Below are 72,089 nucleotides of genomic sequence, written 5' to 3'. Positions count from 1 at the left end.
AACATATAGTTAGCCTCCTGGATATTGGAAGTTGACAAAATTGCCAGGCAGGGATTGGGAGCACGGGGGTGGGGGTGAGGTGGGGATAAGGGGAGATGGAGGGAGAGAAGGGAGAAGAGGAGGATGGGGAGAGCTTGAGGGAATGGGATGGTTGGGATGAAGGAGGGGTGGATGTGGGATCAGGGAAGTATATATCTTAAGGGAGCCATTTTAGGGTTGGCAAGAAACTTGACTCTAGAGGGATTCCCAGGTGTCCAAGAGGATGTCCCCAGCTTGTTCCTTGAGCAGCAGAGGAAAGGGTGCCTGAACTGGCCTTCTCCTAGAGTCACACTGATGAATATTTTGCATATTACCATAGAACCTTCATCTGGCGATGGATGGAGATAGAGATAGAGACCCACATTGGAGTACTGGAGTGAGCTCCCAAGGTCCTAATGAGGAGCAGAATGAGGGAGAAACATGAACAAGGAAGTCAGGACCACGAGGGGTGCGTTCACCCCACTAAGACGGTGGGACAGATCTAATGGGAGATCACCAAGGCCAGTTGGAATGGGACTGAACGAGCATGTGATCAAACTGGACTCTGAATTTGGCTGATGGTGGAGGATGACTGAGAAACCAAGGACAATGGCGCTAGGCTTTGATTCTATTGCATGGATGGGCTTTGTGGGATCCTTGTCTGTTTGGATGCTCACCTTCCTGAACCTGGGGGGAGCGGGGAGGACCTTGGTCTTCCCATAGGGTAGGGAACCCTGACTGCTCTTTGGCCTGGAGAAGGATGGGGAGGGAGAGTGGGTGGAGGGGAGGGGAAGGGAGTTGGGGGAGGGGAGGAGGTGGAAATTCTAATAAAAAGTTAAATTAAAATTAAAAAAAGAAATTTATAACTTTTCATTTTTAAGCATTATATATTTTAAATATATATCACAACTACATTTTTCATAGAACTCAAATAGTAGTGTAAAATTGTATAAATTTCAAGATTTTCCTCCAGCAAGAGGAATTTTAAGTACAAGTAAGAATGATGGGTAGTAATTAATTGTATTCCCTATGGCATCTGAACCCTTTCATTGTCTAATAATTCCTAGGATAATTACAATGCTTTCAGTTAATAGCCTCTGTCAATTTAAGCTCTTGGTGTGTGTGTGTGTGTGTGCTGTCTTTGAAAGGCAGTTTATGAGTCTAAATTAAGAGGTTGGATTTCCAATGATGTGCATGACTGCTACTAAATGCTACTAATCCATTCTCTATATCTTTCATTACTAAACTGAAACTCAGGAAATTTGCTGAGGTTATTGCACTTTTGTACAAACGATGATAGCATAACAATGACTCTATGCATAATTTTCCATGGCCTACAAAATGTTATTCAGTTTCCTCTTTAGATGGTCTATTGTACATGAAATGTGTTATTGTCTTAATGAATCATGTTTTGGAAATGAAAACACACGATATGTATTATATGTTATATGTGTAATATATAAATATATATATATATATAACTCTCTTTATATATATGCAGATTATTCCTATAATTTTTATCCATGAAACCTCTTAGGAAACATCTAGGAGCCTCATATTCCTGCATGATGAAACAATCTGCTATTCAAAGTAGGCTTTTAGACCATACTTGAAATGGCCCAGAATCTATACTCATGATACCAGAGTGATCAGTAGGATGACTAGGAAATGGGCCTTCAAGATACAGTGTTAGACTGACTCTCTTACTACTGGGAAAAGAATGGAGAGGATGAAGCAAGTCGCAAAGTAACTCTGGAAATAAACTGATGTGAGCTTACTGATTACCAAGTACATCAGTGTTACAGGATAAAAACCCATGTAGATTCCATGGGGAGAAAAAAAATAAAAGCTCTCTTCTAAAGACCCCCTGAGACATTGTTCTCTCAGTCTATCTAACTATGCTTGGTTTGTATGATTTTAATACAATGGTAACTGGACTGGAGAGATGGGTTAATGGGTACAAAAATACTTGCCACACCAGTGTTACAGTCTGCTGAGATCCCAAGAGCACAAAATGTGGCAGAGTACAAATGTAATGCTAGCACCCCTCTAGTAAAATTATGGGGAGTAAGGAAAATTACCCAGAAATTCATGGGATCAGCTTGTCACAAATATATGGCCATGCAGTAAAGTGATAGAAACTGCCTTGAGACAAGGTGGATGGTGAGAACTGACTGCTAACTATTGCCTTCTTACCTCTTCATATGCTCTGTGGAATGTACACTCACACACATATGTGCACAAATAACATAAAATGATTAATGTGTGTGCATAGCTGTACTGAGTTCTGTGAATTTCTCCAGTCAATATCCAAGTCTGAGTGTGACTTGGCATTCAATATCGTTTTAACCAGTTGATTACAAATGAAGTAAGACAGACTGAAGGCCATAAATTGTGGCTGGCATCTAAAGTAAGGTCAGTGCTAATTAGTGCTATTCTTTGTAGGCGGAGGGAGACTGCATGGTCATTTTCTGGCTGCTACGACAGGGATAGTGACACAAAAACTATATGAATTTTAACACTGTTTGGACAATTGTTCTTTGTATATTTTAGCTAGTTTTTATATCTTAAATTAACCCATTTATATAATCTGTGTATTACTATGAAACTATGGCCTACCAGTAAGGTTTCAGGTGATGTGTTCTTCTCCTTTGACAGCTACATTGCATCTCTGTGACTCAGCCTACTTTCTCTCTTTATTTCTGTTTAGATTTTTTTTGCCTTGCTTTGCTCTGCTAAGCCACTGGCTGAATCAACTTTTTTTTAATTAATCAATGGTAATAAAACATATTTATAGCATATGCAGGGGAATCTCACATCATCTTCCCTTTTTGTTTAATTGAAAAGGAAGATTTTAACTTTAACATAGGAAAATTACATATAACAAAATAGGTATTAAGCAAGAATTACAGTTACAATATTTAGTCTTATATTCTATCTTTGTGAATCTAAATTTTTATATCTAGTTTATCCTTTATCATAGTTAAGGAAAACTATAACTATCTTTAATGCTTCAAAGATCCCAGAAGACTATAACTAAACAAGAAGAACAGTTAAGCATCTTCCAAAACTCTAGAATTGACAGAGACATCTTGCTGCTTGGCTATTCACCCAAAGGTTCTTTTGTAATGGTGGCATATCTGTCTTCAGCCGATAGTAACATAGTATCTAGCAGCACTTTCCATGAAGCAGGAAATTTGAAGATCTAATCTTCCTTATAATGACAAAGTTTATTAGTTGCTTTGTTTTGTGTCTTGCAGAATATCTGGTAGTTTTTTTCTATGAAGCAGGAACCCTGAAGGATTAATTTACCTTCCTTAAGAAAGTCCAGCAGTCATTTTCCTGTGGGTCCTACATGTCCAGTTTATACAACAAAACTTCAAGCAGTCCAGGCAAGAACAGTTTCTTGCCCAAATGCATATAAACTCTATAAGGAGCCTCTTCAATGCCCAAAATCCTCTTGAAGTAAATTTGTGCTGCCAGAAAATGTGTCTCATTGTCATTAAAAGTCTAAGTTCCTAAAACATTTTAAATTGCATATTCCATAATCTTTGAAGTGTTGAAGATTATCTATCTAACTGAAATATATCTCTATATAACTAGAAAACCCAACTAACAAGACTATTAGTTTGAATATTATAAATGACTACTAATTTTTAATTTTCAATTATATATTACATTTTTATGGGCTATATAAACATAATACCTTAAACAAGAGCAAAAATACATATACACAGTGTAGTACATCCACCTCAAATTTGTATCAATAACCAAGATCAATATCAATACAAACTACTCATGGCAATATTATATCCCCTTTAATTGAAAACAAACATCTTCAAACAATTATTTTAGGAATTTGGGCACTGATTTTTCTAAACTACTTCCTGCTATTTGTTGGGTGATCTAGTTTTACGGTTCATAGAGACATTCTGGGGCATATTTTTCCATAAAACCACAATAGCCAGGAAGGAATCCATAGGCTCCCATCTTTGTGGAAACAGGAACAGAACTTCTTTTTCAAAGCAATATATCCTTAGACCCAAATTTTGGAGTCAAGATACCTTTATGACTGCTTAGCTTAGCAAACCCCAGAATCAAATACCTCTCTGCAGTCAAAAGCTCAAAGAAAACACAATAATAAACATAATCCAGACTCTTTGTGTATATTCCATCTTTGTGAGGCTTATTTTTCTTTATTCTTTTAATTTATGACTGTCTGTAATCTCTCATATTACTTTTACTGTCTCTTCAAAGACTTTTCTTTACTTTCTAAATTTATGGGTTTATTGGCTTTTAACTGCCTATACTATTTTTTATTTCTCTCTCCAAAACCTATATACATTTATCCAACACTGTGACCCAGTTAGAGATCATTTTTTAAACATGAATCTATCTTTATTGTGTATCTGTATATGTTTTATGACCAGGAGCTTTTTTTATGCTAAGTGGGAATGGTTAGGATCAACTTCATTGTGGCCCTGCCTGTTTTTTTCCCCCATACAACATGGTGGAGGCATGTTTACCTCCTCTGACAGCCTTAATCACTGCCCCAGTTCCAGGGACAAAGCCATTTTGTCCTAGACATTTTGTCCATAGACAGGTCTATGTCGCCATTAAGCAATTTGTAACACTTAAATGGTGTAGACACCATTTAAGTACAGGACCTCCTGAAAGAATCAGGGATTTTTCTGCCAGCACATACCAGAAAGGCTAATCTTAAAGTAGTTGTGCAATTTTTTGCTGCTAATCCTGAGTCAGAAAGACTTCTCTTAAAGGAGCCATACCTCTGTTTGCTGCTAGGAAACAGAATTTATCTGAAAAAAAAATTATTGCGGCTATCAAGAAATTGTGTTTAACTCTGTTCTTTTGGGTCTAGAATTCCTTCTCAAGCTCTCAGTTTTTATGTGGATGTAATTGTCCCACATTGGATGCCGCAGTCAGCATTAAAAATGCTCTACAGAACTGCAGCATTTCCACTCATTTCTTTTTTTTAAGTATTTTTATTTATTTATTAAAATTTTCCAACTCTTTCCCGCCTGCCTTTTCCTTCCCCCTCCCCACCTCCACCTCCCTCTCTAGTCTTAAGAGCAGTCAGGGTTCCCTACCCCATGGGAAGTCAAAGGTCCTCCCCCCTACATACAGGTCTATAAAGGTGAGCAACAAACAAACCAGGCTCCCACAAAGTCAGTCCATGCAGTAGAATAAAAAACCAGTGCCATTGTCCTTGGCTTCTCAGTCAGCCTTCATTGCCAGCCACGTTCAGAGTATCCATTTTGATCACATACTCCAACACTCCCAGTCCAGCTGGCCTTGGTGAGCTCCCATTAGATCAGTTCCACCGTCTCAGTGGGTGGACTCACCCCTCGTGATCCTGACTTCCTTGCTCATGTTCTCTCTCCTTCTGCTCCTCATTTGGACCTAGGGGGCTAAGTCCAGTGCTCCAATGTGTGTCTCTGTCTTTATCTCCATCCATCGCCAGATGAAGGTTCTATGGTGATATGCACGATATTCATCAGTAAGGCTATGGGACAAGGACAGTTCAGGCACCCTCTCCTCTGCTGCCCAAGGAACTTGGGGACCTCTCCTTGGACCTGGGAACCCCTCTAGAATCAAGTCTCTTGCAAACCCTAAAATGGCTCCCTTAGTTGAGATATTTACTTCCCTGCTCCCATATCCATCCTTCCTTCATCCCATACTTCCCATTCCCCCAAATTTTCCCAAATCCTCCCCTTCTTCCTTCTCTCTACCCATCTCCCCTTATATCCACCCCCTACCCGTGCACCAAAGTTTGCCTGGCAATCTTCTCTACTTCCAATATCCAAGAGGATAACTATATGATTTTCTTCAAGTTCACCTTCTTATTTAGCTTCTCTAGGATCATGAATTATAGGCTCAAAGACCTTTAATTATGGCTAGAATTTACTTATGAGTGAGTACATACCATATTCCTCTTTTTGGGTCTGGGTTACCTCACTCAGTAAAGCATTTTCTATTTCTGTCCATTTGCATGCAAAATTCAAAATGTCATTATTTTTTAACGCTGAATAAAACTCTAATGTGTATATGTTCCACACCTTCTTTAACTATTCTTCTATTGAGGGGCACCTAGGTTGTTTCCAGGTTCTGGCTATTACAAATAGTGCTGCTATGAACATAGTTGAACAAATGACTTTGTGGTATGATAGGGCATCTCTTGGGTATATTCCCAAGAGTGGAATTGCTGGGTCCTGAGGTGAGTTTACTCTCAATTTCCTGAGAAACGGCTACACTGATTTCCACAGTGGCTGCACAAATTTGCATTCCCACCAACAATGGATGAGTGTTCCCCTTACTCCACATCCTCTCCAGCATAGGTTATCATTGGTGTTTTTGATTTTAGCTAGTCTGTCAGGTGTAAGATGGTATCTCAATGTTGTTTTTATTTGCATTTCCCTTATTGCTAAGGAGGTTGCGCATGACCTTAAGTGTCTTTTGGCCATTCGAAGTTCTTCTGTTGAGAATTGTTTGTTCAGTTCAGTACCCCATTTTTCAATTGGGTTAATTTGAGTTTTATTGTCTAGTTTCTTGAGTTCTTTGTATATTTTGGAGATCAGACCTTTGTCTGATGAGGGGTTGGTGAAGATCTTCTCCCAGTCAGAAGGTAGCCTTTTTGTCTTAGTGACAGTGTCCTTTGCTTTACAGAAGCTTCTCAGTTTCAGGAGGTCCCATTTATTTATTGTTTCTCTTATTGTCTGTCCTATTGGGGTTCTACCTAGAAAGTGGTCTCCTATGCCCATGTCTTATAGACTACTTCCCACTTTCTATTCTATCAGGTTCAATGTGGTCAGATTAATGTTGAGGTCTTTAATCCATTTGGACTTGAGTTTTATGCATGGTGATAGATATGGATCTATTTTCATTCTTCTACAGGTTGACATCCAGTTATGCCAGCACCATTTGTTAAAGATGCTTTCCTTCTTCCATTGTATATGCTTAACTTCCTTGTCGAGAATCAGGCATTCATAGGTTTGTGGGTTTAATGTCCGGGTCTTCTATTCAGTTCCATAGGTCGACTTCTCTTTTCTTATGCCAATACCAAGCTGTTTTCAATAATGTAGCTCTGTAATAGAGTTTGAAGTCAGGGATGGTAATGCCTCCAGAAGTTCCTTTATTGTACAAGATTATGTTGGCTATCCTGGGTTTTTTGTTTTTCCATATAAACTTGATTACTGTTCTCTCAAGGTCTGTGAAGAATTTTGATGGGATTTTGATGGGGATTGCATTGAATCTATAGATTGCTTTTGGTAGAATTGCCATTTTTACTATGTTGATCCTCCCAATCCAAGAACAAGGGAGATCCTTCCATTTTCTGGTATCCTCAATTTCTTTCTTCAAAGACTTAAAGTTCTTGTCAAATAGGTCCTCCACTCATTTCTTTACAAAGTTCTTTACTCTATCCTGATTGAAAGCCTCTAAGAGGACCACATTAAGACAAAACAAAACACAAACACAAAAAGAAAAACCCAAAAGCAAACAACAACAAAGAGTGGCCAAACCGTGATTTAGCTCATTAGTAACATGTTTTTCATGATCTAAACCAAATACAAACAGTATGTTATAGCCATCTGCAAAGTTGTACAGAGGCAATATACCCAATGACCATAGGATGAAAAATAAACTAAGAGAATTGTCTCCTCAAGACCTCCAGCACTGACAAGAACTATGATTTTGAAAAGCATTCGAGATCTGTTTATCCCAAAAGTAAGGCTAAATAATAATAATAAATTAATAAATAAATAATAAGTAAGGACTAAATAATCTTTATCATATCTCAGATCATTTTGGTGGGTAGAATCTCTTAATTTTAGCAGCTTACTTTTCACACATACAAATAACAGTCAATTTTGGTGATCCTTATTCAACTATATTAGCTAATCTATATCCACTAAAATGGATTTCCCAGGTGCTGGGGTTTTGGGTGGTTGTTTGATATCCAGTAAAGAACCTGGAAACAAAGTTTAGATCCTCTGGACAATCAGTGTGTGCTCTGTACTCCTCAACAATTTCTCCAGCCCATATATTTTTACTCTTTATATTTTTATATTCATTGACATTGTTGTCCCATAACCTCATCGATATAATTAATTGGTACTCTATTTTTCAATTAAAGCCCGTGAGTTAAATGTTATTATCTCTGGGGAATAGTGTAGTTACTGGTTTTAGACTATTTTCTGTTTCCTTGTTCTTCACAAGGGTTTAAAGATATTTTAGCTCACCCTCTCCATGTATCATTGAATTACGTGTAGCAAACAAAGCACACATTCAGCGTTTGGTAACATAAAAATCTTGATTTTGAATAAAGTTTATCTTGACTTTATCAGTTTCCCAAAGAGCTGCTCAAGAACCCACATAGAATGGAATTTTCTTGCAAGTACTCATTTGGTTACTATTTACATGTGCATTCTGATTAAAAACATTACTTCCATTAAGATACATATATCTCACTGTGGTTAGAAAAATCTCTGTGTGAAGATTCATTTCATCCTAGAGGGTGAGACAGAACAATGGGTTTCATGAGTTTAAATGGGAACTGAAGTAAGGTAGAATTATATTTTTGTGCTTTTACAATAACAATTTACCTCAATCCTAAATCCTCAGATATTTTAGAGCTATAAGAATCACATAAAAGCCACATCTATTTCATATATAGAATATAGAATCACATAAAATATTATCTATTTCATAATTTTTAAAAATTATTAATTAATTTTACATACAGTTTTCCTTCCCTCCTCCCATCCTATTCCTTGCCCCACTTTCCTTGTACCTATTCCCATCCATTCCTCCCCCATGTCCATTCAAACAGGTAGGCCTCCCATGGGAATCAACAAAACATGGCATATGAAGTTGAAGCAGAGTGAAGCTCCTCCCCCTTGCATCAAGTCTAGGCAAGACATCATACCACAGAGAATAGCTTTCAAAGAGACAGCTCATGTGTCAGAAACAGGTTCTGATACCTTGTCCCACAAAAGACCAAGCTACACAACTCTCACCCAGATGCAGAAGGCCTAGGTTGGTCTTGTGTCGACTTTCAAAGCTGTTTTTCCAGAGTATGTGAGCTACCACAAGCTTAGGGCAGCTGTCTCTGAGCATTTCCCCACTATGATCTTGATCCCACTTGCACATATATTCCCTCCTCTCTCTCTTCAACTAGACTCCAGGAGTTCAGTACTTTGCTTGGCTATGGATCTCTGCATCTGTTTTCATTCATCACTGGATGAAGGCTCTATGATGACAATTATGGTAGTCACTACTCTGATTACAGTAGAAAGCCAGTTCAGGCACCCTCACCACTATTGTTAGGTGTCATAGCAGCGGTCATCCTTGTGTGTTCCACTGGAATTTTCCATGGCATCAGTCTTCTTCCTAACCCCATAATGGCCTCCTATGTCAAGATATCTCTTTCATTATTCTATACCTCTTTCTTGCCCCCAACTCAAACATCCTAATCCCTCATGCTCACTTCTCCCAATCCCCTCCCCTCCCCTCTACTTCCCCACCCCCAGTTTACCCAGGACATCTTATCTATTTCCACTTCCTATGTATCTCCTTAGGGTCCTCCTTGACATCTTTGTTGGAGAGCATATGGAGTAGGGGGAACACTCCTGCATTGCTAGTTAGAGTACAAACTTGTATAGCCACTTTGGAAATCAGTGAAGCAGCTGCTCAGAAAATTAGGAATCAATCAACCTCTAGACCCAATGATAACAGTCTTGGGCATATACACAAAGGATGCTGAATCATGCCACAAGTGCATTTCCTCAACTATGTTCATAACAGCATTATTCATAATAGCTAGAACCTGGAAATAACTGAGATAGCCAACTACCAAAGAACTGATTTTAAAAAAATGTGGTACAATAGAGTACTACTCAGTAGTAAAAAACAACGACATTATGAAATTTGCAGGCAAATGCATGAAACTACAAAAACATCATCCTGAGTCAGGCAGTGGTGGCACATAACTTTAATCCCAGGACTCGGGAGGCAGAGGTATAGGCAGGCAGAACTCTGTGAGTTCAAGGCCAACTTGGTTTACAAGAGATAGTTCCAGAATAGGCTCTAAAGCTACAGAGAAACCTTGCCTCAAAAAACAAACCAAATCAAACCGTACTCTCTGAACATGGCTGACATGGAGGGCTGACTGAGAAGCCAAGGACAATGGCACTGAGTTTTGATTCTACTCCATTACTGGCTTTGTGGGAACCTAGTAGGAAGGTGTGGATCCTCACCTTCCTAGACCTGGATGGAGGGGGCAGGACCTTGGACTTCCCACAGGGCAGGGAACCCTGACTGCTCTTTGAACTGGAGAGGGAGGGGGAGGGGGAGTGGAGGGAGGGGGAGGACAATGGGAGGAGGGAAGGAGGTGAAAATTTGTGATAATAATAATAATAATAATAATAATAATAACAAAAAAGTTCATTAAAAACGAACAAACAAGCAAAAACAAAACCCCCAACAAAACAAACAAACAAAAGAACATCCTTAGTGGGGTAAACCAGACCCAGAAAGACAAACATCTTAGGTTGATATTAGATGCAAAGCAAATGATAACCAGACTACAGTCCTCAGTCCCAGAGAAGCTAGGTAACAAATATTGATTTTAATTCGCTAATCTTTAATGCAGATACAGGCGAAAAAAAATGGAAGTGTGAGAGAAGAGAGTTTTCTGTGTGTCTCTTGGCTAATTGCACATTTGCACTTTGGGCAGAGAGAGTCACTCAGTTTTTTATTTAAGAATTTTTTCTCTTTCTTTTAAAATCTATTTTTATTGTGTGATCATTGTGAAGTAAATATTTAAAAAGTCCTCATTTTAAAAGTTGCTGAGGAGAGAGATAAAGTGAAAGCAAAGTCATTTATTTAAAAGAATAGATTTTGGTCTTGGAAAAAAGAAAACGAGCCAATAGCAGTTACCTTTTTACACCGTCTATGGAAACTATCTACTTGCTAATGAAATTATAAGACAGATTTTTTTTTTATAAAAGTGAGGTCTAACAGTCACATAGGCATTGCAATTCCACACTCTTTGTAACCATTTATAAAACTATCTTCATCCTCTTGCTACAGATTTGATTTTTATTAGTATCATTTTTTTTGCATTGAACTTCTGTTGAATTGTAATCACAACATAAAATTTATTATAGTATAACTCTTTGTTAAGTGGAAGCCTGAGTCTGCAAAATGACTTTTGATAGCACACTTGAAAAATGGCAAAAATTTAGACAGATAAATGTTTTTTGGTATTAGTTGCTAGAAGTCATAACAGGGAACTTTGTTTTATAAATAAAAATTTAATGGCCAATAAAAGATGTGTAGGGGAAGGAAAGGTAATTTCACTGTATGAGAAATTTGAGTCAAATGTTCCTCCAGATTTTGAATTACCACCTAAATGTTATTATTTCAAATGAAATGTGAAAAAATATGTGAGATATTATTTATTTCAAACTGTGCTAAAACCATAGCAATAGATAACATTTGCCTTCATTTATTTGAAAGTTACAGGCTTGTGAATAGGTATAACTAATCCTTATTGACCTCGATATATCTCTCCTTCCAAGATAGATTCTAGAACAACCTGTCAACTGATGTATTATAGAGTTTTGTTTCATCTTCTTATCTATTTGTTTTGTATGCATTATACAAGGCAGCCCTTTAAATTTTACTGCATTTTTTCTAAGTATAGAAATAGGACAAACTATGAAACTTCTCAGGTCTTATTTTTGACCAAGGCCTATTGTATTATCCTTAGTAGATTTCTCAGCCTCTATTTCCTCAGATACAAACAAATTTTACCAAATACCTATAGTTTGGATTTTTTTTCAGCATCTCTGTCACTGAGAATTCTTTTAACAGAAAGACTAAATAAACAACAGGAATGTGTGACCAAGATCAAATTTAAAATTTTCAACATATTCTGTTCAAAGATAAATGAGAGGTTAGTATTGAATTCAAGTGTTATTCCAACAAAATTCATCATTTACCTCCAAGTAGTATCTTTGTAATGCTTTAGTTTACTAGATATCCATTCAGATGTGACTGATCACCAGAGAAGAATGAACCCAGAGTTTTTAAGCCTCCAACTCTAAAGGATGGAAAAGGTAAAATTTTTAAAATGTGTGATCCCATCTACTTAATCTATTTATGCAGAAATAGATGAAAAAATAGTCTAATACCCAGAAGACATACTAAAACTGGGTCAAATAAAATGTAAGTTTGCTGATCTGAATGACATTAAACTGCATAATATACTTTAACATGCTATCCCAAACATGTAGAATGCACATGCTCATTTAAACACCTGTGACATTAACATTCAAAACAATCATGTCTTCATTTTATGTTGCTATATTATATATATATATTATATGGCATATATATAATATCATATATATATTATATATATAGCAATACTATATTGCTATAGTACACTAACATCTAGTTCATAGCATTCATTATTATCTCAAATATGTTTTTTTCTATGTTTTTCTCTATACCTATCCATTTGTTCTTATTTCACAGAAGAAGCTTCATCTTTTTTATTTTTATGTGAGTTGAGTGTTCTGCTGTTAAGCTACAACATACCTTCTCCTATCTTGAGCAAGTTCATTGAGTAAATATCTTGCCTTTTTTTTCTTTTTTTTTTTTTTTTTGTATTCCAGACTACTATGGCAGTGCTTGGCTCTCTTTGAGCTGAATTGATACAGGCCATGAACCTAGGATTAATTCCTCAACTTTCTATATTTCTTAATTTTAGGAGACACCTTGATCTTTATGTTTGTTTGTTTGTTTGTTTGAGATACAGTTTCTCCCTGACTGCCCTGGAACTTGCTTTGTAGACCAGGCTGTCCTTAAATTCTGAGAGATCTGCGTGCTTCTTCCTCAAGTGATGGGATTTAAAGGCGTGAGCCACCTGTACCTAGCTCCAAATGTTATCTTTTATTTAGGTTGTTCTCCGTTAAAAATATTTAATATGATAAATGTTCCAAAAGCATTGAAAGCTTTAAACTATGAATTTGTTTCTTACTTTAACTTTGAAAAGATAGAGATGTTATGTAGTGAAAAGATTTTTATCTGGAACGGAATCTAAGTTCTTGCTAAGCAGTGCTTACCTAATTTTTGGAGGCTTCATCTTAAAAGGTTTTAATTTCTATTTTATTGGTCATTACTAAATGTTGTGCACAGAAATGGTTATTTTATCAGTGAAAACAAAGGGGATTGAAGGCATGATCTACTAGTTAAACCAATGGTTTGATAACTGATGCTGAATTTAACAGTTTCACAAAGCTCATATACTCTCCCAAAAGTTTCTACTGTTTTAACAGTGACTTTAAATTCACACCAACATATATTAAAATAAGAATCACCATTCAATAATATAGAATGTCATGTATGAATGTCATGTATGACTTTTCTAAGCCATTGATTAGATCTCAAATAATTTAATTAGATATCCTAAATATTTGTTGAAAAATTTAGCAACTGTAAGCTATTAACAAAGTAACTATTTATTTTTGAACAATTAGACACTACTTTTAACTATGCTATTTAATAGAAATTTAAAATCAATTATAAGTCTATATTGCAAAATGTATCTTCTACATGTTAATGCATGTGGGCATGTTTTACTTCACAGTGTACTTTGAATGGCAGGTTTTATAAGCACAAAACCAAAGCAATTTCACGATAGATTTTATGTATAATGCAATGATGTGCTTACAAAATCCACAATTAATATCGACTGTTCACTATCGCAATAGGGTAGTTGTTTAAAAATTTTAATTGACTCATTAGGTTTCTCTGAGTTACAATCTTACTCTATCATTTGTAAATATTTAGCGCCTCACTTTAGTGCATTTTCTGGTACATCAAAGAGAAATGGACCTTATTAAAATCACTTATTTCAACGCTATTTCAAAATATTATTCATACCAATGAAAGATCATTTGTGTACAGAAAACCAGTATAAAGCATTTAAAATGCTTTAAAAATTGACCATAGCCACCTTTTTCTTAAATGTCATGAAACAGAAACAGCCTAAGTGTTGGAATGAATAATGAAAATTTGGTACATATATACCATGGAATAATATTCAGCTATAATAAAAAATAAAATTATAAAATTGAAGGCAAATGGATGGACCAAGGAAAGATTATATTTAGTTAGGTAACCTAGACAAGAAATTAAATTCCCTCTGTTCTTATCTGTGCTTCATAGGTTCAGTTCCTCAGATGTGGGTCTACAACTTGGAGTTAGCACAAAATCCAGAAAAGAATAAAGGGACCATAATGCATGCATGTGTGTGTTGTGGGGTGATTTTGGAAGGGAAATAGCAGGATACATGTAACATGAAGTGAGAAGCAGTATAATCTGGAAGTTGCTGAGTATTGTAATAAGCTTTTGTTTAGTTTCAGCAAGGGAAGAGGGAGGGAGGTCCATATAAAAGGAAAGGGAACTAGTGACAAATTGCACTAACGTTGTTTGATAAAGCCTCAAGAAATTATGTTATTTTATACTTACAGAAAATTATGTCTCTCTCTCTCTCTCTCTCTCTCTCTCTCTCTCTCTCTCTCTCTCTCACACACACACACACACACACACACACATACATACACACACACACACATACATACATGTACACCTCTTAAAGGAAGATAAACCACTTGGTCAAAAAAGGATCCTCATGAAAACTATAGACTAATCAAATCTCCATTACCAAGCATGAGAAACTTTTTGAAATGGTGGGCTCATAATAGTACAAGCGCTTCCATAAACAAAATAATCTTAGATCACTAATCAACTAATTTTAATTAATTTATTAATTGATAATAAATTATTAATAGATTATCAATGTAGTCCTTGGTTGCCTTTCTGGGGTTGAAGGTGAGTTACCATTGCTAAAGACATGTTCTTTATCCATTTATCAGTTCATAAATACCTAGATTTTTACAATTATAAATAGTGCAGCAATGAACCCAGGGTCAGAGAATTATAAAATACTATATTTATTTATTTTCTTCTAATTCACCAAGGATACTTTGAGATTATCAATATATTAATAAAAGTCATGGATACAAAATAAAATAAGAAATGTTTCATTTAAGAAATGAACCATATCTCTGGAATTTAGGCCTGGGTTTTAATTTTTAAAAAGGAAACAAAACAGGAAAATGGAAATGCCAAAAATGAGGTGGAAGAAAGAGAGAAAATGTAAATTTATTAAAGAATTTGCTAAAGGCTAGTCCTCGAAAATTTCATTTTTCAGTACATGTTTGAATTTAAAATGAACTAAGCAGGATATATATGTTTATTTGTATATTTATGCACACACAGATAATAAATATATGAAGCAATTTAAGATTGAGAGAGGGGAGGAGAATATGGGAGACGTTGAAGAGAAGAATGAGAAGTGTGAAAGGGATATAATTTTATTTTACTTAAAAGTATACTTTTAAAAGTTGAAATTATACTTTTAGCAGGAGTAGCAAAATTTGGAGAAGAACGCTAAGGAAAATTTCCCCAAGTTCCCTAATAAACAATAGTCAAATAGATTGTTTAAATTTTTTTCAACATGAGCTCTCTGACTTTTTTTAGCAATGGTAATAACATGTACAGAGTGAGGAAACTAAAAATATTCAGTGTAACCTCTCCTGACTCATAAAATGTTTCAGTCCTTTAAATAGTCATTAGTGATGTTTCTAGAGAAAAAGGATCTCTAGTTGCCGTTGGCTTTAATTAGTATAAAATACTATCCACATAATATTCTCCAGCTGTAGGTCAGAAAATAATTTGTTTCCCTGAATTGATAAAATAGATGCCTATTAATATTTTTAGACCAATTATTTTCATTTTATTGTACTTGTGAAAGTGAATTTCAGCAGTTTTCAAGGAAGTGGTAAAAAATTGCCATCCATTTTCATGTCACTGCTATGTTCAGAGGCTCTGTCTCTAAGTAGCTTTTAGTTATTCTTTTTTTTTAATAGTCACATATCCAAAATCTCACAAGAAGTCTTAATATAGTTGCTATAATAAAGAAGAAGTGAATGGCTCTGGCTGATGTTTGTGCAATGTCCTTGATCTGAAAGACTTGTGTATGGGCTCTAAGACATGGTTCATGGCTCAAAGCGCAGTGTGAACTGCATCAGTGGTATCAGTTCTGTGCCTGTTACAGAAGAGGTAATTCAACAATGTTCGCTTCCCTATCACTACTGGAGTCTCTTACTGCTTCAAGGGGGAAACTCTAATATTCAAATGATATGTATTCAATGATTGGGTAGTATAGCTGTGCATTTTGTAAATTGTAAGTGGGTTCAAGCTGAGGTAGAAGTGCAACTTGGTGTTGCACTTACTTCCACTGCCCACATAATAGACTGTGCCGTGACAGCCTTTTTTCACTACAAAGAGCCCTTGATTAAGGCATAAACAGAAAATACTAAGAAAGAAACAGAAAATACATGTCCAAATTTCCAATTGTTTATGAGCACTATACTACTCAAAAGCACTACTCTATATCAAATATCTGCAGTAGAAAAAGTGATTTATTTCAGACTTTTTCAGTTGAAATGGCTGCATATCCACAGACATATTTGCCAGAGCACTACTTTCTATCTAAGTCCCTTTACATTCAAATTACTGTTTATAATACCTAATTAAAAACCACTTTACATTTGTATTTTAAGAAATTACCTTAATGTAAGCTGCATGCCAGTCCAATTCAATCATTCTAAGGGTCATCCACTGGGGCTTGTAAGATGCTTATGCATTTATTAATCACTTAAGTTGCACATTTCCATACCCATTAATTTGACCAGCCGTGTAGTTGTATATCCTCCCATACTGAATTCCTGAGAGAAAAAGAGTATTCCTGTTGACGTTCCTTAAACTGCTGCTGCCCCATAGGGATTCAAAGCAATGAAGCGAGAAATTGAGTTGAGGTACGACAAGGACTCTTGACAACATCAGCAGTAAACTGTTTGGTGCTAATCATAAGCCATAGCCTTGGAGAATTCCAGGTCCTAACTGCTTCTATTGATGGCTCTGTTAACCTAAAAGTTTGATCAATCAGGTTGTGTCCATAAATTTGTGAAAGAACAAGTGTAAATAAAAAAGAATACCCAGTTCTTAATTCTACATTGTATATATTGTCTAGAATGCTTGCAAGGTTTTGGCTTCTGTTTCAGGAGACTAGACAGAAATCAAGGCACACGAACATGCAAAAGTTAAGTGTTTACATTGAAAACATTCTAGGATGGATGTTTCTAGGATCAAACATGAACTGTAGAAATACTTGTGGATTCTTATATAAGAAAGAACTCTTATTTGACTTTATGTAATTAGTCATTTGTTTTAATTGGAAATAAATATGAGATAATTTCTCTGGTTCAGTTTTTGATATGTAATGAAAGATAAAAAACATTTCTGACTATGTAGAACTTGCAGCCCAATCAGGTAATTTGACATGGCTGCATTCATAAAAACAAAATATCAAAAACCAAAGTTAATGTGGAATTATGAAAGATAACTAAGATATCTTATGGCTCTAAATCAACATGCTCTACCCATTTATATATCTGTTTCTGTGTGAGAGAGGGGAAAGACACATATGTATCCATTCCCAAAAATACTGGAATTGTTATAAAATTCAGAAGTTAAAACTGTTCTTTACAAAAATTTTTAAAAAGAAAATGATATCAAAGACAAAATCTGAGTTTATTGTTGTTTAAGAACAAATTGTCCATTATTACAAGAAGGAATATCACTAAAAACCATAAGGTAAATCAAATATGGTGACACAAGTCTATTTTGCCAGCATTTTTGAGGGTCAACTAGGAGCTTCATGATTTCAAAGCCAGCCTGGCTACACAGTGTAACCCCATCCCCCTCTCCACATGCAAATAAAATAAAGGCAAATGAAAAACTTTGTTTCCCTGTTCAAATCTCATCTTAGAATATTTTCAGAGTAAATTAAAATTCATTTATAAGGAATAATTTATATTTTAATTTTAGACAGATGTTTGGTCAGCGGTTCTGCTTCTGGAGGCATCTTCTCATTGCGTTTTTCACACTTGAAGAGAGAAAAAAAACAAAGAAAAAAACGTGACTTTGGGGCTGTATATCTGTCATCTAATCCCATGAATACCTGCCAGTTCTTATCAGCATCTTGATATCTTATTGCTATAAAGTTATCTTAAAGTTTAATATAAGATAGATGTACATTCTGTAAGCTGAGCCTTTTTGTTGTGAGAATCCTTTAAATGCCCGGTTTTTGCTACTTTTATCAACAAAACCTTCATTTAAGTAAGTCAGTTGTTGGCCAGAATACGAATTATAGATTAGGCCCTGAAAGGTTAACAGTTTCCTATTTGTGATACAATTGAAAAGGCAGAGAAAACAAAGAGGATAAATGTGTGTAAAACTCTCTCATATTAACTTCTATACCAAGTATCGCTGACATGTCAAGCTCTTTCTATTTAGACATTACTCAATGGAAGTGCAATAGATTCTTATTACCACAATGTAGTTCTTCTGTTGTTCAACAGAACCTGTTAACCTTTCAATCGCTACAAAATTAAATGTTTAGCACGGAAACCTATAACCAGAAAAAAAGAAAAACTGTTATTTGCTGGAGTAAGGATCATCTAAAGGCCCAGTCATTACTCTCAGGCATATGAAGGTATAAATTATAGAAAATACCACCATGATATTTTTCCTATGTTTCAGATGGTTGGATAATCATGAACTTAGTCCTAATCCAATATATATTAGATAATTTGAACACACAACAATGGATTTATAGCAAGATACTCCCATCTAAAAAGCTATCATTTATATCATCTGTAAGAAAGAAAATTTTCTCAATCATTTTGTGTTAATGTTAAGCTTGAATACTGCAAACCAATTCAGTGAAATACGAGGCAGCACCGTTAGGTACTTTCTTATAAGTTCAATTTTCCTGAAGCTGTGACCCTTTAATAGAGTTCTTTGTGTAGCGGTGATCCCCAATCATAAAAATATTTGCATTACTAATTTATAAATGTTATTCTGCTAATGTTATGAATCACAATACAAATATTTTTGAAGATACAAATTGGTCAAAGGGGTTGCGCCCTTCAGGTTGAGAACCACTGTGTTAGCAAAAAAGAAAAGTAAAAACAAGTTCCAGACAATGATAACAGGTGTACTTATTTAAAAAATAGGAGAATATAACTGCATGTCAGTGATTAAAAAAATAGAAAATTACATTTTTCATAGAGTAAAAAGAGGAAACAGCAGTACAACCTAGTTAAATGGATCTGGACAAGTGGGATTGCTGAGTGGAGGGATTTTAAACTGAAGAGATTTGGGAACAACAAGACTAAAGTTTCTGTTTTAGATTTGGTGATTTGGATGAGTATTCATTACTGGAGTAAAACCATTATGATGAGGTGGCAGATGGAGGTCACTCTCAGTGATTTCCTTAGGTATTAAAGATTTGATGATTATGCCAGGGGATTTTAGTTACTAAAGTGCATTTACATTCCATTATGATGACACTCTGATCAATTTGAATCCGGAAAAACAATGGCCACATTTTCCCATCTTTCTTAACAGCAGGGAAAAGTTTTATGGAATTGAGCTATATATAAATACTATTTCCAGAGAACATAATAAATATTGTGATTATTAGAAGACAGGAACAACTTAAAACACCCAACTTCATAATTACTTTATTGCTACAAGCAAAGATAGAAAATATATTCTATTTGTATATAAAATGAGCCTTATTTATCTTCATTCATTTTTTAAAAAATACCCATATTAGAATCATCACAGACTAGAGCAGATACAAATACTTAATTTTTAAGTTAAAAAAATTCATTTACAAAGTTGAGAATTTTTTTTCATTTTTGACAATAATTAACTTTGTCACCGAGGTTCAGGAATTATCACTAAAGACAGGTCAGAAAGATCAGAAGAGCCAGAGGTGTTGGATAACTGCAAGAAAACTGTGTTCTGGTCAGACAGGGCAGTTGCATATATTAACTCATAGAAAGTGTAATAGCTTTAAATTGTGTGGGCAAGTTCAGATCAAGAAATACCCAAGCACGGAGGAGTTGAAGAGATAGGCACAAAGAACCACCCACTACTGACAACTGACAGCTGTTGGAAGAGGGACAGTCGGTTTCCTTAAAGTGGTAGATTGGCCATCTCCACAGCAGCAGGCTAATACTCAATTCATTTGGGCAAAATATTTCAGACTTGGTGAATTTAAAAGAAAGGAGAGAGAGAGTCTTACTGTTAAGTCATTATAGTGTTGAAGATAGCAGACTGATATTTGATTTGGACGATGAAGAATTCAGTACTTTCTGTAAGGAATGTTCTCAATAAAATACCATTCAGCAGATGGATGTCTAAATTAAACTGGTAATAATTAAGTGAATTGATTCTTGGAAAAACAATGGAATTCCAATGCAACAGAAGAATGGTGAGGCAAGTATTATGAATACAAGAGATTCCCTCAGGAAATCAGAAAAATCTAAGTTTTCTTGCATCTTTGTGCAACCAATTTACATTTTTAAAATTTTTATTTAATTTTTTCTTATTATGTACTATTATGTTATATTCTAGGACCCAACTACTCCCATATCCACATAGGCAGAGTTTGTTTCTGTACCACTGTCTCCAAAATAAATGTATAGAGACTTCATATTAATTATGAATCTTCAGTCAATAGCTCAGACTTCTTACTAGCTAACTCTAACAACTTAGATTAACCCATTGATATTAATCTACTTTCTGCCATGTGACCTTACCTCTCTTTCACCTTATACCTCCTGTTTCCCCTTTGTGTCTGGCTGGCTACTCATTTGATTTCCCCTTCTTCTTCTTAGTGTCCTTAGTCTGGTTCTCCCACCTAATGTTCTCCTGTTCAGCTACTGGCCAGTAAGCTTTTCTTTTCTTTTTTTTTAAAGTTTATTAAATTATGAAAGTTTCCATTTCCGCCCCTCCTCCCAACACCCTCCCACTCTCCCCCTCCCCCCGCTCCTCCCTCTCCATCCCTAAGAGCAGTCAGGGCTTCCAGCCCTGTGGAAAGTTCAAGTTCCTCCCCCTTCCCTACAGGTCCAGGAAGGTGAGTATCCAAACACCTTTAGTAATGTGGCAGGATACAAGATCAACTCCAAAAAATCAGTTGCCCTCCTATACACAAAGGATAAAGAAGCAGGGAGGGAAATCAGAGAAACTTCACCTGTCATGAAAGCCACAAATAGCATAAAATATCTTGGGATAACTCTGACCAAGGAAGTGAAAGACCTATTTGACAAGAACTTTAAGTCTTTGAAGAAAGAAATTGAGGAGGATACCAGAAAATGGAAAGATCTCCCTTGCTCTTGGATTGGGAGGATCAACATAGTAAAAATGGCAATTCTACCAAGAACAATCTATAGATTCAAAGCAATCCCCATCAAAATCCCATCAAACTTCTTCACAGACCTTGAGAGAATAATAATTAATTTTATATGGAAAAACAAAAAACCCAGAATAGCCAAAACAATCTTATATAATAACGGAACGTCTGGAGGTATAACCATCCCTGACTTCAAACTCTATTACACAGCCAGTAAGCTTTTCTAAACCAATCTCTATCTCACACAGCATAAAGGAATATTCAGCACATCCATACTACCTTCCTACTTCCTCAACTTCATGTGCTCTCTCTCTCAAAAATATTAAGAAAAGCAACAATAATAAAATCCCCAAAACCAAAATGTTAAAGATCCAAATGGACAAACTTAAAAATAAAGAAAATCAATTAGAAAAAAAAATTACTAAAAGGAAAGAAGAGACCAAGTGTTTGGGTACACATACATACACTATATAAAAAGAAAGAAACCCACGGAGTCTGTTTTAAGTTGGATAACTACTTCTGTTCTGGGGTATGGTTGCTATGCCTAAAGTTGCTGCATTAAAAAAAAATTGGGTTTCCTCTTTTCAGCAGGTATCAATTGTAATCAGTTTCCTGGGTAAAATGACACTTTGTGTCCTCTTGCCCTTCTCAGTGTTGGGATTTTGCCTGACTTGAACTTCTCCAGGTCTTGTGTGTGCTATTTCACCTATCTGCAATGGTCCTGTTATGTCTGGAAGATGCTGTTTTCTTGGAGTTATCCACCTCCTTCTGCTCTTATAATCTTTTTATATCTATAAAGATCCCTGCTCCATGAATGAAGAAGCTTGATAATGATATCTCATTTACTGTTGAGAATTTTAAAGTCCCTTGCTATATGCACAATGTCTAGTTGTATATCTTTGTGTTAACTATCACAAAGAGAAGAATCCTTTTTGAAGGGGATTGAGTAATGATTTGCTCTATGGGTATAAAATGTGTCATTAGGAATCATTTTATTGTTATATTACTTTAGAAGAATAATGGTATTAAGGTTTTCCTTATACTCATGACCTATCTAGTCTCAGGTTTTGGCTACTTGAATATGCCTTAAATTCAGTTTTATAAGGGTAATTTGTTACTACGATAACGTGTGCCACTTGGCAGGCAAGTTTCTGCTGTAAGTTGCATGTTTGTAACTAAGTGATACTGATAATTAGCTTTCTCATCTGGTAATGTGCAGAGTACAGTCCAGTACCACAAATGCTAGTTAGTATGGGTGTAGCTTCTATTTCATCACCAACTCAATTTCTTCATGTCCCATTACATAAGTAAATTTTTTCCTTATTATGTGAAAAGAATCCTCCCTTGCCTGGTGTAGGAAGTCCTTCTGTATATGTGCTTCTTTTATTGGTTAATGAATAAAGAAACTCCTTGGCCTGTGACAGGATAGAGTAGAGCTAGGTGGGGAAAACTAAACTAAATGTTGGGAGAAAGAAGGCCCCGTCAAGAAGATGCCATGTAGCCGCCAGAGGGGAAAGATGTGAGTTGCTAGTTAGAACCTTGCCAGTAGGCCACGAACCTCACGGTAAAATATAAAATAATAGAAAATGGGTTAATTTAAGAGATAAGAGTGACCTAAAAATATGCACAAACTAATAGTCCAAGCAGTGATTTAATTAAGATAGTTACTGTATGGTTATTTCTAGTCTGGGCTTCCAAGAATGAATAAGCGGGCTCCTACAATACTGGCCCTTAAAACCTCCAGCTTGCAAGGGAGTTGTCCATCTCCTTTACCAGTTGCAACACTCAGGAAAGTGGATCTATATCTCCTCTGGACAGTACAACGGTGCTGACCCTATTTTTTTGGGGTATGAGTGAGCTGTGCCCTAGAATGTGAACCTGAGTGATCTGCCCCTACCCCTCATCTGCCACATGGTGGCATGGGCAGGGAAGAGATGTCTTCCCCCACTCCTCTATTCCTGAGGTGGGTGGGAGAGTTGACCCTGAGGTCACAAGGGCTAACAAGCTGCCTCTTCCCCTCACTAGCTGCCGCACTCAGGAGAGCAGGCGCTGCACCTCACTTGGGTAGTACAGTAGAACTGGTGTGGGAGTTCCAAACCTGAGGGCAGCACAGGAGAACTGACCTAGGGTGTGGTTACTTGTTTGGGACATTAAGATGGCCCATAGAGGTAGATTCACTCCATCCTGGTTAAAGGTCAGAGAATTCAAACCTACTTGTGCTCCTTCTTTTGAAATAGGAGGTTTGACTTAGAGAGTGGCTGCCTACAGGATGCTTGATCTAGGGTATGTTCACTGCCCAAATGTCAAACACTTTTCTCAGGAATTAATAGTTTGAAGTCCTAAGTATTGAAGTAAGTAACTATTCTGGTTGTTCTTTGTATCAGGTTAAAGCAGTTTTTTTTTTTTGCCTTCTTCCCCCATTTTATATTGAGACATAAAAGTGCATGAAAAGTAAACACAACAAAATTCAGCATCCACTAAACTGCCCTCCTGGTACTATCCTATGATTCTGCATTTCTTTCTTATCTCTATTCCTCCTACCCAAAATTTCAAATCCTCACATCCCTAACCAGGAATGTGTGAACCCACTGCAGCTAGAGTCATGGAAGAAGTCATCATCCCTGTAGAAGGCCGCAACCACACTCTCCACCATAGATGGTGCTGCACTGCCAGGTGAGCTAGAAAGCTCACACGTGTTGGTATTTTTCCACTACTCCCAAGGTATCACCTGGGACTGGGAGCAGTTGACCAATCCAAGAATGACACGTCCGAAGCAGGGTCTGTTTCCTATATAAGGGATGGGTTCCATCTTATCTGGGTCTCTGCCATGTGGCTTATGCTCTAGTTCCCAGGAGACATAAAGCTTTTCTGCAGAAGGATCCTATGTGTACCGCGTGGTTCTTGCTGGCGAGACGGTAGCGCGGGACATCTGGTGCCATACCCGGGAAGAAGAAGAAGAAGAACTTTGCACCGCCGGAGACCCCTTGGACACAAGGAGGATTCAGAACTGCAGGCATGCGTGCTTAGAGAGGTACGCTCTAAAGTCCAGAGAGCATATCAGAAACTGAGCAGCAGTGGGAGGTTGTGCGCGCACCCAGATAAGTTAAAAAATGACCCTCCGGTAAAGAATGGGGGAGACAGAAAAGAAAATAAGTTAAAAAGGACCCCCCAATGATTCTAAAAAAGTAAAAATGGGGGAGAAGGCTGATTTACAAGGTCAAAAGCTTTATGTTATGTTGTTCATGTTGTTTTTTATGTACTGGATAGGAGAAAGATATTTAAATTTAGAAACTGCTAAGGATATGATGTTTTGGAAAAGAGGTTCTGTTTTTGCCTCCACGGAGGATGGGAGCCTAAGTATGTGCTTGAGATCCACGTGGTTTGAATCACCGAGACCTCCTGAAATGTTGTAGTGTATACCCCTAAGAATGCAACGGCCCAATTTCAGCAGGAAGCAGCCAAAGAGACTAAACGACGCCCAAATTCCCTAAAAGATTAAATGAGGTCCTTTCAAGCCTGCTTCTCTGAGTTCAGCTTTGCTCCATGCACCGGTTTGGGCGCGGAATGGGTGCAGCTGGGGCTGGAGGGCGGCTGGAACGGAGCTTTGCTCTGTGGCTATGGTGGGGAGCACGTTGCGCCGGCTCAATTGGTGTGGCTCGGTTGGTGCCTGGCCTGGAGGATGTCACAGTGGTGCCACAGGCAGCCGGGTCAAAAGGCTTGCAATGTACCTAAAACTGTGAGGGTCTCTGAGGCTAAAATGGCTTTGGTTCTATTTGGCTATGCTAAACGATGCTGACTTCAGGCAGGGCTGGTCGTAATTATCATAATAAAAGCGCAATTAAGGTTTAGACGCAGTAAACAGGCAGTACCGTACTACATCTACATAGTGCGACTTAAGTTTTTAAGAACTGCTTAGCATTTTAAGAACTCAAGTCCTCCTAAAAGATTGCTGTGTGTACGCTTGGCTTGTCTGGTGTTTCAGGATCCGCAGGGAGGTGGATGCGAAGGGCCCTTGGATTTTGGGGTGATTGGGTCGTTGGCTGGATCTGTGAGAGTTTACAGCCGCTTTTGCTGTGGCACAGGTGTTGAGAGTTTGCTAGTAGGGAAGCGGCCCTGTTCGCCGCCTCTCCCATAGGCCCCTTGAGCCGCAGCGGCTCTGGCGCGGACCTTGAGATATTGCCAGCCTGTGCCGCCACGGTCCGGGTGTCGGCTCCCGCCACACTCCGCCACCAACACAGCCTCAGAGAACTAGGCTAGCCCCGCGGGAAAGGCAGGGGCGCCTGGGGGTGGAGCCGCTACTCCCTGGCCTGGGACACGGGGATCCGCACAGCGAGCAGGCCCAGGGCCGCGCACAGCCCTTGGATGGCGGGCGGGCTCTGGAACCTAAGGCCACCATACTGGCAAGGAATACAGGAGCCAATAAATCTTAAACCTTATATCAACAAACAGGGCCTGGGTTTTTCCTAGGCGCCACTGGGACAGCACGGCCTATATCATAAAAAACAGAGACCCTCAATCAGTTATCTACCACAGTGGCTACAGCCCTGGATCAGCAGGCTACCATAGATACATCTATTAGAGGTAAAATAATGGTTCTTAATCAAATAATTGACCTAGTACAAGAACAGGTGGATATCTTATGACAGCTTGCCCAATTGGGCTATGAATAAAAAACTCCAGCCTTATGTGTGACCAGTGTACCATATGAAAACTTTATAAAAGTGGCTAACTTGTCCCGAGAATTGTCTTTGTATCTTGCAGGAGAATTTTGATGATTTGCTGTCCTCCTTGAGATGGTCCATCATGACAATCAACTCCACGCGAGTGGACATAAGCCTGGCCAAAGGATTCCAGTCCTGGATTGTGTCCTTCATCTCCTACTTCAAAGAATGGGTGGGGGTTGGAATGTTTGGAACAGTCCTATGCTATGGAATAGTGTTTCTCCTCTGGATGGTCTGCTGACTCAAATCCCAAAGCCATAGGGATAAAGTGGTTTTTGCTCAGCGCTGGCTGCCCTAGAACAGGGAGCCTCTTCTGATATATGGTTATCTATGTTAAAGCAGTAAGGTTTAAGCCAACCAGCTCCTGCACCCCTAGGACAATGGTCCATTGCACAGGGTGGAGTGCTTGGCTTAGCTAGCCCTGAAGGTTGTGGAGCTGAAAAGCATCGCACAGAGAATGGCCCTCTCTGAGAGATAAGTCACTCTGCATAAGGGTTTCCTGCCGTATATTTCCCTTTCCCAGAAAATTGGCAGAGGGCAGGCCGGATAGGTTCCAGGTGTCATGAACCTAGGGACAGATTCCGTGTAAGCCCATTTTAATGTTTTCATTTTGGGAAGTGCGACCTCTATCTTTACCTTCCGAGGGAGTTGCCTTTCTGCAAAGAAGTAAAATTAGGGGGAGATGTAGAAGGCCGCAACCACACTCTCCACCATAGATGGCGCTGCACTGCCAGGTGAGCTAGAAAGCTCACACGTGTTGGTATTTTTCCACTACTCCCAAGGTATCACCTGGGACTGGGAGCAGTTGACCAATCCAAGAATGACACGTCCGAAGCAGGGTCTGTTTCCTATATAAGGGATGGGTTCCATCTTATCTGGGTCTCTGCCATGTGGCTTATGCTCTAGTTCCCAAGAGACATAAAGCTTTTCTGCAGAAGGATCCTATGTGTACCGCGTGGTTCTTGCTGGCGAGACAGTAGCGCGGGACACATCCCAAAAAGGTTTCTTGTGACAGTGTGGATGATAGATTTTAAGCTTTAAAATGCGTGCATTTCAGTTTGAATAATCGCAAAAGTTAGGAAGCTATTAAGAGACAAGGAAGAAAAGATCTTCCAAAAAAAGGGGTCCTAGTATAATATAGTATGGAATGGTGTGTATATAGTGTTATAAAGACATCAGGGGAAATTAAGATAGTAGGATTAAATGTGTAAGGAGATGGGACTACAAGATAAGAGAGGAAATACGGGGAGGAAAACGAGCAGTAATAACATTTGAAAAGCCTTGTGGAAACCATAGAAACTTCTATTTAGAAACGTCCTAAAATGTATACATATTTAGAAGTAATTTAAATAGTGTCGTGTAACAAGAGAGGCAGTGCTACAACACAACTTATGCCATCTTAGGTCACCAAACAAAACCTCCTGTGCCTGGAATGGGATATACCTTGTTGGCTGGTTGGCCAAAGGGGTCTCATAGACACTCCAAACCACACAGGTTATTGCCAGGACAGTTAGTGTAATTTGCATTTTTAACAAATCCTCAGATGTATTACAAGGATACTTTAAGAAAATTTTAAAGACTAGGTATCTTTAAATTACAGAAATGCATTCTTCCCACAATTCTTCAGGCTGAGAATGTAAATTGGAGGTTTTCAGATGGTGGCCTCCTTGCTGTGAACCCACATGTTATTTTCTTTCTCTTCCTCACACACTCTTTCTTTCTCTCTCTAAATACATATATACATATATATGATATTTTTCATAGATTCTTTTATATAAGGATCTAATACTTGACATATATTTGGTTAGAAATGACACTAACAACCTCACTCTAATTCAGTCATCTCCTTAAAGGTGGACTCAAACAGAGTAACATTACAAAGTACCAAGAGTTAAGTCTTCAATATATGAATTTGACAGAACAGATTTCAACAGATAGTATCAAGTTATGTGGATGCTTCCTGTCTTGCACCACACTGAGAACCTTCAATGCATATTTCATAAATAAAGCTAAAATTTTGCTATGTACTGTTGATAGTGATAAGGATAATTAATGGACCACTACCAGTAAAGAAAACTCAAGGTGAGTTTCAGTTAAAAATGTGCCAAAGATTGACAGTTATATGGCAGCAAATATGGAGGGGTGAGTTGGTAAGGTAATATGCAATTTCTCTCACTTAATTAATAGCATGAATATTTTCCTATAACACTGTTTACCGAAAACTAGGCATTTTCAAGTAATATCATTTTTTCGTTGGATAGACAATTTGCTCATTGTATTAGTTAGGGTTTCCATTGCTGTGAAGAGATACTATGACCATGGCAATTCTAATGAAGGATAGCCTTTACTTGAGGTGTGTAACAGTTTCAAAGATTTAGTTCATATCATCATGGTGGAACATTACAGTATGAAAGCAGACATGGTGGTGGAGAAAGAGCTGAGCTCTACACCCTGATAGGCAGGCAGTCGGAAGGGAACCGAGACACTGGGCATGACTTGAGCATATAAGACCTCAAAGCCAGCCTCTACAGTAACACACTTCCTCCAACAAGGACTTACCAACTCCAACAAAGCCACACATCTTAATAGTGTCATTCCCTATGAGCTTATGGGGCAAATATATTCAACCTACCACACTCATAGGAAATAGTAGACTTTCTAGACTTATGTAGGTGTTTGATTTGGTAGGATTATAGTAATTACAGTTATTTATTCCATGGAGTATTTCAAGATAATTGGGACAGGAGCTTCAAGTACTTTTGCTAATTACTAACATGATTTGCTTTCATGTTATTTATTTACTGTTCATAATTGAAATTGTGAGTCATAAAGCATTCCCAACAAGTGTAGGAGTTTTCACTTTAACATTTGGCCATATTGTGCTTTGCTTAACTTTTATAAACATCCCATAAAATCCGAACAAACAAAGCCATTAAAGGTTAGGTTACTCATTGCTTAATCTCACTACTGCATATTCCCTTCATTGTCACTTTCTGACCACTAAAGAGTTGTTACAATTTCTTAATTGCTTTTCTGTTTTACTATATGGCTACAGAAAATAGGGGAGGTTTATGGGTCTGTTTTTGTATTATAAATCTGCTTTTATTTTTAAATCCAACAAGCATGTATCCCTAGTAGAGAATTCTATGGATACCTACCTCATCATGACCCTAACGATTATAATACTTATTATTATACCTAAATAAGTCAGAGCTTGGAACACAATTCAAAATCACTGAGGTCAGAGAAGGGACAAGCATTTCAGAATACAAATTTGTAGAGGAGTTTTGAGAAATTATTGAAAATTAATTTACTTTATGAAGTGTTCTGAGTTGAATGAATGCTTCTGTGTGTGTACATAACACTGAAAGGAAGGAAATTAAATACCACCAAAATCAAAATTTTGAGACACACTACAAACTCTTTTTTAAGCCTATGTCCAAAGAATCATAAAAAGCTAAAATTCAAACTTCTCATAGATTTTGAACCATCTTATTTGCTCTGTCAACAAATAATGTTAATTTAAGGCATGTATCTTTGTTTTTTTAATTATTGGCCCACCTAAGATCTCTAAATTCACCAACCAGTCCACACCTATAAAACACCTACTATGTCATATGTGAAGAAAAGTTTGCATATTCCTATCCTAGGTATTTACAGTTATTGTTATATTACCATTTTTTATTTTTTTCTTTTCCAAAATGTTGACTTTGCATTCTACTACCTAAACACTGAAATTTCAACTAATTATGACTTTGGGTCTATTATTTTAGTTGCCTCTATTGTTAGGTATAAAATATTTTTTCTCCTCTGTTTATCATACATTTCAGAAACTGTAAATAATTTTAATATCTGAGTACTCACTAGTCTTCCCCATAGGTACTGAATTGACAGATTTTTTAAAGGTCCTTTGTTATTTACTAGAGTGAGAAATTACTACTTGAATTTAAATAATTAAATAATAACCATTCAAAAATTTTTCTGTTTTCCAGTTGTATCACTTACTTTCTCCATGAAAACAACAACTTAAGGGATAGAGGGTTTGCTGTGTTTCAGAGTTTTCCTTTCACTGTGACATGTGAGTCACTGCTGTGGGAGCTGAACAGGTTCATCACATTTCCTTTGCAACAAGAAGCAAGAGAATGATTATGTTCGTGCCCAGAGCACTCTCTCATTTATGTTCAGTCCAGTCCTCTAGCTGTTGAAATGGTTCTGTGTACAGTTAAGGGATAGTTTCCCTCCTCAATAGCCTAATGTAGAAAATCTCTCATATTTGCCAGAGGCGTGTCCTGTCTTGGGTCCTGTACTGTGAACCTGACACATGCTCGTCAATATTAGTCATAACACCTTTAAAAATCATCAAAAAGTTGGACTCAGCATCCGTAATTCCTACAGTAGATGTATGAGTTCTATTTGCAGGTTCTTCACCTTGTGAGGGTCACTTAAATCTTTAGTCTTCAAGTCTCTTTTTCAGAAAAGGCATCAAGGACCTGGCAGGCTCCTCAGAAGGCATTTGTTATTTATTTGTCTACTTGTGCTACTTTCAAATGAATTTGATACAGAAAACAGCATCAGTGCAATTTGAAAGCTAGCTGTAATTTAGGATGCATGTACTGTTGTGAAATTATAATACCGATAAAAATTATGGGAAAAAAGGAACATGAAATAAGTTCATTCTCCATGTCATTTCCAAGTAGATTCATATAACACAGAAGATTTTTAACAGCATGGTAAAGTATACTACTTCCCTTCACAAATACATTCTTACTTTTCCATTTGAGTGGCTGAATTACAATAATGATAAATAAAACCTTTATGTTATGCTGATATTATCATCTTATTGCATGATTGATGGATCCTTTTTGTTTTAGATATTCTTTTTTTATTTTTTTTCTTCTTCCCTCCTTGCCTCGCCCCTCCCATTTAACACATCCCCATGGTCCCCATGCTTCAAATTTACTTAGGAGAACTTGTCTTTTTCTACTTTCCATGTAGATTAGATCTATATATGTCTCTCTTAGGGTCCTCATTGTTGTCTTGGTTCTCTGGGATTATGATTGTGGGTTGGTTTTCTTTGCTTTATTTTTAAAAACCACTTATGAGTGAGTACATGTGATAATTGTCTTTCTGGGTCTGGGTTACCTCACTCAAAATAATGTTTTCTAGCTCCATCCATTTGCCTGCAAAATTCAAGAGGTCATTATATTTTTCTGATGTGTAGTATTCCATTGTGTAAATGTACCACATTTTTCTTATCCATTCTTCGGTCAAGGGACATTTAGGTTGTTTCCAGGTTCTGGCTATGACAAACAGTGCTGCTATAAACATAATTGTGCAGATAATCCCAGTTGGGTTTAATAAACACTTGAATTAATTCAATGCCATTATTCTAAACAACCGGTCAGTTCCCTGTGTCTCTCTTTATGTTTCTTTCTTTGCCTTTGTGTTTTCCCCCACCCCTTCTCTCTGTCTTACAAACATGCAAACACACTCACATACACATTTGCCTGTTTTGTGACCTGGCACTTTTGGGCTCAAATGATCTTTCTGCCTTTCAAATGACTGAAACTTTTAAGTGTACATAACTGTTCCCTTCTTTTATTAAGCACATACTTCAGTAGAAAGAAAATTAAGAATGTTATTAAGTTTAATGGAGGTTTACAATGGGCTCATCTATGTAACAATTCATGTGTGTGTGTTTTGATGAGTCGGAATTCTTATTGCGTTAATATTTTTAGGAGAATTAAGCCTAGATTATCCTGAATGCCCTTCTATCTTTCATTTGGCTTAACTTATTTTCTTCTATGACAAATATATTGCACATTGAATGGATAAAAAATCAGTTATATATACTTACCTTTTATATGCAAATTTACTCATTTTTCTGTTTATTTAAGACAGGGTCTCACTATGTAGCTTTGACTGGCCTGGAACTCACTATGTGGACAAGACTGTTCTTAAACTCTTTGAGATCTATCTGTCTCTGACTCCCAAGTGCTGGGATTAAAGATGTGTACCATGATGTCTAGTCCTTTAATTTCATTTAGTCTTTAATGCCAGTGAAAGAACAGACTTGCTAGCAAGGCAAGCACAAACCAGCAAAAGCAGTCTTACTTCTATATTCTTATACATGCCCATAGTGGAAGGTGCAGCTTATAATAAAGGTGTGTCTTCTGCCCCAAGATACTGATCGAAGGTGTGTGTTTTCCCATCCCAAGAGTTCAGGTTGGTAGTGAACCCACAAACTTCATCCTAAACAAAGCATCTGTCTCAGCTGTACCTTCATTTCTGGATTGTAGTTTGTTTCTGATGTAGTCACAACCAAGAATAAATATCACAATGACCCCAAACCAGATTCTACTAATATTTTAAATTTTACTTTCTTATTATAATTCATGTATGTGTGTGTGTATTTGTCTGTCTGTCTGTAGTCACACATATATCACAACATGTGTGTGGTAAGAGGAGAGCTTGTATGAGTCAGTTCTCTCCCACCATGTGAGGGACTGCATTCAGGTTCTGAGTATTTACAGCAGGTACCTGTGTCTGTTTAGCTGTTACTATACCCCATTACAATTGCTATTAAAAATTTATGGTGCTATTTCCACCATCCTTTGCTGATTGATCAGCATCATACAAAGGCTGTTGCATGTGAAGAAAAATCGTCACATTTTTCCTCCTTCCTGATGCACCAGTGGCTTTTAAAAGTGTTGTGTAACACTGTGATTCTCCAGGTAAACCAGGAGAAAATGGAGTAGAAAATGGTGCAACACTTGTAACCACTGGTTCTTAACCCCTCTTTTTCCAGGGCATCACATATACATGTGTGTACATGTGTGGAGGTCAGAGGGCATTAGACAGCATATGTGAGTAACCTGACCACATCCTCACTGTCACTGGACATACGCTTTATACTTTTGGTTCATCTGATGTGTGAAGAATGCTGCTTTCTGAAAACAAGTGATGTGGAGTAGTTTAAGAGACTATTTTTGTGCTTCCTCTTCTGTGGAATGGATAGTTACATATTACCAACTATTTCTTGTCTTCCTTGTCCTGAGCATAGGAGTCATGCACATATTATCAACTCTCTGCTTTGTTTATAAAGATTTTTTTCCTATTTTTCTTTTGCCAGGTGTTGGTGGCACATGTCCTTAATCCCAGAAATCGTGGGGCATAGACAGATGGATTTCTGAGAGTTTGAGGTCAGCATTGTCTACAGAGTGAGTTTCAGGATAGTTTCCAATGCTACAGAGAAACCCTGTCTTGAAAACCACCCAAACAAACAAACAAAAAACAAAAACAAAACAAAACAAAAATGAAAGTGGTGAATGGTAAGAAAAATGCTGATTCCAAAGAGTTCCTAATTTTAAGTTAGGTAATATAAAGCATACCAACATTTCCTTAAGTGTCTTTCAGCCATTTTGGATTCCACTGTTGAAAGTTCTCTGTTTAGGTCTGTACTCAATTTTTTTTATTGAATTATTTGTTCTTTTGATGACTAATTTCTTGAGTTCTTTGTATATTTTGGAGGTCAGACCTCTGTCTGATGTGGAGTTAGCGAAGATCTTTTCCCATTTTGTAGGCTGTAGTTTTGTCTTGTTGACTGTGTCCCTTACTTTACAGAAGCTTTTCAGTTTTGGGAGGTCCCATTTATTAATTGTTTTTCTCAGTGTCTGTGCTACTGGGGTTATATTTAGGAAGTGGTCTCTTCTGCCAATACATTCAAAATCTTTAGTCATCAGAGAAATGCAAATCAAAATAACTCTGAAATTCCATTTTAGACCTGTTAAGAATGGCCAAGATAAAAAACATTGATGACAACTTATGCTGGAGAGGTTGTAGGGTAGAGGGAACACTTCTGCATTGCCGGTGGGAATGCAAGCTGGTACAGTCCCTTTGGATGTCAGTGTGGCAATTCCTCAGAAAATTAGGAAACAGCTGTCCTCAAGACCCAGTAAAATACACTTTTGATTGTATATCCAAAGGATGTTCAATCATGCCACAAGGACATATGCTCAGTTATGTTCATAGCAGCATTTTTTGACATAGAAGAACCTGGAAACAACCTAAATGTCCTTCGACTGAAGAATGGATAAGGAAAATGTAATACATTTACACAATGGAGTACTACACAACAGAAAAACATAATGACCTCTTGAATTTTGCCGGCAAATGGATGGAGCTAGAAAACATTATTTTGAGTGAGGTAACCTAGACCTAGAAAGACAATTATCACATGTACTCACTCATAATTGATTTTTAAACATAAAGCAAAGAAAACCAGTCCACAAATCGCAATCCCAGAGAACCTAGACAACAATGAGGACCCTAAGAGAGGCATACTTAGATCTAATCTACATGGGTAATAGAAAAAGACAAGATCTCCTGAGTAAATTGGGAGCATGGGGACCTTGGGAGTGGGTTGAAGGGGAGGGGAGAGGCAAGGAAAGAGCAGAGTAAAATGTAGAGCTTAATAAAAATCACTAAAAAAGAAACAAAAAGCATACCAACAAAGATCACCTGGGCAAAGGTCGTCAAGGTCAGCAGGGTCAGAGATTACTCTGCTTTTGTTTTCTAGCAAAATATCTAAGACTACATGATTTATTTCTCCTACTTCTGCAGATTAAAAGTCCAAGACCCAAGCACCATGAGAATTTATTTCTTCAGAGGACTCTCTTCCTGGCGTATAGATATCACTTTCTTACTATATACTCTCAGTAGCTTACTGTAGCTTCTTTATGTGTGTAGTCTCAATCTTCCCCCATCCATGTGTAGAGGTTGCTGATGTGCCTTTACCTTTGAATTAGGGTCCCACCTTATAACTCCAATAATTAATTCATTTTTTTCAATGCTCTATATTTATTTTAATTTTTGAAAATTATTTCTCTAACTTTTGAGAGTAGAATGTGCATCATTTTCCTTTTCCTTTCTACTTCCCAGCTGTCCTTACTCTCTTTCAAATTCATGACCACTTTTTTCATTAGCCCTTATTACATGCATGCATGTGTACAATCTGCTCACTCTGTATAAATTTACTTGTATATATGCTTTCAGGTTCACCTTTTGGTATTAGATCACCAACTGATGAGTTCTTTTCTGTAGAAGGCTTTTTCTCCTGCTCTCACTCTTCCTTCATTGGCTATACATGTTTGTTTAGAGAGGATGCTTTGTAGTATTTCCCTCATCCACTTGGTGTGTCTATTGTAGCTGTCTGTTGTATTTTGTGTAAGAATGATTTCCGTAGCTCATATATTTGAATGCTTGCTCATCAGGGAGTGACACATGAGTGGGATTAGGAAAGGTGACTTTGTTGGAGGAAGTTTGTCACTGGTGGTGGTTTTGAGTTTTCAAAAGCCCAATCCAGGCCCAATATCTCTCTCTTCCTGTTGCCTGTAGATCTGCATGTCGAGCTCTCAGCTGCTTCTCCTGGGCGATATCTGCCTGAGTGCCACCATTCTCTCCACCGAGACGACAAGGGATTAAACAATCCCTGGTTAAAAGCTTTCCTTTATAATGGTTACCACAGTCATGTTGTCTCTTCATAGAAACACAGCACTAATTAAAATCTTGTCATTGTTTAGCCATGTTACGGAAGTGATGTTGATACTTTGTGGGTATAGCTTATGATATTTCTAGTAGACACAACCTCAGAAAAAGCCAAGTCCCTGATCATCTGACTCTTCCAATCTTCCTGCCTCCTCGTTGGCAATGTTTACCAAGCCTTAGGTGCAGGAGTTGTTCTGTAGGTGCATTCTTTAGGACTGGGCATTACATTCTGCATTTCGATTGGTTGTAGTTTTCTGTAACAGTCTATATCAGTTGCAAAGAGAGGTTTCCTTGATGAAGTGACAACTAAACTTACTAAAGTATAAGAACAAATATCTAGAATATACTTAGGGGCTATGCTGGTTTAGTTAAGTGGTACTTGTAGATTCTTCTCTAAGGTATATGACATCACTTGCCCTAGGCAAATGACTAGGTTACTTGTACCAGGCATGTTTTTTCTCTTGTTAACAGGTCTTAATTCCAATTAGAGATCTGTTGGTTACCACCAAGGTATGCATGGGGTTACTGTTTTATGTTTTTATTGTTATGTCTCATAGGTAACATAGCTGGGTAGGACTGTTGGCTGCTTCCCTCCTTTGGAAACTTACATGACACATTCTGGTACTATGAAAGATAGTTCCCAGAAAGGAGACTTTCAGGTCAGTTTTATCTCAGGGATCTCTAAAGTACATGGTATCACAATTGGATACATGCATGTAATATGTTTTATCAGAACCACTAAAAATTTCCTCCCTTCCAATCCCCCCATAGCTTTCCCATCACTTTCCTTCACAACCTAATTACATTCTTGTAGTCTTTATATTTACTTAGAGGCCAGGGTTAGAAATTGTCAACTTTCATTCATTACTTTAGATAGCCATATTTCCAAAGGATGCCAACAATATGAACTACAATGAGGGATGAAGTAAAAGTGCTAGGTTAATACAGATTGATTTCTATCTTGCACATTGAGTAATGAAGAGAAAATCCATTTTTAAAACTTTCCTCAAATTAAGAAAATGAAGAATTCTAACCTAGATAAATACAAGGCATGGGTTTGGAAAAGAATCACATATTTTCCTCAAATCTGAGCCAGCTCTGAGTCTGGATTGTGGCTCACAGTGTCTGTGTTTCTTCTTTGTTTATTCTGATTCTGTCTGCATCCTTTGAAAGGAAAGAAAAAAGAATAACAAAATATGCTCAACTTAATAAGTTATTATCTCCATCAGCATGTTAAGCTATTTTGTTTATATGTAAGGTAGTTCAAAAGACTCCTCACTTGGGATAAGATTTGGATGATGGACACATATTTTGAATTGAAGTTAGTTTACCATATATTAAATTATTACAAAAAAAGACAAATCATGACAAAGAAAAGAAATATTAATCATGATTGATACAGGATAGATTTCTTTATTCTACAAACCAATGATAGACGGCACATAGATGTAAGTCTACAGGTTTAGTTGTTCAAACGGAAAAATACAAAAGAATAAAAATAAGCAATGTAACACATTCAAGTTTGTAAAATGATCATTTTCTTATGACAGTATTTAGCCTAATTCCTTTTGGAAGAACATAAGAAACAACTGCACACTGCATTCCCATATTTAAAGAAAGAGATTAAGGAGATGACTTGTTGTGCCCGTGGCATGGCGCCCCCAACAAGACCACCACAGAGCTGGTATCTGATGAAAACACACTGGGGTTTATAGTTACGTAACGGGGACTACAATTCATCACACTGCAGCAGCAGTGGGGGAAAATGGCCCCGAACCTTCAGGATAAGGGATTTTTTTTTAAAGGGAAAAACCACAAAGCAGGGTGGCACAAGCCTTGGCATTTCAGGATTGGGTAAAAGTATACAACTTTGAATTTGCTGGTTGGGGTATAGGGGGGTTTCAAAACAGCGGGTAATCAGATACCTACAAGGACGTTTGAAACAAGCAGATGTAAACAGATGTTGCTTGCACACCCTGGTGGGGTCACTTTAACCAGGAAATATTTATGACGTGCCGAGCTCCATATACCCTACTTAGTTAGGTCTTGTCGAAAATAAAGTTCTTTCTCAAAATGGAGTTTGTTCTGCTCCTTCAGGCTCAGTGACTAAAATGCTTACTGCAGGAACATGTCTAAGTTCAGACACCCAGCATCCTTGTAAAATCCAACCAGTGTGGCTCCTAACAATAAACAACCCATCAGTGACAAGGTACAGAGCCAAAAAGATCCAAGAGGCTTGCAGGCTAGGCACGTTAGCCACAAGGCAAGTTAGAAGTTCAGTGGGAGAGCCTGAGGTGCACAGATCTAGGAGGGGATGAGGGAGGGAAAACCATGATCGAAATATATTTCATGAAATAAAATAACTATTTTCAATTAAAACATATGGAGAAGGATAATAGACACCTGTTATTGATTTATGCTTTCCACATGCATGGAAACAGAGGTGGGCACACATGTGTACACACATGTGCATGCATACACACACATGCACACACTCAACTACCCCCACATACCCTTAATAAATGGAAATGCGCAGTCTAGATTAGCTAATTATTAAGTGGATCAAGAATTACTGTCCATTAACAAACACTGTAAATGTTATTCCAAAATTGAGATCTAAAATTTTCTGATTAGGTTTCTCATACTTGTCATTTTATATCTTTCCAACATACATTGATTAACTTTTGAAGTGAAGTAGGTGATATTATGAAAAAAGTCTCTAAACGGGCCAGAAACCCAAGGCAAAGAGCTGTATCAGAAAAGTGAACGAGCACCGAGGGTCCGTGCACAGTTAAGTGTCCTAAACCGTGCGTGTCCTCTGAAAGTCTAAGTCTCTCTGAAGCCCAATTGTGTTTATGGGCTGAGGTTTTCTATATTTATACTTTTAAATAGCAACCAACTAACTTAATTAAAAATAAGTACAGGACAAGCAAAAAGTATTCCCAGAACTGATGTGGCCTGCAAAACGAAAGCTCCTCCAGTTTTGGAAGATTAAATATGAGTAGCACAAATACTAAAAACTTATCTTGACTTTTTGTTCAGGTATTTTGTAGTCTTTGAAAGTCTTGCTAGTTTGTTTTAAAGACAGGTACTGAAAGACCCCCGAGGGATGTCTTCCTTACGAGAGAGACCCCAACCCACGAATCAGATGAAACCACACTTTCGGATGCAAACAGCAAGAGGTTTATTCGAATACACAGGTACCTGGGGCGACAAGGTCTCTCGGAAGACTTGTGCGCCCCCAGGTTGGAGTGAGGGGTTCTTATAGGAGAGCAAAAGCGCGGGTACAGAAGCGAAAAGCGTGGTTACGAGGATTCATTCCATTGGTGAATTCAAATAAGGCTAAGAATGCGCGCTGAGTGGCAAATTCTTGACCTTTCACCTAAATACCAAGGAGGGGGTTGTCCAGGGGCTTCCTGTTTTTCCTGCTTTCCTAGCTGGAGACCCGCCCTTGGCCGGCTGTAATTACCCTGACTCACATCCTGTCACAGGACAAAAGGTCTCCCCCCTTGACTCTAATGCCTTCCATTCCAACATCCAGGGTGGTATTCTTTTCTTTTTTCCTTTTCATTACACAATTTTCTATTATCTGTTCTCATTTATTGACACTCAGCCTTTCTGTAAGTGCAGTAGAATGTCTCCTTCTGTGTAGTTTCCACTGGCAACACATACCAAATTTATTTGTCTAGAACTACAGACTAGCCTATAGGCTCTCAAGTCTTTAGTAACTTGTCACTTCTGTAATTAATTAAAATCTCCTTAGGAGATCTTGGGTCTTAAGTGAGTGGTTTTCGGTTAATCTTTTACAGCCTTGTCTTGACCCTTACACACACACTTGTCAATGAGATGTTTTTGGTTTTGTTTGCATTTTCTGAATCAGAATAACAGTCTGTCTTAATCACAGAGTTCTCTTCTCATAGGATGCTTTCACAAGTTGCAACTGCCTAGCTCATTCTGAGTCTTTTTTTTTTTTACGTAGAAATTTGAAGGTGTTTAAGGTGTTTCTAGAAATATTGCCTTTGAAATCCTCAGCAGGTCTGATTTTCTTTCCTTTTACGATCATCTATCATCTGTACATTTTCTCATAGCCGCTCATCCATTTGTTTCAAATGTTTCATTTTAGTACCCGTTTGAAATATCAACACCTGAAAGCAAGATCCTAGCTTTATTCATTCCTGTGAAGTATCTAGTTCTTGATGAGTCTATCATTAAATAGTTAACAGTGTTTTTAACCTTCTCTAGTGGTAAATTTCTGTCTATCACGAATGTGTCCTACAATTAAAATATGAACTTTTAAATTAACTACACATTTCTAAAGGTGGTAATTATAGTTCATTTTCATATTTTCATTAACATGCCAAGTATTTTCCTAATGAATAATCACAAAAGTTTTTTTTTATAATTCTCCTTATCAAGGGCAAAAAGATTATCTACAATTAACTAAAATATGGCTTTCACCGATATTTAAAATTAATGACAGGTATGTTGACATAATAAATATGCAGGTATTTTAAATACCTGAACTAGATATTTTTTTCTATACCAAGAAACTGAGTTCTTCAAGAATGTAAAACTAACTTAAAATACATTTTTAAATATACATTTAAAGAAGTCAAAGTTGATTGTTCCAAGAATTAATAGAAATAAATTTTCTTGAAGAACCACGGTATAGTTAGGACAATATTGTGACAATATTCTCATGAAATTTATATTTCTATTTTAAAATCTAGAAGCAATATTAAAATTTTTCTAGCCTTGAGCGATAGCTCAGTTGGAAAAGGCTAAGCCCGTAAATGTGATGGGTTAAGTTAGTATCCCCAGACAGAATGGAAAACTGCCTCACTAGCACCCGTCTGACATTTAGTACTTAACCACGGCAAGATAGAAAACAGAAGCCATTCTAGTATATAAGGAACAACACCCGAAGTTGGCTTCTGACCTCCACACCTGCACAATAGCAATCTCAGAAGTGCCTACACAATCTGGAACACATACATATCATGTGTGTACATACATACATACACATGTACACACCGAGAAATATAAAAACATGTTTTTAATGATCTATTTTATAGTAAAGACAACTTATTTCTCGGCAATTAGAGATGCTGTTTTTTGTTCCTAGTTTATGTGTGTTTTGGTTATTTATATAAAACTTAATAAGTATCCTATAAAGTATTACATCAATAATAAAACTAGGTAGAGTGACTTACTTAAGTAATGCATTATTTCTAGTCATCTAGTACTATTATCAAGACAAAATTTCGAGTGATGTTGCTGGAATTGCCTCTACCAAGGTCATTTCCTGCTACATCTTAGATCTTTGAAGATCCTAATATGTAAAGATGAGAGGTCAGGTTTGTCTGACCTTGAAAGTTGTAAGGCAAACATTTGAGTTATTAACTTCAGCAATGTATCATTTTGTAAAATCAGAGAAAACAACGCTTTCTGGAGGCGTTGCTTTCCAGGTCTCAAGTTAATTCACATATTTTAGTTTTAACCCCCAAAGATTGTATTACTATTTATTAAACCACAGGAAAACCTTGAAATGCTGATTTAATTCCAAAGTAGCAAAAGTAAATCTTTAGCTTAAAATAAAGTAAGGAAACTCATATATTCTATTTCACTTAAAATATAATCAAATGCTTCTTTATCAAGACTTTTAGCACTTAAATCAATTAAAAAATTAATATGCTTCCTTTTTAAATTTTGCTTTTTTCTCATTGCCAAAACAACAACAACAACAACAAAAACAAACAACATAAGGATGAAGGGAGAAAGATTGGAGATCAGAGGTAAAATGAAAGTAGGGAGGTAGAATACTGGATGTAGAAAGGCTTAAGCAAAGAAGGGCATAAGAATATGTTTGAAATCAGGGGTAGATGGAAGAGGGAAGGTTAAGCTAATTGAAGGGTGTATAAAAATGAAATATGAAAATCTGCTACCTCACAACCAAATTATAAATGTAACTAGAGGGACACGACCACATTATATATAGAAAGAAGTGTTTACCAAAATAAAAGTTTAAGAAGGACTGAAACAAGACAGAAAGGGAGAGAGAAAAGAGTATGGGCCAGAGTAACTAAAATCAAAGATATTTGACAGAACCTTATGGAAATCTACTACTTAATAAGCCAATTTCAAAATATAATTGAGAGGAAAAAGGGGCATGATGACATGCATCTTTTATTCTAGAAACCCAGCACACTAGGTATTACTTTCTTTGATTTTGAGGCCAGCCTGGTCTACATTGTATATCCCAGAATAACTAGATCTGTACAATAAGATCTAAAAAAAATTAATGGTTTGGTGGAGGTATCTTGCATAGGTAGAAAATGGTATTCCAAGAAGACATGGGTTATTAAACATGTAATACTTATCTAGTAGTTACTTACTAATGTCTAGAGACACACAAACTAACCCGGGTTATTGCTACTTTTCTTGGCTGTTCACCTTAACTAGGTGATAAGTCCAGATTGCTAAAGACACCACACACATTGACTACAAGAAATAGCAAAACAATCTCAAGCTGATTGAAAAACTTCTACCTGTTTGATACTTTTCATAGTCCTAGAAGACGCTATGCAGAGTACAGCACTAAACTCTATATCCTACAATACAGAAAGGCCAGACAAGATGGAACCACAGCTGTAGTAAACATGAGTGTCAAGGAGAAATCAACTGATTCAAAATTGAATTTAAGGCTTACTCCATAGTAGGGATTTAACATTTAGAATTGTAAACTTGGTCAAGCGCTCAGGACTCTGGAAACCATAGTTCTTTAGGAGAATCTCCTACTAATTTTCTAAATGATCAGGTTGTCAAACTTCCATACAAACATTTATCTTTATAGCCACAGATCTGGGCTGCTCTCAACCTTGATCAGAAAATCTTTATTTTGCAGTGGAATTTTTTCTTATTAAAAAAAATGAAGAATAGACAGTCCCCCCCCCCAGTTTATGCTGCAGGGTCTTCTGTGTTCCACTCGACCATACCCTGCCCCCATGGTCGCCCTTTTGTCTCCTGTGTCCTTGGAATATCAACTGTCCCTATTTCAGTGCTGAGGAGTTCCATCTAGAGAGGTGAGTGTGTGCTATCTGGGGTGAACTGTCCTGGAAGAGAGCACAGTTGCCCCCTCAGCTTCTGCAGCAGGGTCTTCGATGTTCCACTGGACTCTACCCTGCCCCCATGGTCACCCTTTTGTCTCCTATGTTCTTTGAATACCAGCTATCCCTACTTCAGTGCTGAGGAGTTCCATCCAGAGAGGTGAGTGTGTGCTATCTGGGGCGGACTGTCCTGAAGAGAGCACAGCCACCACCCCCTCAGCCTATGCTGCAGGGTCTTCTGTGTTCCACTTGACCCTACCCTACCACCATGGTTGCCCTTTTGTCTCCTGTGTCTTTGGAATACCAACTATCCCTATTTCAGTGCTGAGGAGTTCCAATCAGAGGGGTGAGTCTGGGCTATCTGGGGCAGACTGTCCAGAAGAGAGCACAGCCCCTCCCAGCTTCTGCAGCAGGGTCTTTGGTGTTCCACTGGAATCTTCCCTGCCCCCATGGTTGCCCTTTTGTCTCCTGTGTCCTTGGAATACCAGCTACCCCTATTTCAGTGCTGAGGAGCTCCATCCAGAGGGCTGACTTTATTTCAGTGCTGAGGATTTCCACCCAAGGGTGCTGAGGAGTTCCGTCCAGAGGGCTGTCCCTATCTCAGTGCTGAGGAGTACCATCTAGAGGGACAGGAACAGTTCCTGCTCCTGCACTGAAGAGATCCACCTAGAGAGTCAATAACAGAAAATACTGAATCAAGACACCAAGACTCTCCTGGCTCCATTTGAAGGAAGAGATGGGCAGATGCCAGTGCAAGAATTCCTCCAACAACCTGAAAGGCAACATGACATCACCAGAATCCAGGGATCACGAAACTAGAAGAATTGAACACCCTACTCCAGAAGAAATAGAAGAAATCGACTCTAAGTGGAACTATATGAAAATAATAGAGGAACTTAAACAGGAGGTGAAAATCTGCTGTAAAGAAATGGAAGAAAAGTATAACAAAAAGTTTGAAGAAATGAGTAAATCCGTAAATTACACCCTGGGAAACCAAGAAAAAAACAATCAGGTAATGGAAACAGTTCAAGAATTGAAAACTGAAATGGAGACAATGAAGAAAACACAAACTGAGGACCAGCTGGCTATGGAAAATCTAGGTAAATGAACAGAGACCAGAAACAAGCATAACCAACAGAATACAAGAGATAGAAGAACGAATCTCAGATTCTGAAGACACCATAGAGAAAATAAACGCTCTGACCAAAGAAAACAGCAAATCCAACAAATTCTCTTCTCAAAACATTCAGGAAATCTGGGACACAATAAAAAACACCAAATCTAAGAATAATAGGGGTAGAAGAAGGAGAATAATTGCAGATCAAAGGTCCAGAAAATATATTCTACAGAATTACAGAAGAAAACTTTCCCAACCTAAAGAACAATAATGCTATGAAGGTTCAAGAAGCATACAGAACACCAATAGACTGGCTCAAAAAAAATCCCCTCACCATATAATAATCAAAACACAAAACATTCAGATTAAAGAAAGAATATTAAGAGCTGCAAAGAAAGAAGGTCAAGTAACTCATAAAGGTAAACCAATCAGACTTACACCGGAGTTCTCTATGGAAACCATGAAAGACAGAAGTACTGGAGAGAGATACTGCAGAAACTAAAGGACCATGGATGCAAGCCCAGACTACTGTACCCAGCCAAGCTATCATTCACTATCAATGGAGAAAACAAAATATTCCAGGATAAAAACAAATTTAAACAATACTTAACCACAAATCCAGCCTTACAGAAAGTATTAGAAGGAAAATCACAACCCAAGGAATCCAGCATTGCCAACACTGCCTTCAATACCTCAGACATCTAGCAACCCTTCACAAGCATAATTCAAAGAAGGGAAACACACACACTCTGCCACCCCTCCCCCCAAAAATGTAAAATAACTGGAGTCAACAACCACTGGTCATTAATATCACTTAGTATCAATGGACTCAATTCACCTATAAAAAGGCACAGGCTTAGAGATTGGATACGAAAACAGGATCCAACATTCTGCTGTTTACAAGAAACACACCTCAACCACAAAGACACCTACTCAGAGTAAAGGGTTGGGAAAAGGTTTTCCAAGCAAATGGACCTAAGAAACAAGCGGGTGTGACCATTCTAATACCTAACAAAATTGACTTCAAACTAAAATCAATCAGATGAGATGGAGATGGACACTTTATACTCATAACAGGAACAATTCATCAGGAGGAAGTCTCAATCCTGAATATCTATGCCCCTAATATAAAGGCAACCACTTATCTAAAAGAAACACTTCTAGAACTCAAGACAGTCATCAAACCACACACACTAATAGTAGGAAACTTCAACACACCTCTCTCACCAAAGGACAGGTCAATCAGACAGAACAGAGAAATAAGAGAATTATTGGAGGTATTGAATCAAATGGACTTAACAGACATCTATAGAATACTCCACCCAAATAGGAAAGAATATACCTTCTTCTCTGCAGCTCATGGAACATTCTCGAAAATTGACCACATACTCGGTAACAAAGCAAACTTCCACAGATACAAAAAATATTAGTAACCACCTGTGTCTTGTCAGAACACCATGGATTAAAATTAGAATTCAACAACAATGCTACCTCCAGGAAGCCAACAAACTCATGGAAGCTGAACAGTCAACTACTGAATCACCCCTGGGTCAAGGAAGAAATAAAGAAAGAAATTAAAGTATTCCATGAATTGAAAGAAAATAATGACACAACATACTCAAACCTATGGGACACTATGAAAGCAGTGCTAAGATGAAAGTTCATAGCACTAAGTGCCCAATTAAAAAAAACGGAGAAAGCACACATTGCAGACTTAACAACATACCTGAAAGCTCTAGAAAAAAAGAAGCTGACTCACCCAGGAGGAGTAGAAGACTGGAAATAATCAGACTGAGGGCTGAAATCAACAAAATAGAAACACAGAAAACAATCCAAAGAATCAATGAAACAAAAAGCTGGTTCTTGGATAAAATCAACAAGATCGACAAACCCCTAGCCAAACTAATCAAACGGCAGAGAGAGAACATGCAAATTAATAAGATCAGAAATGGAAAGGGGGACATAACTACAGACACAGAGGAAATTAAGAGAATCATTAGATCTTACTACAAACGCATGTATGCCACAAAATTGGAAAATGTAAAAGAAATGGACATTTTTTTAGAAAAGTACCATATACCAAAGTTGAACCAAGACCAGGTGAATATTCTAAATAGACCTGTTAGTCGCGAAGAATTAGAAGCTTTTATCAAAAATCTTCCTACCAAAAAAAGCCAAGGACCAGATGGTTTCAATGCAGAATTCTACCAGAACTTCCAGGAAGAACTAATACCTATACTCCTTAATGTATTTCACAATATAGAAAGAGAAGAGTTGTTGCCAAACTCTTTTTATGAAGCTACAGTTACCCTGATACCAAAACCACACAAAGACACAACCAAGAAAGAGAATTAAAGGCCAATTTCACTCATGAACATCAATGCAAAAATTGCAATAAAATCCTGGCAAAGCGAATCCAAGAACCCATTAGAAAAATTATCCATTATGATCAAGTAGGCTTCATCCCAGAGATGCAGGGCTGGTTCAACATACGCAAATCTATCAATGTAATCCATCATATAAAAAAACTGAAAGAAAGAAAACCATATGATTATTTCATTGGATGCTGAAAAAGCATTTGACAAAATTCAACACCCCTTTATGATAAAGGTGTTGGAGCAATTGGGGAAACAAGGATCATACCTAAATATAATAAAAGCGATTTACAGCAAACCAACAGCTAACATCAAATTGAATAGAGAGAAACTCAAAGCCATTCCACTAAAATCAGGAACACGACAAGGCTGTCCACTCTCTCTATACCTCTTCAATATAGTGCTTGAAGTTTTAGCAATAGCAATAAGACAACATAAATGGATCAAGTGGATTCGAATTAAAAAGGAAGAAGCTAAACTTTTGTTATTTGCAGATGATGTGATAGTGTACATAAACGACCCCAAAAATTCTACCAAAGAACTCCTACAGCTGATAAACACCTTTAGTAATGAGGCAGGATACAAGATCAACTCCAAAAAATCAGTTGCCCTCCTATACACAAAGCATAAAGGAGCAGAGAGGGAAATCAGAGAAACATTACCTTTCACGATAGCCACAAATAGCATAAAATATCTTGGGGTAACTCTAACCAAAGAAGTGAAAGACCTATTTGACAAGAACTTTAAGTCTTTGAAGAAAGAAATTGAGGAGGATACAGGAAAATGGAAAGATCTCCCTTGCTCTTGGATTGGGAGGATCAACATAGTAAGAATGGCAATTCTACCAAAAGCAATCTATAGATTAAATGCAATCCCCATCAAAATCCCATCAAAATTCTTCACAGACCTTGAGAGAACAGTAATCAAGCTTATATGGAAAAACAAAAAACCCAGGATAGCCAAAGCAATCTTATACAATAAAGGAACTTCTGGAGGCATTGCCATCCCTGACTTCAAGCTCTATTACAGAGCTACAGTATTGAAGGCTGTTTGGTATTGGTATAAGAACAGAGAAGTTGACCAATGGAATCGAATAGAAGACCCAGATATTAACCCACAAACCTATGAACACCTGATTTTTGACAAGGGAGCTAAGCATATACAATGGAAGAAGGAAAGCATCTTTAACAAATGGTGCTGGCATAACTGGATGTCAACCTATTGTAGAGTGAAAGTAGATCTATATCTTATCACCATGCACAAAACCAAGTCCAAATGGATTAAAGACCTCAATATTAATCTGACCCCATTGAACCTGATAGAAGAGAAAGTGGGAAGTACTCTACAAGACATAGGCACAGGAGACGACTTCCTAGGTAGAACCCCAGTAGCACAGACAATAAGAGAAACAATGAATAAATGGCATCTCCTGGAACTGAGACGCTTCTGTAAAGCAAAGGACACTGTCACTTAGACAAAAAGGCTACCTTCTGACTGGGAGAAGATCTTCACCAACCCCTCATCAGACAAAGGTCTGATCTCCAAAATATACAAAGAACTCAAGAAACTAGACACTGAAACTCAAATTAGCCCAATTAAAAAATGGTGTACTGAACTGAACAGAGAATTCTCAACAGAACTTCGAATGGCCAAAAGACACATAAAGTCATGCTCAACATCCTTAGAGATCAGGGAAATGCAAATCAAAACAACACTGAGATACCATCTTACACCTGACAGAATAGCTAAACTCAAAAACACCAATGATAGCCTATGCTGGAGAGGATGTGGGGTGAGGGGAACACTCATCCATTGTTGGTGGGAATGCAAACTTGTGTAGCCACTGTGGAAATCAGTGTGGCGGTTTCTCAGGAAACTGGGAGTCAACCTACTTCAGGACCCAGCAATTCCACTCTTGGGAATATTCCCAAGAGATGCCCTATCATACCACAAAAGCATTTGATCAACTATGTTCATAGCTGCACTATTTGTAATAGCCAGATCCTGCAAACAACCTAGGTGCCCCTCAATAGAAGAATGGTTAAAGAAGTTGTGGAACATGTACACATTAGAGTTTTACTCAGCAGTAAAAAACAATGACATCTTGAATTTTGCATGCAAATGGATGGAAATAGAAAACGCTTTACTGAGTGAGGTAACCCAGTCCCCAAAAGAGGAATATGGTATGTACTCACTCATAAATGGATTGTATCCATAGTTAAAGGTCTTTGAGCTTATAATTCGTGATCCTAGAGAAACTAAATAAGAAAGTGAACCTGAAGAAAATCATATAGTTATCCTCATGGGTATTGGAAGTAGACAAGATTGCCAGGAAAACTTGGGGGCACGGAGGGTGCAGGGTGAGGATTGGGGGTAGATGTAAGGGGAGTTGGGTAGAGAGAAGGTGAGAAGGGGAGGATTCGGGATAGTTTGGGGGAATGAGATCGGTAGGATGGAGGAAGGATGGATATGGGAGCAGGGAAGTAAATATCTCAACTAATGGAGCCACTTTAGGGTTTCCAAGAGACTTGATTCTAGAGGGGGTTCCAGGTCCAAGGAGAGATCCCCAGATTGTTCTCTGGGCAGCAGAGGAGAGGGTGCATGAACTGGCGTCGTCCCATAACCATATTGATGAATATTTTGCATATCACCGTAGAACCTTCACCTGGCGATGGATGGAGATAGAGACAGAGACCCACATTGGAGCATTGGACTTAGCTCCCTAGGCCCAAATGAGAAGCAGATGGAGGGAGAACTTGAGCATGGAAGTCAGGATCACAAGGGGTGTGTCCACCCACTGAGACAGTGGGACTGATCTAATGGGAGCTCACCAAGGCCAGCTGGACTGGGAGCGATGGAGCATGTGATCAAAATGGACACTCTGAACGTGGTGGCCAATGAAGGCTGACTGAGAAGCCAAGGACAATGACGTTGGGATTTAATTCTGCTGCATGGTCTAACTTTTTGGGAGCCTGGTTTGTTTGGCTGTTCACGTTTAAAGACCTGTATGGATGGGGGAGGACCTGGAGTCCCCACGGGGCAGGGAATCCTGACTGCTTTTAAGACTAGAGAGGGAAGGGGAGGTAGGAAGGGGAAGGTTGGGAGGGGGAAGTGGGGAGGGGAGGGAAAAGGGAGGCGGGGAAGTGGTGGAAATTTTTAATAAATAAATAAAAAATGAGGAATAAATTGATATAAAATGTTTTGAATCACATCGACCCTGGGCAGGGAAAAGGTGATACAAATGACAATTTAAAAGTATATATTTTATTAATTTCATTACATTATGCAGGAAAGAAAAGTTGCTCAATTTCTTTCTTTCTTTTCCTTTTTCTCCCCAAGAGGAGGAAGAGTCTGAAGAGTAGGCAACAGAGTCAGAGATGCACCTGCTTCCTCTGTTAGGTTAGCTAACAACCCTAATATATATGGAGAGGACCTGATGTGAACCCAAGTATGCCTGGTGCTTTCTGTTTCAGTGAGCCCATGTGAGCTCTGTCTAGTTGCTTCAGTGAGCCATGCTTTCCTGGTGTCCTTTATCCTCTCTGACTCCTACAATCTTCCCTGATTCCCTCTTTTCTGAGAAATTCAAGGATCTCCAAGGAAAGGATCCACTGGAGACTTCCGATGTAAACTCCTTCTCTCTGTATATCTGGCTGTGGGTCTCTGCACCTGCTCTTTTCTGCTGCCAGAAGAAGTCATTCTGATGACGATTGGCTAAAATACTGATCTATGAGTACAACACAATGTTATCAGGAATAATTTCACTTTTTATTTTTTCGTGCCTGTTGTGTTTGATTTTACCCTGGGTTTCTGGACTATCCACTTTCTGCTTTCTGGACATCCCCGCAGAGTCAGGCATACTCTCTCTTCTGGTGTGGTCCTCATGTTAAACCAGATAACAATTGACCCACAAGTTCTGGGTCACCATTGCTCCAACACATCTTGCAGGCAGAGAAGATTGTAAGTCAAGGGCTTTGTATTGCTTGGTGTTCAGGTTACTCTTTTCATAACCTACTGTAGGATACCTTCTGCCAAAGTGTCTAGAACATAGAGGTGAAGGCTCCTAGCCTGTACCAGCTTGACCTCTCTAGTTCAATGAGCTGTGTAGATTTTGTTCTGGGTAGTGGGGTCCCTGCTGCCAGTTTTCAGTGGATGACCTTATGTCCTATCATCATCCTGGGTTGTTTAAGGATCTCCACAGGATGTCTTTGGCAAACAACTCACCTGATTGCAACTCATTTCCACCACTGGAAGCCTTGCCTGGTTACAATATAGGGTCAGTCCAGACTCCGTCTCCTCCTTTACTAGGAGTCCTCACTAAGTTCAACCTCACAAATTGCAGGAGTTTCTAATGCACTAAGTCTCTGTATTTTCTATTTTGTTTTATATGTTTTCTATGTAATCAAATTATTGCTAATTACAGAAGTTTAAATGATTTACTAAATGCACAGATAAAATGTATCTGAAGCTTTACAGTAGAAAATAATAAAATTCAAATGAGTACAGATCCATAGATTCTTGTTATAAATATAATGAGTCCTGAGTTAAATTCAAATCATTTATTTAAATAAGGGTTGTCAGTGCTCGGCAAAGGGGAAAATTTATCTTGAGTGACATCTAGTGGAAAAATCTAGAATGTTTTGTATGTTATATTTCTACTATAAAAAAGCTTCCACTTAAAATATCTCCAGACAAGCAGAAAATTTATGTTTTTTAATATCCAAATAAAAAGTAAATTTGTCTTAGAATGCCTTGAAATGGAAAGGTAGAATATAAATGTTTAAAAATATGCTGTGTTGTAATATTATTGCTGGAAAGAGTGTCTATTCTTTTGGTAGCATTAGTTCTTACTGTTTAAAAAATAAAAACTATTCTATACTGCTTTATTTGAACAGCAACATCAATTTCTCCAAACTTTTGCTTCTTTGCTAAGTTATGAAGTGAAATCATTTGGTCAGGAACATTTATTCTAAACATATATTTTCCTGTGGTTCTTTTTGATTGATGTACAAAATCTAATCTTTTGTTCCTATTATTTAGGAGGATATAGTAACATTTCCCATTGCTCTTTGACTGTTAATTTTAATAATATGCAAATTATACCTAACATTTATGACTTGTTATCCCTTTGTATCTAGCTAGCTATTTGCTCTTGAGGCCCCGCTGATCATGTATTGTTCATAATGCTTTTCTGTCTCTTTGTAAGTCGCAATGTCTGTCTTAGCAGTGCATTATGTGGTGTTTGACCTTCACTTTGCTAATACGTGTCTGTATATGGCTTAAGTCTTTTATGAACCCCATTCATCTCATCCCTTTCCTTTTTCATGTCATTCAGTTCATGTTCCCATTTTGTAGAGTAAATTGACTTTTATTGTTCTCCTCACCTTGGTGCTTTCTCTTTTTAGTGTATGCCACTAAAGTCAGGCATTCTTTCCAAAGCACAACTTTCTGGTCTGTATTTACATCACTACTGAGTCCTTTGTTTCTGTCCACACACTATTTACTCATTTGCCCCATCTATTTTCAAACTGGTCCTTAGGTTATAAGTGACTGATGCAAAATGACAAAGTCGATACTCACTCAAAGGAGTGTCCTTTACTGGCTTTCTCAGCCACCATCCTTTCCCAGCTTCCTCAGGGTCCTTTGACTTCATAGGCATGTACTTTGTTGCCACCACAGGTTTTCTTTATCAAAAAATATATTTCATACAATCTAATCTGATCACAATTTCCCCTCCTAAAACTCTTCCCAAAATCCTACTGATCTCTCTCCACAAACAACTCCATATTGTTGTTTTCCTTCTTTTTAGAAAACAAGCTGGCAAACAAGATTTTTTTGATTGGATTTAAGTCCCAGTTCATGAGATTGCACCCACACCGTACACTGCTGAAGTACCCAAAAGCCTGAGACTACATTTTCCAGGGAACCAAGGAAATATCAAATAGTACTGTCTGGCTATAGTAACATACCAATAAAATGACTTCTGACAGCAATCTGTTATATTCATAGATTCATGCGTTGCTCAACCTTCATCAGAGAGGCTTCTTTCTGCAGCAGAGGGGAACAAATACAGAGACCCACAGCCAAGTAGGATGCAGAGAGTGAGAGAGTTTGGAACATTGGGATGTCTCTACCAAATCCCTCCACTCAGGGAACTCTGTAGAAGAGGAGACATAAAGAGCATTGGAGTCAGAGGGATGGAGGACTCCGATGAAATAAGTTCTTCTAAAAACAGCAGAACCAATCCACATCTAAATTTACAAAAACTGAGGCAGTATGCACAGGAAATGCATGCTTTTGCACCAGATGGGGTGCAAAGTTTGAAATAAGAAGTGGACACATACTCCCTTCCTAATCCAGAAGCTACATCCAATTGATAACAATTGAAAATGAAAATGTAGATTTCTCTGAGGGAATGTCACTAGGGAAACAAACTACTCTTAAGGTTAGGCTATATGCCCAGCGGTGGATGGTGAACAGAAAACAAATAGCATCTCAGGAGTTTTCTTAACTCATGTCATATCAGGGACGATGTGGGAAGTCCTTCTGTATATGTGTTGCTTCTATTCATTGATGAATAAAGAAGCTCCTTTGACCTGTAATAGGGCAGATAAGAGCTAGACAGGAAGGCAGGAAAACTAAACTGAATCTCAGGAGAAAGTAGGTAGAGTCAGTGTGGCCATGTAGCTACCAGAGAAGACTGATACCAGAACTTTGCCCAGTAAGCCACGACCTCATGGTGATGCACAGATTAATAGAAATGGGTTTGTTCATGATATAAAAGCTACCTAGCAATATGCTTAAGTGATTGCCCTAGCAGTGATTTAATTGATATAGTTCCTGTATAATTACTGCAGGTCTGGATAGCCAGACACGACGAACGAGCAGTCTCCCCAACACAGGTTTTTTTTTTTAAATTTCTTTTTAAATTTTATCTTTTTATTTTTACTAATCAATCAATCAGTCAGTTATTATTCTCTTTATTAAACCATATTATCTACAGATACTTAGGGAATGTATTATGGCTTCTAGTTTAGTATTTTTATGGGATTCCTGAGTGGATCTTTGCATCTATGTCTAGTTCTTGTGCCTTTTCTTGGGCTCTTTTTATTCTGCCTTTTTGTCCCATTCTGATGTGCTTCTGTTCTATTATCATCCATTATTTTACTGTTTGTTTTTTAATGAAAAACAGAAAGGTGTTGGATCTGAATAAAAGGGAGGGAAGAATTGGACAGAGTAGAGATAGGGAACTCTAATGAGGCTATATTGTATGAAAAGTTTTTCAATTAAAGAAAAAAAGTAGATATATTTTAATTTGTTGAGAAACTTCTAAACAGATTTCCTCATTTTTGTGATGATTTATGTCCCAAGAAACAGTAGGCAAGGTTGCCCTATTCCCATATCCTTTTCAGCACTTGTATCATTAAATATATTTTGATACTAGTTATTCTCACTGAGAAGATGTGATTTTGATTTGTTGTTCCTTTGTTGTATGATTTTGAGCATTTTTAAAAGATCTATCATCCATGTTCATGTCTTCTTTTGAAAAATATATATTTTCCAATTTAATTCATTATTTATGTAACATTTTAAGCTGATAAATCTGTACAGCTTTAGAGCATATTTGTAGATGCCAAAACATGAAATCAAGGGGCAAAGAGAAGTATTGCTGTGGCCAACTGGAAATATCTGAAAAGTGTGGGGGGCCATCCTGTCCCGCAGGAATGAACGCCACCAAAAACGAGAATTCCTTCTCTGGTCACATCTTTATTTGGAGCATTCCCTTGAGGAAAATTGAGGGAAGGGAAGATAGAGCAGGGACGAGAGAAAGCTTAGAGAGAGAGCGTTGGGCCCCGAGGCAGCTGCTTTTAAACGGTGGAGCAGCTTGAACGCTGTCCTGATTGGTTAATGCCATTCTGCTGGTCTGAGCATGTGCAGGCAAGGGTGCAGGCAGGGTTGCTCAGCCCCACGTGGCTACCTCCAAACTGCAGGACCACCTGTGCCTCCAGGTGGCTCCCAACAGAAAAGCAATAGAACAATTCATTATCTTAACTGTCATATTGGATAAGAGATATATGCATATGACAAAGATGATTAGAGTTACACTGCCAGTGTGTGTACATACAAACAAAGCCCTTGGTTTTGATAACATATATATATATATATATATATATATATATATATATATAGATTATATATAGATAGATAATATATATAGATAGAAAATACATATAAAGTATCAGTTCTGACATTGTCAACTCTCAAGTTTCAATACTATAAAAACAACTAGATGTGGAATTTCCCTCTGTATGCTATGAATATGTTTTATCACCACTGGTTTATTAAGGAACCTGTTTTGGCCATTGGCTTAGTAGAGCAAAGCCAGGCAAGAAATCCAAACAGAGATATAGAGAGAAAGTAGGTGGAGTTAGAGAAATATCATGGAGCTGCCAAAGGAGAAAGTTGCCAGGTGGCAATCAGAACTGTTCCAGTAAGCCACAGCTTCATTCCGATACATAGGTTAATAGAAATGAGTTAATTAAAGATGTAAGAGTTAGTTAAAAATATGCCTAAGCTATTGGCCAAACGAAGTTGTAATTGATATAGTTTCTGTGTTATTATTCAGGTCTGGGCAACCGGTAAAGGAACGAGCAGTCTATCTCTATCTACAACTGTTCAAGATGGCACCACTTCAATGAAACTTAGAGGATTCTGTCTATATTATTTAATTTTTACTTTAATTTTTTTTCATAGTTTTGATCATGTTATTTTTCTTCCCACAAAACTATTCAGAGACACCACCTAACTTCATATTCTGTCTCGAAGAAGAAGATGATGAAGAAGAGGAAGAGGAAGAGGAAGAGGGAGAGGGAGAGGGAGAGGGAGAGGGAGAGGGGAGAGGGAGAGGGAGAGGGAGAGGGAGAGGGAGAGGGAGAGGGAGAGGGAGAGGGAGAGGGAGAAGGAGAAGGAGAAGGAGAAGAAGAAGAAGAAGAAGAAGAAGAAGAAGAAGAAGAAGAAGAAGAAGAAGAAGAAGAAGAAGAAGAAGAAGAAGAAGAAAAAGAGACAAAAATAATAATAGTAGCAGCATGGAGTCCCTTTTGTGCTGGTCTACTACTCCAGGCAATGAGTCCTGCCCTTGCATGAGGTTGATCTATTCAATGTAAAACCATTGAAGAAAAACAATTCTCCCTTTCCCAGTGGCTGTTAATTACAAATAGCTTTTCCTTTAGAGGTGGACCTTGTGCCCTCTTTTTTTTCCACACTGGAATCCTGTCTCTTTTGGCCTGTGAAGGTCTTGTATGTACTGTTGAAAGTCTCTCTGAGTTCATTTGTGCACCTATCCTGCTGTGTTAAGAAAACACTGATTCAACCTCAGACTCTTACAGTATTTGTGCCTCTTCTGCCTCCTAGATCTTTTAGCCTTGAGGGGAGGGGTGGGATTAAAGCATCCAGTTTAAGGCTGAATATTCAAAATCTGTCAATCTCTGCACATTAGACAGCCATGGAACTATGATCATCTAACAGTCTAATCTCAGGGTCTTGGACATTTTAGTACAGTCAGATATGAATTCCATCTCACGAAGCAGGCCTTATGTCAATAAGAAATTAGTTGGTTTCTTCCATAATATTTGTGCCACTGTTGTACCAGTAGATTACCTTGTAGACAGCTCACTACTGAAACTTTCATGGTTCATAGATGAATGAGATTGATGAGTGTCTTTCTTCTCTGGTAGTATAAAAATTAACTTCTAGTTAGTATGTGAATTCTTACAATTGCATATATAACATTATTTTTCTTTTATTTTTGAGATTAAAATATAATTATAATACTTTCACCTTTCTTTTCATTCCCAAACCATACTATATGCTCCCATTCTATATTTCAAATTCATTACTTCTTTTAAGACAAAATGTTATTGCATGATACACATACACATTTTCTAAATGCAAACAGTTCAGTTTGTATCATGTTATTCTTATATATTTTCTCAGAACTGACAATTTGGTATTAAATTAAAAACCAATTAGTCTGTTCTTCTCTGGAGAAGACTATTTTCTCACTCAGCCTTACTTAGTTTCCTATAGTTCTTTATAAAGAGTTAAGGCCTCATGCGTTTACCATTGTCTACTTTGGAAATGTCTACGGCTGTTGGCCTTACAGTTCACATCTGAGAAGTCAGGTTGGTGAGACTTCATAGGTGCAGCTTCTGACATTAGCAATAAGTACAATTTCACAGCAAATCTGGGATCCTCTGGTTTTTGTAGAATTTCTGCCTTTTTTTCTGCAATGTTACTGAAACTTTGTTTGCAGGTCTGTTTTGTAGATGTGTTCACTGGGACTGAGCTTCACAACTCTGCAATTGATCAGTTGTGGTTTTCTAGAATGATCACCATGTTTTGCAAAGAGAAGTTTCTTTGTGCACACACAGACACACACATACAGAGACACACGCACACAGGTATCTACACACGCACACAGGCACTCACATGTATACAAACACACACGGAGGCACGTGCAGCTGTACATACACACACATTCACACACAAAATACCAATGAAACAAACTGTGGGGTTAAAAAAATAAACAGAAAGATATAAAAGAGACCAAGAAAAAGGAGGAAAAGACAAATGATACAATTAAATTTATTATATTACTGATAAAATATTTTAAATGTATACTAGGACATGTCAACAAATTAGAATATTATTCTTTGAAAAACTAACAAGTAATTGAAGACATAAAGTGCTCCCAAATCAAAATACAAATAAAATTGTTATTATTAATGAAAAATGAATTAACACATACCACTTATGTATCAAAAGCATAAAACATAATTAACAATTATATTTTGCAAAAATAAGTAAGAATTTCTAAAAAATTCAGTTTATCAAAAATGGAACAATAATGAATTTTCTAAAAACTTACTTTCATACTCCTTTAACTGAAAGTATTTCCACATGTAAAACTTACTGACTTAACATTTGATCAAGATTAGCATAAAATCCTTATACATACTGCAACAATATAAAATGTCAGTTTCTTATCTAATTTACATGCCCAGCATGAAAAAACAAACACCTGACAAAGACATTAGAAGAGAGATTATTGACAAAATTTATCATGAGATGAATTTCAATATTATCATCATATAGAGTCACAAATATAGAATTATTAAACAAACACTAGAAATAAAATTTGAGTGTTTATTGTCAATTATGGTACAAGTCAGTTTTATACATACAACACTGAGAGATTATGCAAGAACATTAAATTGTCACATGCATGATTCAAATTATGTAACATTTCAAACAGGAAGAACATATTCTGTATTTTTGTTTTGAATTACTCAGAGTTTTCTTAATTTATTAGTTTTTCAAAGAGTGACATTTAACCTTGCATGAAAGTGAAGGGTAAATGTTAGTATTAACCTTAGGAAGCTGCTAGTGATGTGAAAACCTCAATGATGGCCCTGGATCCTGGCTACACGAATGTCAATTATGGCATTCTACATGCACTGTTTTCTTTTAAAAATAAAACACAGAAATAAAAAAATGAGAATCCTGGAAATACAATCAATGTTCATTTTCCAAGGTGAAAAACAAAAAGTCGGAGGCTATGTGGGATTACACTAGAGGTAGTGGTAGTGACAGAGATGGATTTGGAGGAGAAATTTAGTTTGGCAATAGGATGGAGAGCTAGATTTACACAAATTGAATTTCATATATTTTCTAATATTCCCAAATAAATGTTCAAGCTGCAGTAAAACTGAAAGATGTTTTTACATTAGATAATATAAGTAAATAAACAAAAATTTAATAAAAATCTACTAGAATTCATAATTTGGATAGGAAGAGAAATTTCCTGAAATTTCTTGAAATTGATTTGAAAATAAGATATCTTATAATATCTTATAAAATAAATAGGATATCTCCTATAATTAAGTACTCTTCCCTAACCATGTAGGAGGAGCTAAAGGTATCTCAAAGTAAGGGGGTTATGTACAGTGAAGATAATCTAATTTGACAGTTACATGGCAACTGATTCCTTTATTGAGTACTATGCTATTATATAATGAACATGTTAAGTCTCTATGTGCCCACCAGGCTTTGGTAGGACTGACGAATAATTCAAAAGGAGGACTATAAAAGTAATAAAAAAGTAGACGTGTGTACATAGTAATGCCATTCAAGTACAGGGTGGTAACTACTGATCATATTGAGAGCAATGTTCAATTAGTTTTCAACATAGTGCTGAAAATAGATGCAAGCCAGATGAGAAAAGTTCATTAAATCTATATATGAATATACAGGAAAATATATACTTATATATACAATAACAATTTTTGAAAATAGAGGAAATGTGTAGGAGAAGGGAGCTGCTTGCAGCCCCAAAATAGTCACACAGAAACTGTATTAATTAAAACACTGCTTGACCCATTAGCTTCTGCTTTTTATTGCCTGACTTACATTAATTTAACCCATTTTTATTACTCTACATATCACCACACAGCAGTGGTTTACTGGCCAAGATTTGGCATGTCTGACTCTGGCAGCTCCATGGCATCTCTCTCTGACTCTGCCTCCTTTCTCCCAGCATTCTGTTTAGTTTCCCCCACCTAGCTCTGCTTCCCTACAGCTCTGCTATAGGCCCAAAGCAGTTCCTTTATTAACCAATGAAAGCAACACACAGACAGAAGGACCTCCCACACCAGAAATGAATTTGAAAGAGAACAGGGAGAGTATGATGGAAGAAAAGGAAGGGAGAAATGCTATAATGAAGTTATAATCAAAAAAAGAAAGAAAATAGAAGGATGACTGTATTCTTTTAGTGAACCTTAGTCACCCTTTCTTCTTTACTCTCAGGTACTTATTAAGTAGAGTGTATGCTGGAACATGCAAATTGAAAAAGAAAGGATTTATTTTCTTAAATATCTTTTATCTCTTTCTCCATGAGAGACTTGATATTATCCATTTTCTCACTAGACTCTCAGAGATAATATCTGTCTTTAGAGTATAGTGGGAAAGACTTGATATGGGAAAAGAAAAAGAAAATAGCAATCTGTCTCTATAAGTTTCTTGCTCCTAGAACTAAAATCTCCTCTCTGAAGATGTCAGCCTCCATCAAGGGAGATCAGAGTAAATATTTTATTTCTCAGTGCCCCCCCAGATCCATCTTCTTCATCATTTTTAATGTTATTGCTATTTGTTGTGTTCTATTCAATGATTAAATTTGTACATAAGTTTTACAGGTGATTTTTAAACTTATTATGAACCCTCCTCATCTATTAATATTTTTAAAAAATCACTTATCAAGATCATTTTCTAAAATTCAGCCTCATTTTTCTGTTGTCTTCAGACATTGAGCTGAAAGATCATGTCTAAACTGCCTTCATGGTTGTCTTCACATTTCCCCCTGACTTCTCCTGAACACACTCCCTTGTGTGAAGAAGATTGACATTTGTCTAGAATTAGAACAATAGATGGATTTTTGCAGCGTTTTCTAAGTTTAGAGTTTTTGTTCTCATTTCATTTGCCCTTTACTGGAAAGAAATGGAGGAATTTTACTTTTTTTCCAGGGACAATAGTCATATTTCTATAAGGGAGAGACCCATTTAATAAAACCTACTATCTGAAGTGACTCTAACATTTAGCCTACATTGAAAGTACATACTATAGCCAACTCAAAATCTGAGGTACAATCATATTCTCTAGTCCTTTTAAGAAGCATGTGAGACAAAGAACTCCATGATTTTCCTGCTCCTCCAACAAGAAAAACCATGAATGGAAACTTCAAATACGAGTCATTTATACAGATTTCCTTTTCAACGAATGTTGTTATTTTTAACTATGTGTATGTAGGGTGGGATATGTATATGTGAGCCCAGAACTAACAGATCCCTATGGAGCTGTGTTAAAACAATGTCCATGGATGGATGTGGTACTAGGAATTGAACTCAAATGCTCTGCAAGACCAGAGTATGCTCCAAAATGGTGAGCTATTTTTCCAGCCCCAAATCTGTCATATTTTATGTTGGAGCTTATTGTCACTTTTTAGTGCAACAATAGCCATTGAAAAAAAGAAAAGAATACTTTTAAATTATAGCTATTGTGCAGTAGATGAGTGGAGTACTGAAAATATTTCCATAACAAAGCCAAAAATGTCACAATTAAATTAATTTCAATAAATAAAAATATGCTTATATATGTAAATAGAATTTGATATATGCGTATAAGATCACTTAAAAAGAAGAAAAAATTATGAGAGGAACTATCAGAGATCTTAAAGCACATTGCATAATACATTTTGTATGAGTATGCATTGTTTCTGTTTATTTATCTATTTATTTTTTATTTATTAATTCATCTATTTGATGTATATAGTAACATGAAGACAATGTAGTAGGCTGACATTTCCTCCTTACATACACATATCCTGTAGGGGGAGTCTGCTCACTAGTTGCTGGCCACCCAGATCATGAAATAATCACTCAAAAACTATATTATTTAAATCACTGCTTAGCCAATTACTTAATCGTATTGCTAGCTAGCACTTATATCTTTGGTTTACCCATTTCTATTAATCAGCATATGACCATGTGTCTGTGGCTTACCGCCAAGGTTTTAGCACATCTGTCAGTGGTGGCAGCTACATGGCTTCTCTGACTCCACCTACTCTCTCTCTCTCTCTCTCTCTCTCTCTCTTTCTCTCTCTCTCTCATATATACATATACATATATATATTCCAGCCTGGTTATATTCTGTTAAGCCATTGGCCAAAAGCAGCTTCTTTATACTAATCAATAAAAGCATCATGTATACAAAAGAACTTCCCACACCATTTCCCCTTTTATATGTAAATAAGAATGAAGGTTTTAACTTTAACATAGTAGAATTATATATAACAAAACATTTAATTGTTGTGAGGAGGTTGTTTGTTGGTTCTCTGATGCTCACACAGAAGCTATAATTAAATTAATTAAATCACTGCTCTAGTATATTATTGGCTAACTCTTACTCCATTTCTATTAATCTATGTATTGCCACATTGCTGTAACTTACAGGCTAAAGTTCTGGAATCTGTCTCCGGCAGGGCTACATGGCTTCTCTTTGACTCTTCCTTCTTTCTCCCAGCATTTAGCTTAGTTTTCCTTGACTACTTCTATTCCTGGTGCAGGCCCAAGACAGTTTCTTTATTAGCCAATGGTTTTCAAAGCATACAGAAGGGAATCTCACATCGCCTCCCTTTTTTTTTTTGCTTAAATAATCATGAAGATTTTAAATTTAACATAGCAAAATGGCATAAAACAAAACAGGTAGCAAGTAAGAATAACAGTTATAATATTTATATTTACATTATCATTTATCATAACTAAGGAAAACTGTAAGAATAAATTCTTCAACTCCATCAAAGAATCCAGAAGGATATAATATTGCTTAAGTAAACAGGAAGTACATTGTAAACAACTTTCAAGACTCTGTAATTGACAAAGACAGTCACCAAAAGTTCTTCTGCACTGTTGGGACATCCATCTTCAGCCCATAGGCCAATAGTATCCAGCAGATGTTTCCAATGAAGCAGAAAGTTTCACAGTTCTGCCTATATTGGCAATTTTTCAGTCACTTTTTTATGTGACTGCAGAATGTCTTGCAGACTCTTTCATGAAGCAAGAACCCAAATGATTGTCTCACCTTTAGGCAAGTTCAGTAGTCATTTCTATGTGGGTCCTGCATATCCAGTTCATCAAGCAGTACAGGCAAGAGCATTCTCCTGCCCAAATGGCCAACAAACTCTATAAGGAGCCTCTTTGATGCCCATCTTTTTTTATTGAAGTAATTGGTCATGCCAGGAGCAGATGTGGTCTCATTGTTATGATTGGTCCTAAGTTATTTAACATTTTAAATGCCATATTCTGAAGGTCTCTGAAAGATTTGAAGAATACATATCTAACTGTAATATATCTCTGTATATTTAGAAAATTTACCTAACATGACTATGAGCTTCACCATGACTCCCTATTAACCTATATTTCTTAATTGTACATTACATTTTTAAATAAGATGCACACACAATATCCTAATCAAGGTCAGAAATACATTTATACAGTATGACATAATTGATTTTAAATCGTATCAATAAACCAAGATACATACCAATGCAAATCTCTACAGCATATTCCTCTTAAATGTATACAAACAATTATAAACAATATTTGGGAATATGGGTGTAGTTCTCTCCATACTGCTTCCTCTTTTTGTTGGATGAAGTAATGTTTGGGGGCATTCATGATGACCTTTCAGGGGTCTTGGTGCATCAACCACATTACCTGGAGTGATTCCAAAGGTTCTCATCCTTTGTGGAAACAAAAGAAGAACCTCTTTTACAAAGCAACAAATCCTTAGACCAAAGGAATCAAGATACCATATGGTTTAGCTTAGCAGCCCATACAATGAAATGTCTCTCTGTACTTAACTCATTCACAATAAAAAATTCAAAGAAAATACAATATACATAATCCAGATGTGTATAGTACATCATTACATAGCTTATTCTTTCTTTACTCCTTTTAATCTAGGACTGTCTGTACTTTCTCTCTTTAAATACTTTGATTTTTATAACTATATTCTTTTTCTTTTTCTCTCAAGCCTATGTACATTTATCAAATACTGTGACCCATTTAGAAGTCTTTTCCATCTCAATTTGTCTTTACTGTATATTTATAATTATTTTATGACCAGAAGTGCTTCTTAAAAGGCTAAGTACATCTTAAAAACTTGAGGTGTGCCATTGCTAGGGGAAATGCAGAATTGCCTGTTTATTCTGCCCAGTCCAGCATGGTGGTTGTTCACTGCCTCAGAGAGCCATGCACACTGCCCCATCTCTAGGCACACAGCCAGTCCATGTTGCCATGAAGCAAGCCATAGCTCATTGCTCACAAACTCCATTCAAATGCTCAGTCCCATGAAAGAGTCAGAGTTCATGCTGGCAGCATGACTCAGAAAGCTGGCATTTCAAAATGCTGTGGCTTTTTTTATGCTACCGCTGAGTCAAGAAAGCTTCTCTTGAAGAAAATGCAGCACACCACCATCAAAATGCTGGCTACCAAGAAATCATGCATAAGCCTGCTTTTTTGTGTGTAGAATTTCTTTTCAAGTTCTCTCAGACTTTTAAGTGGATTTAGTTGGCCATGTTGTTATGCCAATTTGTTGCAAGAAGTCTGCTTGTTGGTTCCCAGCTATTCATTTCCAAAATAATCACACAGAAGCCATATTAATTAAATCACTGCTTGGCCCACTAGCTCTAGCTTCTTTTTGACTAACTCTTATATATTAATTTAACCCATTTCTATTAATCTGTATATTGCCACATTGCTGGGGCTTACTGGCTAAAGTTCTGGCATTTGTCTCTAGCAGTCCTACATGGCTTCTCTCTGATTCCTCCTTCTTTCTCCCAGCATTCAGTTTAGTTTTCCCCACCTACCTTTATTTCCTACACAGGCCAAAGACAGTTCTTTATTAGCCAATGGTATTCACAACATACAGAGGGAGATCCCACGTCAGTTAATGAGCAAGGATTACAGTTACATTTTGACATCTATTTCGTCTTTTATCATAACTGAGGAAAACTATACTTATCTATTCTTCAACTCTGTTAAAGACTCCAGAAAGATATAATATTACCTAAGTTAAAAGGAAGTACATTGTAACAAACTTCCAAAACTCTAGAATTGGCAGGGACATCTCACTGCTTGGAAAGTCACCCAGACTTCTGTAACACTGTGGCACTTACATTCACCTTACAAGCCAAGGTATGTGGCAGACTTTTCCACAAAGCAGGAAAGTTAAAAGACAGTTCCACCTATGTTGGCAGTTTGTCAGACACTTTCTTCTGTGTCCTGTAGAATGTCTGGCAGAGTTTTTAATGAAACAAGAAGGCTAAAGGACTGTCTCAACTTCTGTAGGCAGCTTCAGCATTCATTTTTCTGTGAGTCCTGCATCCTCAGTTTATACACCATACAGTCAAGCAGTTTATGCAATGGCAGTTTCTTGCCTAAATGGCTAACAAATTCCATGAGGAGCTTCTTGAATGTCTATCATCCTCTTGATGTATATTGGTACTGACAGGAGCAAGTGTGTCTCATTGTCATGGAAAGTCCTAAGTTCTTAAAACATTTTAAATATCATATTCTGTAGTTTTTGAAAGATCTATCTAATTGAAATATATTTCTAGATATCTAAAAAACCTAACATGATTACAAGTTTGACTATTATAGATTACTGTCTATTAAACTGTATTCCTTAATTATACATTATATTTTACAATGTGCTACACAAACACAATAACTTCATCAAGAGCAGAAATATACATATAGCAAAACTGACCTTAAGTTTGTATCAATAAACCAAGGTCCATACCAATGCATATCTCTATACCATATCTTCCTTTAAATGTAAGCAAACATTTATAAAAAATTATTTAGGGAATTTGGGTGTAGTTCTTTCCAAATCGCTTCCTGCTTTTTTTGTAGGTGAAATAATTGGGGGGTTTTGTTCCATCAAACCATATTAGTCTGAAAAATCTATGGGTTCTCATCTTCTGTGGAAACAAAAGAAGAATCTCTTTTCCAAAGCAGCAAATTCTTAGACCAGAACTTTGAGGTCAAGATAGCTCTAAAACACACATGTTGGTTTAACTTAGCATCCTGTATAATGAAATGTCTCTCTGTACTTACTCATTCACGGTCAAAAAATACAAAGAAAACACAATAATATACATGATCCAGACTCTCTGTGAATATTCCATATTTTAGTGGCTGATTTTTCTTATTCTATTACTTTTGCTAGACGTTTAATATTTATTTTATTATCTTTACTCCTTTTAACTACGACTGTCTGCACTCTTTTATAAATATAACTGTCTATACCCTTTTTCCTCTCTCTCAAGCCTACATACATTTGTCCAACACTATGGCGCATTTATAGGCTTTTTTTAAAAATCTGAATCTGTCTTTATTGTGTATCTGTCATTATTTTTTGACCAGAGGTACCCTTTTTTAAAGATGTTAAATGGGTATGGATAGGGCCAACATGACTCTGTCTGCTTGCTCTGCCCAGTCAAACATGGTAGAGGCATGTTTGCTGACCCTGAGAGCCATGTAAATTGCCTTATTTTCAGGAACACAGTGGTCCATGTTGCTATTAAGCAAGTTGTATCACTCTGCTTATGGACTCCACTTAAATGCTTCAAAGCTGGATCTCCCAAAAGAGTCAAAGCATTTGTGCTGGTGAACCAGGAAGCCTTCTTAAAGGAGCCATGCAGTTTTTGATGCTACTGCGGAGTCAGGAAGCTTTCTCTTAAAAGAATCTTGCCTCTGCTTGCTTCTAACAAATAGAGCCCACCCAAGAAAATGCTGGTACTAATGAGAATTCCTTTTTAAGTTTCCTCAGGTTTTACTAACCAATTAAAGCATCACATATACAGAAGGACTTCCCGTACCAATATCCCATGTTCATCTTTGCCATTTTCTCCCTGTAGCCTTTTTTTCCAGTTATCAATATTTTTCTACTTCAGTTACCTGATCAGTGAGATAATGGTGACAGCTGTTTTACTTCATAAAATTATTACATGCACTAAACCAAAATTTACAAATATTAGATACCCCAATTCCTGGAATCTAGCTTTGTTTCTTTTGTCATACTGATACCACTGTTTATAGCATCACCAGTGACTGCTTTGTATTGGTAATGGTTTTAATGTCTTCATCAAAGGCACATGTGCTGGCATCTTCATCCTTAACATAGGAGTGTAATTCAGAGATGAATAAGAGTGGAAGATGAGTAGGACATGGGAAACTTGGGTTACTGTAGCTTCCTGATATGGTTAATTCTTACAGATTGTATTTAAAACCACCCACATATTTTTTCTATTTACTTCTCTGCCACGTTATCCTTCATTCAAAAAAGCCCTTCATGGAAGCTTAAGTGATGATAACCTCCTGATTTATACTTGTTTTTAAAACTCTGATGAAAATAAAAACCCTATTCTGTCATATAGCATTCAAAGCAGAATTACTTTGCAACGAGAACAGAAAATAAAATAACACACTAAAGCCAAGAGATTATTTTAGATTCTATTTATTTCTAGTATCCAGCTGTTAGGTTTCATGTCATTTAAATATTCTTTTTTCTTCCACATATCTCTGCCTCTTCCTTTTCCCTTTTGTCTCTTTATAAACTCTTATTCCCTTCTATCACTGATTTATCACTGTATTTATTTATCATGGGCTTGGATCTGGTATAAATAATCTGATCAATATTCTAATCTGTGTTTTCAAAAAGCAGTCTCTATTGTAGCACACAGGTAGAGATGAATGCACATACAAAACTGGGGTAAAGTACAACATAGTTGATAATAGCATCATGGTCAGCTAAGGTGAGGGACAGTGGAAACGGTCTGTCTCAGGATAAAGAGCAAATTTAGGGGCAAGGGACACTATCATAAGTTTGATTTTGACAGAGTACTGTTGGGGTCCAGCCCCGACATAAATTATTTCTCATTCCAGAGAGGAGGTGTGGGAATAAAGACACAACTCACATGATTTTATCAGGAGGGAGTTTTCAGGTATCCCTCATGAAATCCTGAGTTTACATCCTAAAAAACACCTGTGTTTATTCTCCAAACAGCTTTTATACCAAAATGTAAACTGAGGGGAAAATTGATTAGCTTTCTGATTCCTAGGTAACGGAGAATGACGGTAGGCACATCCATACATTTTATGCCCATTCTGTCGCGTCTTTATATCTGTGCCTGTTCTGTATGTCTGCAATGTCACACAGACTGAAAAACACCTCTTCCCCATGCAACCACCTAAATTACAATAGAAGGAGCAGAGCAACATTAGCGTATCCTGACCCTTTGTTTAGGATGGCATCAGTTTGTCTCATTATCAAAGGGTTAGGCAACCACCTTCTGTGTGGTAGCTGAAAATTGTGCCTTGCCAGGTAGCTCAGAGTTTTGACTGCCATACAATGTAGAAATATGGGTTTGTATAATCCATCTTCTACAGGGTACATTTGTTAGATATTTAGGGGTTTTAAGAATATTAATGTAGGAGACAAAAGCAAAAAGAAAATGTTAAACCACATTAAAGTTTGAAACCCCCCCCCCCATTTAAAGGCATTTATATTTTCACCTAAGGGAAGCTGTGGAAAGGTGGTGTGTTTGAAGTGCCATCCCTCTCTGACTCTCAAGTTACTGCAATCATTTACCAGCTCACTTCATTGCTTCCTGTCAGGCCAGTCTAATGCATTGAAAAATCTAAGCACAGCCATGTTACTCTGCTTTTTAAGAGTTTTCGTCAAGTCATTGGCATCCGTGAGCAGTTTCAATGACTGTGTGCATTCTTCTATGGAAACAATGCATAATAAGTACCTTGCCATGTGCCATTCCCAATCATGTCACAGACCCCTTGAGGGATATTATCTACCCAGTGCATCATGAGCATCCAAAGTGATGTCTGACACGTGTTCGTTGTTCAAGTTTAATAATGAATTTAGCCTTCAGGGATGATTAAAATTTGAATTAGAGAAATGGATTAAATGCCTTTGAGGCCTGTTGAGAGTCATAATTGTATGATTCAAATTGTTTATAACCAAACTTGGTTCCCTGGGTCAGCAGCAGCAGCAGCATTGCCTAGCAACTTGATAGAAGGTTATACACTTGAGCCTTACTAACATTAATGTACAGAACTGGAGAGTTCAGAAAGCACCAAGAAATAGTGAGTTCATTTAATAGCTGATTCTGACGTCCTCTAAAGCACCAAGCCCCTCTCTATAGCAACAATGTCTTGGTAAGTTATATTTGATTGCATTAATTGGCCATAGATATAAACTGATAGCCATTATTAATAGAATGGTAGCTTGTTTGCCAGTTGTCTTTAACGTACAGCATATAATACTGTTGGTGGTATTTACCAGAATGCATCCCCTAGGTTCAACAAAAAAATCTTCTTAAAAAAGGTTTAAAATGGGCTGTGTGTAGTGACACACCCCTTTAATGCCAGCACTTGAGAGGCAGTGGCAAGAGGATCTCTGAGAGCCTGTGGCCAGCCTGGTCTTTATAATGAATTCCAGGACAGTCAAATCTACAAAGAGAGTACCTGTCTCAGAAAAACAGAACTAGCAAACAGAATTTTTTTTTTTAAAAAAAAGCTTAACATGTATATTATGAGTTAATTTACTTCCTGTCTTGAAATACTGTAACATGAGGGCTGGCTTGTTGAGATATCTGTTCCTGCCTGGTACTCCACAACTGGCATATCCCAAAGAAATTCAATCACACAGAGAACTCTATAAGTTATAAAGCTGATTGGCCCATTAGGTCAGTCTTCTAATTCTTACATCTTACGGTAACCTATAATTCTACTCTATGTTAGCCACACGGCTCCATACCTTTCTCAGCTGGGCAAGTTACATGCTGCCTCTTCGGTGATCTGTGCAGGAATGGCAGAGGAACCTCCCTGCTTCCCAGAATTCTCCTGTTCTCATTGCATCACCTCTACTTCCTGTCTGGTTTTCCTGCCTATACTTCCTGCCTGGCCAATCAGCGTTTTATTAAAATACATGATTGACAGAACACAGATAATTCCCCCGCACCAAAATACTCTATGTAAAATGTTAGGCTGAGTTCAATAGCAGAAAAACATTTAGAACTCGCCCTCTTCCTCCTTTATTTATTGACTTATCTGTACAAATGAGTGGAAAATGTTATAAAACAGCCTGTGAGCGATTAATTGGCAAGAAAATTCAGATACAAAAGTCAGAAATGACAACTGGGGTCTTGAAAAGTAGAAATAAACACAATGTCTCATTGATTCCCGCATTCCTTGGACATCTGTAACAGTGAGTCAGACTTAATAGAAACCATGGCAATGACTTTAGTTTTCCATAACTAGTTAGCAGTATTTCTAGGTTACAGTTGTTGCATTCATTTGTTTTCTTTTCAACAATGAGCAGATGACTCCTTGTCCTTTCAATTACATTGGGAACATTGTTGAGACGGGAAAGGAGGCAGGTTCTAACTGAAAGTAGAATGTCATATTAAATGCCATTGCCAACATCCTGTTTCAAATTTCTGCTTCACAATGTTGTTAGCCATTAGATAATTTCTACAAGAGAAAGTCTTAGCAAACTGTGATTCATAAAAGTACTTTAGGTTTATGTCCATTTTTATGAAAATGAGTCAAACAAAAATGAACAACAGAAACAGCATGGATATGTGATTCTCAATGTTAATATAGACCTTGCAAAATATGCTAAGCTCCTTTGCTTTAAATGAAGCCTTCTTTCCATTTTTAAGTGAGACATACAGAATTTCAGTTATAATTAAGGCATATGCATAGACGCAACACATCTTAAACAGGAAGGTATTACTTGATCCCTGGCTTCTTTTATAGTTCCTACATGAGTCATTTACAATGTAGAGAGGCAAAATGATTTTTCTGAGGAAACTTTGTTTCTGTCATCAGTTCAAATGAACTCTACATTCTTCAGGTTCAGTACCTATACAGCATATGATCATTAACTTGACCTTATATATTTATAAACTCTTTTGGTAGCACTCAAGACATTGGGTAACAGAGAAATTTGAGAAATCACTTTTGAAGTGTGGGATAACTTGATAATTGTTAAAATTCTAGGATTCTGATTACATTTGCAACTTTCTGCTCTCAAGTCTGTACTTAAGATACAAATTAAAGAAAACAAGAAGGATAAAGTATTGGCTCAGGAACATCATAGACACTTACATGTGTATTCAGCAAAGAAAGTTGGCTCATTAAGTGTAGTTTCTAATTTTCAGAAAAGTGGTGTAGGAGGTCCTTCTGTTTATGTGTTGTTTCCATTGGTTAATCAATAAAGAAACTGCTTGGCCTGATAGTGCAGAACTTAGGTAGGTGGAGAAGACAGAACTGAATGCTGGAAAGAAGGGCAGAGTGGCAGATGCCATGGATCTCCTGCCTGAGATGGACACTGGTTAGAATCTTGCCAGTAAGTCACAGTCATATGGCTATACACATATGAACAGAAATGGGTTAAATTAAGATGTAAGAATTAGTCAATAAGAAGTTAGAGCTAATGGGCCAGGTAGTGTTTAAATGAATACAGTATCTGTGTGATTATTTTTGGGTGTAAGATATCCAGGAAGCCAGGACGACAAGCAGCCTGTTCCTCCTATTACAGGAAAGAACATATGATTCACTTAAATTATTTCCTTTGTGTTCTGAAAGGTAATAAGTTTCATTAAATACATATTTATTAAATTCTAAGAAGTCCTGGGGCCTTTGCATACTTATTATATATAGCTCAAAATAAAATAAAAATGATTTTCTGCCTTAGTACAGTTTGAGTTATAACGGGAAAAGTCAAGATTTATGCAGTGTATTAGAAAAATGTAGTAGATAACATGCACAAGTATACCTATGATTGTTAAAACAAAAGAATATAATGAAAAGTAAAGAAATAATATGGGAAGTACTGGAAATTCAAAGACAAGATAATATTTAAAGGAAAGATTTTACTTATTTCAAAATAAGCAAAAAAAGAGATATGAGAAAAAACATCACCTGTGTGTTTGGGATATATGCATGTTAAAATAAAAAATAAACTCAAAAGCACCAAGATCCATAACTCAACTTTATGTGCTCAAGAGAAGTGCTGAGACCAGTATGTACAGCAAGTTAAGAGTTAGTTATAGGAAGCAAACAAAGGGGTCAGTGCATTACTGCCTTGCCTATCTTTCTTCTAGACTCCCCTTTTTACCTGAATAAATTGCTATAAATGACCATAACATTTAGCTTTCTGCTCAGTGACTACATTCCCTATTTATGAAGTGGACATGGAAGTCTGAGAGATACAAAGCTCAAAGGAATTGTTGGGAGCTCAGAATGTCCCCATGTCTTTCAGGCTCTAGAGCTGAAGAACTTATGGCAGTTTTTAGTTAGACTATATTTTTATCCCTACCTAATTTTATACCATAGAGAATTTCCAAACAATTCCTTAGATATAGGCATGAAAGAAAACTAAAAGATACATGCTGTGGGAGAATTGTTCACACTGTCATTCCACTGTGCCAATAAAGTCACCTTGAATCAAAGGATGGATACAGTGATTGGCTGAGCAGAACTAGCCACAGAGATATTGGAGGAGAGAGGAAGTCAAGTAGTGAGGAACAGGGAAAATAGAAGGAGGGACTTGGGGAGGCTTCTGGATATTTGGATCTGGAAAACATGGAGAGTGGGACCAGTGGATTGTCACTCCACTATTCCGTGGGTTTATTAGGATTTTTAATCTTAATATCTGACTCCTGGGTTTTTATTAATACTAGAACAATTAATGTAAATGCATTAGATATAAGCATTGCATAAAGTGAGCAAAGTCTTCTATTAGAAATAGCCTCCTGATCAAATTTAAAAACTGCATTTGTAGCAAGTACTATGTTGTTTTCATGAACATCTGGAATGCAGTCCCAGTATTCTCAATATTGAATAAAAGGTAAAGAATTGGAATGCCATTTCAAAAGAGCTGAAAATCAGAAAAAATACCTTCAAATTATTTTAAATATTTTCTCTATGAATATTAATTCTAAAAGACTTTAGTGTAATACAATTAGTATACTAAAAGTTTGCCAAAATTTTAAAATTTTCTTGTTCTTGTCATATAGTTATTTTCTTAAGAATTCTTCCTTCCTTCCTTCCTTCCTTCCTTCCTTCCTTTCTTTATTATTATTAT

This window comes from Myodes glareolus, chromosome 2 (genome assembly GCF_982192425.1).
Source record: "Myodes glareolus chromosome 2, mMyoGla1.1, whole genome shotgun sequence".
Classification (NCBI taxonomy): Eukaryota; Metazoa; Chordata; class Mammalia; order Rodentia; family Cricetidae; genus Myodes; species Myodes glareolus.
The sequence above is the reverse complement of the archived record's forward strand: the minus strand, read 5'-3'. Positions refer to the sequence as shown.